This window comes from Chenopodium album, chromosome 14, assembly GCF_948465745.1.
Source record: "Chenopodium album chromosome 14, dcCheAlbu1.1, whole genome shotgun sequence".
In the NCBI taxonomy this organism is placed as follows: Eukaryota; Viridiplantae; Streptophyta; class Magnoliopsida; order Caryophyllales; family Amaranthaceae; genus Chenopodium; species Chenopodium album.
Window position 1 is genome coordinate 22,459,672 of NC_137847.1, and position 72,089 is coordinate 22,531,760.

The 72,089-nt window shown below is 35.5% G+C and overlaps 2 protein-coding genes across 3 annotated transcripts; one reads left to right on the plus strand and one right to left on the minus strand.

Moving 5' to 3' along the window:
• Positions 1–24,098: 24,098 nt before the first annotated feature.
• On the plus strand, positions 24,099–39,947 carry LOC145580152 (hydroxyproline O-galactosyltransferase GALT2-like). Of its 2 annotated transcripts, XM_081637538.1 has the most exons (8): positions 24,099–25,709; positions 33,241–33,473; positions 34,877–35,167; positions 37,125–37,253; positions 37,378–37,551; positions 39,148–39,255; positions 39,345–39,556; positions 39,650–39,947. In XM_081637538.1, the coding sequence occupies exons 1-7, from the start codon at positions 24,824–24,826 to the stop codon at positions 39,549–39,551; spliced, it is 2,028 nt and encodes a 675-aa protein (XP_081493664.1). In that variant the 5' UTR covers positions 24,099–24,823; the 3' UTR covers positions 39,552–39,556; positions 39,650–39,947. The 2 variants fall into 2 exon arrangements, with proteins under 2 accessions (XP_081493664.1, XP_081493663.1); XM_081637537.1 differs by having other exon boundaries at positions 39,345–39,947.
• Positions 39,948–56,237: 16,290 nt separating this feature from the next.
• LOC145579092 (uncharacterized) lies at positions 56,238–59,678 on the minus strand. Its single transcript, XM_081636368.1, has 6 exons — positions 59,503–59,678; positions 59,031–59,220; positions 57,890–58,537; positions 57,074–57,515; positions 56,828–56,909; positions 56,238–56,589 (listed from the first exon to the last, which is right to left on the minus strand). Exons 1-6 carry the CDS (start codon positions 59,530–59,532, stop codon positions 56,383–56,385), a joined length of 1,599 nt encoding a protein of 532 aa, XP_081492494.1. The 5' UTR covers positions 59,533–59,678; the 3' UTR covers positions 56,238–56,382.
• Between the last annotated feature and the right edge of the window lie 12,411 nt (positions 59,679–72,089).

Here is a 72,089-nt window from a genome sequence, read left to right on the forward strand (position 1 = left end):
AAGTTGTGTATGATTTGAGAAAAACATATTACATAAGGAATACATATACTTGCAGAATTATGTTTAAATAGAAATTTCATTTCTCTTATTTAATTATGGTTTTGGAAATTAAATAAAATGTCCAAAATAATCATGTATTGATGGGCTCATTAGGTTGATGACCTGGTGAATGAAACCCCACAGGTGAACAAAAATTCATATATTATTTAAATTCCTAGTTCGAAATCATTAAAGTGGACATAAATGATTTCATTAAATGGACTAGCATGTAAGATTGATTGGATGGCGCAATTTCATGGGCTATAGGGGCATAGGGATGCTCGGCCAATCACTTGGATATGCATGAATGATGCATGATTGAACTACTGACCTACTTTGAAGTTCAAGTATAGAGCTTCCGGATATATTAGTGGATTCGTTTGACATGAGTGGAACATTGATTCTATTCAATGATTGATTTAACTGTGTACATTCAAACGTCTGCCCGTAACTAGAGATTATAAATAATGTTTCCTGGTTACTTCAAAAGTTCATTGGCAGCCTTGTTGCTACAAAATTGGATCGAGTCTACATATTAAATTAGGAATTGTGTCATGGCCACTTGAAGAGGGAGAATTTAGAAAATACGTGGCCGCGTTCAAATGCATTACTCAGTAATCATTTGGTTTTGTAATTCGACCTCAGATTTGAAGAAACGATTTGTAGATTAATATGATCTCGACCTGGGATGCAATCATATTATCAAATCGACACACATTAACTTAAGGAATTTGAATATTGCATACTTGTCTCAGACAAGTGGGAGATTGAAGGATTTATGTCTTCGTCATGTGCAACTACTAGATATATAAATGGATCAAATTATGGAGATAATTAAGTTCGTACATTTGGGTCATCGTTATATCATAGCTAGAGGTACTAACGATATTTGGATTAGTAAAATAAACCAAATCCCAATTGGAAGAATCCTATAAGGTCACACCAAGGGCTTAGATCGAGAACGAGAGGACGAGGCCCATGATGGGCCTCATCCCCTAAGGTGGCCGGCCATATGGAGTATTATGGAGGGTTGTGGGCTTCGTGACCTAGTCTAAGGGCCTGTTCACATTTACTTAATTTCAGTTCAGTTCAGTTCAGTTCAGCTCCAATCAGTTCAGTTCAGTTCAGTTCAGTTCCAATCAGTTCAGTTCAGTTCAGCTCTTAATTTCCCTCTCACATAAAATATTCATTTCAGCTCAATTCAGTTTAGTTCAGTTCAGTTCCAATCAGTTCAGTTCAGTTCAGCTCCAATCAGTTCAGTTCAGTTCAGTTCAGCTCAATTCAGTAAATATGAACAGGCCCTAAATATAATGAGATTATATATAGACTAGGTGCCTAGGGTTTTTTTTAGTATAACAATTCAGTGATCAGAAAGATCAAACCCTAATTAGCAAACGCGAAACCAAACCCCTCTCATACTCTCTCTCTCACGACTCTCTCTCCTCCCCAGCGCTAGTGTGGTGGTTCGTGGTGGTCGGTTTTGTCCATTAAAGGTGGTGATCATAGTTTTCCTTCTTTAATCGACCAATCTAGTATTGGTGGACGGCTCGTTCGAATCCCGTGGACTAAGTAGAGGAGCAACTCTTGGGGCTCTATTCTCTCCCTAATTTGCCAATTGATTGGCTTCGTGGAATTCACGCTTCAAAGGTATGATTATGTTTCTTGTATGATATGCATGTGATCTTGGGATAGGTGGTTATGAATATGATTCATGTTTTTCCGCATATAGTACCTATAAACTCCTACAGTAGGAACATGCTAGGATTTGAATAATTAATTCCAAATAGCATCATGATAGGTTTTGATTGGAATTTGTTACTTGGTTGATGTTGGTAATTAAATTATGAAGCATGGATTATTTGTGATGGATTAGTGATTGAAAGTAATTATATTAGCATGTTGAGTATGAACCACACTTTTATTATTGGCATGATTGGAAGCATGTTTAATTAAACTAAATGTTTAATTTGGTTTGGAATATAAAAAGGGAATTTTATTATGGTTCATATAATTTTTATTGATGCTATGAGCATGAGGAAAGAGCTATTTAAGTGTCTTAGGACACGAGAATTAAATTACATTGTGGTGACTATGTGCACTTAAGGTGTTTCCAACACCGAGTTATAGGATTTGTGGCGCATTATGCGTTTAAGGTGTCTTTGACACCGAGGTAGATTAAAAAGGATTCAACATTAAAAGCTATGTGGTCATTAATTATTCAAGAATTAATTTGGTATGATTGATTGCTTGTATAATTATAATGTTTGGTTATTGATATGGTTTGTGAGTCATCACCAAGTAAAATAATATGTAAATAACATAAAGTGAGAGAGATATCGCACCAAAACTCTTGGAACATATATACCTTGAGTATGAACATAGGGGGGGAGTTATGCGACCTTAAATTTGACCATAACTTCTATTGGGAGTACAGGACGCTGTATATTCCTTTTTATTATGCGCATGAATTCCGCCACTTACGAGTGGTTTATTTTATACTGGCACGCTTAGCTCCCGTGTTAGTACCCCTTTATTGGGGAAGGTTAGGGGGAAACCCGTTTGATACTTAATCAAGCTAAATAAATAATTTAGTTATGTAGCGAATGTTCATGTTGTGTATTGTATGCTTGAAAACAGGTGCAAGGATTAAAGCATGATAGTGTGTTTCTTTATGCTTATGTACTTAGCTTTGCTGATTGTATGTTTGTTTGGCCTTGTCTTTACCTTGGCCCTACGACGACCCATTTGTAATAGAGAGTAGTGCGAACAAGTAGGAAGAAGCTTTTCAGGTGATGATGCATATTCATGATTGGCATGAGTATGCGATAAACCATATCATAATCTTATGGAAACTAAGCATGATACTTGTGAGACTAACGCAAAGGTTTTTAAGTATTCGTTTGGTTTTAATAAGGGCCTACAATGGTTCCAAGTTGTATGTAATACCCCGTATTTTTATACGTATTTTAATTTAAATAAGTATTTTGTAAAGTATTTAAATAATACGAAATGAATTATTTATGGTATTTTACTTATTTATTCAATAATTTTGGAAATACTTAATTTTATTATTTTAAATATAGTTTGGGGCATGTGATTTTATAAAATGAAATTTTTAAAGTCAAGTCAAATACAAGTTTGAATGGGAAAGGGATTATTAAGGGTAGGAAGGGAATTTAAGTTTAGGAGGGCTTCTAGAGAAAAGGGGTATAAATATTCAACATATAGGAAAATTAAACTTTGCCCAGAGTGGAGAATACTCAAATGTAATTTTTCTCTTTCTCCTTTTATTTTCTCTTTCCCTCTCTTATTTTCACCTTCCCTTTTATTTATTTATTTTGATTTAATTCACCACCACACACACCACTACCACCGCCGGTCACCACCACTGCCGGCTAGCGGCCACCACCACCGACACTCGCTGGTAGTAGCAGCCACCAGGCGGCGCGGCAGCAGCCAGCCGGTGGTTGTTTGCGCCGGTGGTGTTTTCCGAAAAAAAATTGTTCTTTTTGTTTTAATCCTAAACTAGCCTTTAATTAATTATTGTTTTTGGGATTTTGTGATGATTTTATGATGTTTGATTATAAGTATTATGCAAATAAATTTTCAGATTTGGTTTTGATTTAAAAAGCCCCAAATTTAAAACCTTAGGTTTCCAAATTAGTGTATGATGATGGAATTTGATTATGGGTGGTTTAAATCATTAAATTAGGTGTTTTAATAAAACATATTTACAGCAAGTTTTAATGATTTATTAAAGCTGGAAATTTTATTAGTAAGTCATAATTGAGTTTCTTGAAGGGATTTTTGATTACCTATTAATTGGGATTAAAGTAAGGAATTTTAAATTAATTTTCAGCTTGTTTTAAATAATTTATGAGTTATTTAAGGAGTGTATATATTGTTGGAAATTTGTGTGGAGTAGATTTTAATACTTTTAAAATTTTAGATTGTAGGAGATTTCCAAGTGAGTGATTTTGTATAGTCATGGCGATTTTAAGATCGTATTCAAGGTACGTTCGCGTACTTGGTAATTATTTGATGATGTAGGAACATGCTAGTCTTTGAATAATTAATTCCAAATAGTATCGTGATGGATTTTGATTGGAATTTGTTATTTGGTTGATGTTGGTGATTGAACGATGAAGCATGGATTATTTGTTATGGATTAGTGATTGAAAATAATTAATTTGGCATGTTATATATGAACCACACTTTTATTATTAGCATGATAGTGAGCATGTTTAATTAAACTAAATGTTTAATTTGGTTTGGAATTGAAAAGGAATTTTATTATGGTTCATATAATTTTTATTGATGCTATAAGCATGAGGAAATAGCTATTTAAGTGTCTATGTACACGAGGAATAAATTATATATTGGTGCCTTGTGCACTTAAGGTGTTTCTAACACCGAGGGATAGGAATTTTAGCGCATTATTTGTTTAAGGTGTCTTTGACACCGAAATAGATTAAAAAGGGTTCAACATTAAATATTATGTGGTCACTAATTATTCAAGAATTAAATTGGTATGTTGAATATTTTGGAATAATTTTAATGGTTGATTGTGTTATGGTTTGAGAGTTATCACCAGGTCTAATAATATGTAAACAACGTAAAGTGAAAGAAATTACACACCAAAACTCTTGGAACGTATATACCTTGAATATGAACATATGGGGGGAGTTATGGGGTTTTATATTTAACCATAACTTCTACTGGGAGTACAGGATGATGTATGTTCCTTTTTATTATTATGCACAGGAATTCCGCCACTCTCGAGTGTTTCTTTTATACTAGTACGGTTAGCTCCCGTGTTAGTACTATAGACACCCGAATGTGTCTCCTCAAAAACCAAACCTAGTGATGAGTACTTTTCACGTTTCTTGATTATCGAATAAGGTGAAAGTGTGAAAAGTCTTGTGATGCGGTTGTTTTAATAAAATACTTCTTGCTGTTTTCAAAAATCTTCTCTATTTATGAAAATAGCTAGTCCAATTTAGCTTGGTCCATGACGAGGGTCCAATAATAGTGTAGTTGGGTCGAGTTCGCAAAGAGTTTTCCAATGATATTATTATAAGCCCAATTCCGATGAATAATGAGGAAGTTATGGCCAAAATACTCAATTGGGTCTGAAATGGTTTTATGGCCCAATGATCTAGTGGAGGGCCCATTAATTATTATTCCTAAAATTATTAGGATTGATTCTAATTTTCTAGAGTAGTCTAGAAGGTTATTTTGAGTTCTAATAGAGTCAGGATTAAAAATTATCTTTTGAAAAATAATGAATTTGATTTGAATTAAAACAAGTGTTTTATTTTGATAAAATCTGATTTAAAATTGATAAACAAGGAGTTTAATTGCTTAATTATATTAAGAAGAGGATTGCGTACAAAAGCGTGTTTTATCTTTTAACTAGCGCCAAACGACAGAGTCTGTCGCCATGTGTGATGCTTGTCGTTTCGCGCTGGGCTCTGTCGCTGGCGACAAGGGTCATTTTTGTTCCGACTCAAATTCTGATTCTTTTCTATCGTTTCTAGGCTATTTTCTTTATAAATAGGGTCGTATTTCCCCGTTTTCATTCACGGAGAATCACTTAGAATCATTAAGATCATCAATCATCCTTAATTCTCTCAAGCAATAGCTTATTCTTCTCCCTCTTTCTAAACCTTCCCTTTTACAAAATTCCTCATTCACAAGTTCTAGACACACCTAGCCAAGTTCGAAGTTGCCTTCGCCCTAGACGTGAAAGGTTGATAATTTCTGAGGGTTTGGTCCTAAATCCTTATTTCAATTATTTAGTTTAATTGTTTGATTTAATATTTTCCTTGAAGTTACTAATGTGTGTATTGTTTTGATAGAAAGAGATACGAGGCATCGAAGTAAGTAATTTAATTGCTTTATTATTTTGATATAGAAAGGCGTGCTTATATTATTTTAATTCCTAGTATCATGTTAGGAGGTCTCTATCCCTTTCCAGTATCATGCTTAGGTTGCTTCCTATTTCTTCTATCATGTTAGTATCATGTTAGGGATAAAGCTTTGATCTTTATTGTTTAGCGACATGCTAGGATTTGTTATTAATCTTGTTAGTATCATGCCTAGGATCTTGCTAATATTATTATGCTTTATTGAGATTGAGATTATTTTGACGATGATTGTTGTTATTGTTACTTGATATACTGTTATTGCTTGATCACGCCCTCTCTTGCAGGTTTAAGGGAATTTGTACTTGTAATCACGCTTAATAAAATAAGTAATACTCTTGTTTAGGCTAATGTGATTATAATTCAAGTGATCTCCAATAATAGATTTGTTTGTGCATAAATATTCAACCAACATAGATTAAACAGGTTTAGGATTAATATATTGATTGTATGTTAATCAAAATGCGGACATAAATTGAGAAGAATAAAGTAGAGGCCTATTTAGGGCAGGTTCAATCTCTTTTAGGTTGGATTTGTACCTTCATCCGCGAATATCCAGTCATGGTTCCAGACCACTATGGAGTTAGCGATCTCATGGATCGTGAAGGGGTGTAACCTTCACCCTTTGAACGGTTTACAAGTTCCTAAAACTTGTTGGCAACTTTTTTACTCTAGCTTCCTTCCCTTTAGACGCCACAATGCTTAAGTGTATGATCACAGTTGAAAGAAATGGTGTCCTTCGAACAAGTGTATTATTCTGATAGAGGGTTCGGAATTATTAGAAAGCTAATTATTTAGTGAGGTCAAGTGATCGGAATGCCTGGGTGGAGGCCGCTTCCGATTAGTAATATTAATATATAATTAATATTACAGCTTAATCTTGACTGAACCCTTCGGGTCACACCCAAGCAACTAACGAACCGATGCGACGAATTAATTCGGAAGGAATTAATGAGTCGACCGAGTGATTAATATTTGGACGTCGGAAATTCGAGCTTGGAGCGTCGAAACCGAGTGTCGTAAGTCGAGTCGAAAATAATAAAAGACAAGACGAGAAAATTACTAATAAATCAACAAAATTACTAAAATACCCCTAGCATCGGAATGCCCGAGTGCTAGGGGCATGTGGCCTAGCAAGGTGGCTAGCAAGCGCACCAAGCCGAGCCTAGGCTAGCTGATGCGTGCTAGCGCACCTTGGCTAGCATGGCCAGCTCGCAGCCCGCACCTAGTGCGAGGCATTGCTAGCTACTAGCGAAGGCTGGCAGCCCGCACTTGGTGTGTGGTATGCCAGCAAGCCGAAGCTAGCAGCCTGCACCAAGTTCGAGGCTTGCTAGCAAGCTGCGGCTAGCAGCCCGCACCTAGTGCGTGGCGTGCTAGCATGTTGCAACTAGCAGCCCGCACCTAGTGTGTGGCGTGCTAGCATGCTGCAGCTAGCAGCCCGCACATGATGCGTGGCTTGCTAGCAGCAGCCTTCGGCCATAGCAGCCCGCACATATGGTGCGTGGCCTGCTGGGCCGTAGGAGTGGCAGTGGCTGGCAGCCCACCTTGGGTGCCTTGGTGCCCAAGTGTGGGGCTGCCACGTGGCGCGAACTAATTGGGTGTTTGGTGTTGTGCTGGCCGGCTATGGGAAAGGAGTGGGGAGCAAGTTTGGTCCCCCCTTCTCCAAATGGTCCTCACCTAACCTCTCTTGTGAGCATGTCTTGTTGATTTATTAGTAGCTTGATTATTAATTTTATTTTTGATTTAAAATAAAATGGAAAAATCAAATCTCCCACATTGATGGGTGAGCTTTTCTCACTCTTGCATTTCCCTATTAATAACCAAGTTGGGGTATTGGGAAAATTGCTTGAGTAAGTGTTGAAAAAGGCATCACCATTTGTGAAAACCTTTGAACACAATTAATTACTCGGGTTTTAAGGTCGGGCTTAGCTAACTCCTAAGCAATAGACCATTTTCGGTGCTCGGGTTGCGAGTGGACTTCGTTGGAGGTCCTCGTGTGAGCGGGGCTAAGAGCTTTCGAAGTAAGAGCTCAACTAAGTGAGTGAAACACGTGACAAAGGTATTAATCTCTTTCTTAATCTTGTCATTTAAATTAATTATGCCTTATGGTTATAATTATTGTGAGTATGATCTTGGCTCGGGTTTCCTTCCGCGGTGGGTCAAACTCACCGAAATCCAACAACGGTATCGGAGCCTTGCTCATTTTTTTTATAATCATATTTTTCAAGGTGTTTTTGTGGCTTATTTTTTTTGGTTTTAAGTTGCTAATTAGATTAGTAGCTCGATTTTATTATTTAAAGCCCGTATTATAGCTAATTTCAGCCTTGAACCCAGATTTTCGCCGAAAAATAGTGAATTTTGGGTGGAAAAGGCGTTTTGGAAATGGCTTTACCCTTTTAGGAGTGTGTTTTTAGCCAAAAAACGACCAGAAATGCCTTTTTCGAGGGATTTTTCATTTTGACGAAAAATTTTAAGTCTTTCTAACCTTGAATCTTTATGACATATTTATGGTGGTTATGTATTTGGTTCTTTCCTTTATTTATATGCAATTTAAAACCTCTTTAAGCATGGTTACTTGGTAGTAATTGGTGCTTAAAAGTTTGGTTTTATTTTTCACATAATTGCAAATTCATTGCATTAAGTGTGAAAATTTGTTCTTTGTTGCTTCCAAGTACTAAAGATTCAATCTTTAATTGTTTTAAGTGATTGAAACTTTGAGTTACTAAATTCCATGAATTTTTGGGTTGAACTTTTGATTTAATCATGTATTAAGTTGATTGGAATCATAAAGTTTGAGACTTGTGATAGAAATTTCATTTATCTTCATATTGGAAGATATAATTTTTCAAGGATTCACAAGTGTTAAAATTGGAATCTTTAAAGAACTTTGTGTTCTGATAAGGTCATAAAATTACATTATTTTATTTATTAGACTCTTGTTTTTATATTGACTTTTAATGATTTCAATGTTTATTAAGTAATTTTTCTTCCTGAGACACGAATTACTACTATTTGATTTACTTGTTTGTAGGAAGGAAGATTACGGTATCAAAATGCATTTTACCAAGCTCGGAAAAAGAAACAAAGCTTGCAAGTGAAGTCACATACTTTAAGCCCAATAGTCACATGGATCCTGAATATATCAACTTGACCCTCAACCAAAGCAAAAAGAACAAAACAAAAAGAAAAATAAAGGAGCAGCTACTCATTGTTCTTACGGGTAAAACACAAAGTTCTCCACCGACTTTTGCGGGTACCACACTGTCAAGCAAGAAATGATGAAGATGAAATCAGATAATTATTGGAGCGAGATACTCGGAGCTGCTGAGATGAATTGAAGGCTAGTTTCTTATCTTTCTGAGGGGAGTTTTTGGGAGTTATCAGATCCGTATTTTTGGGGGATTATTCTGGGCTAGGTTTCACCAATAAATGGAGGAATTTATCTGAAATTTTGGGGGGTATCTAGCAATGAACAAAGAGAAGTGATAGGAGAAGAAACAAACAGAGAACCCAAGCTGAGGGCAACGAACAGGAGGCAACTCAGTTCAGTTGATGTTGACTCTGCTTCTACTAGAAAATTTGGTATTGTAATTTTGATTTGGATTTTCTTGTTATTGAATTGTCAGTTTCTCGTTCACTTTTGGTTAGTTTGCTAGTTTAGATGATTTGCTTTGATAATTAAAGAGAAAAAGTTAGTGCTTTGAACTCCTTTTATTAATTCTTTGCTACGTTAGTTTAGTGGAACTTGGCTAATTAATTTAATTTATCTAGCTATAATATGTCAGTACTTCTTGCTTGGATCATTAGCTATAATATGAATTGTATAATTTCTACTTTTGTTATTCAATTTTCGTATCTTAGTATGTCAGGCTAGATTGAATAAGGGTAGGGAGATATATTATGCATTGGACTATTGTATTGTGTGAATGGGTTTGTTATAATTATTAGGTATTATGTTTATGTCTTGATGGGATTGATGATTTCGTTTGATTATTATGAACTAGTAGGATTACATTTTAGACCGGCTATCTTTAGTGTAATTTGCTAGTTTAATTGCTAGAGTATTAACTTAGCTTGTGATCCGTAATTGTTCTAGTTAATACCATTAGTAATGATTAGGTGTTTGATTGGTGACTAAAACTTGTCGTAATACCTAAGATTATCAACCCTTTGAGTTGCACAAGTTCGAGCTTGTGAGATTCGTGGCTTAAGTTAACTACTTCCTTGTTATTAATGCGGCTAATTAATCGAGTCTAGAGAGCTTGTTCTAGATTATTAGTTAGTTAGACAATATTCAGAGAGCTTGTTTGGTGTATTTGCTATTAAGGGAAGTTTCGAATGCTTGTTTGTGTTCATTGGTTAACATTAAGATATAAACGTAATTTGTATATTCGATGAGCAATAATTGATACTCCAATGTTATAATACATCTCCCGGTTCCCTATTTCATTATTTTTTATTTTATCGTATTTCAATTTTTATTAGTTTAATTCTCCGTACTTTATTTGTTATCTAGTTAGTAGCTTATTTCTTAGATCATATCATTATTTCTTCAAAACAGGGATTTCTTACTTACATGAGTAATAATTTGATAATCCAATTCTCTGTGGGATCGACCCTAGCTTACCCTACTACATTTTAGGAGGTTTTAGTTAGGTTATTTTTGGTAGACACGCGACAGTCGTACCATGTTCATATTTCCAACTCCCTTTTATTTTGTCAAAATCTCATGATTAATTTAAATTAATTAAATTAATAGTGAGTTATTGGCCTTAATTTTTATTGCACCAAGTTGAACCAATTTTATTAAAGAATTGGTTCTTAAAAATAATTTTGGTTATATGCACTTTAATGAATTTTAAATTAAAGTTAGACTTGTTTAATTTTTCATATTCGCTCATCAAGTTAGTTCTAAAATTAAGAATTAATTTCGTGTCACGCAAAAATCGGGTTGGAAACCCGAGGCTATGGCACACAAGCCGTGGCAAGTGCCTCACTTGGCTAGCCAGGCTGCATAGCAGCCCATATGTGGCTGCCAAGTGGACTAGCCGAAGCTTGGTGCGGCTGTGTTGCGTGGCTGTTGCTTGTGCCGGCACCATGGCAGCATGGTGCGGCAACAGTTAGGTGATGTGCGCGCGCACCATGCGCGCAGCCTTGTGGCTGGCCGTGGCTAGCATAGGCCAGTGCATGCTTGAGCTTGGTGTGTGCTTGTGTGGTGCTTGGTGCGGCTTGAGTGTGTGTGTGTGTGTGTGGGAGTGCTACGTGCTTGTGGCACGATGCGTACAGCAGCAAGCTTGCGTGGCCTTCGTGGCTTGTGTCACGAGCACGCTCTGTAGAAGAGTCGACACGTATGCGGTATTCTAGGCTATGGATGTGACGACCTAAATTAGGTATGTTAATTGGATTGATTAACGACCTAAATTACATAATCAATTAAACAACTTTGACTAGTTTTAATTAGGTATGTTAATTGGATTAACGACCTAAATTAATTACTAGTTTACGCGTTTTATGCATTGTTACTTGTTTTATCGTTGTAAAAAGCATGGGCCATTCACAAATAGTGAATGGATGAATGGAATGTATATTCTCTCACAGGTTTTATAAAATGGCAACTAGTGGGGCCCGATTAGGATAGAATATACGGACTGCGATCCGTGATGTATTTTTGTAAATCTAAATACGGTCTGCGAAACGTTGAGTATTTTTGTACCTTAATATTTAGATTGGTCCTAATCGTAGATATTAGTATTTTCATAATTATGGTCATGTCTTGAAGACGAAGGATCTCGAAAGACAAAGCCATGAAGTTGCAAAAGCCGTCCCTTAAAGACTTGAAGACTCAAGGGGTCATGCTAGTTGCCAAATCCATCTTTATTTATGTTTTCGATATATATTTATGAATATTTATATATGAATTATATGTTAGATGTATGTTTAGGATTTCGAATGTTGTGATGATTAATTAAGTTCACTTAAATCAACCAACATAGAAACCCTAGGTCCCTAAAATATTGAGTGAAATTGTCATTCCAAAACAACACTTATTGACCTATTGAGAGTAGTGATGGGCTACGCCAAAATGAGGCATCACTATTACTCCCTAGGGTACGTAAGGTATACCGGGTATGCAAGTTGGTTTGGTTATACTCAACGATATGAGTGATGGAGTCCTAACATGTCGTGGCAAAGTGGATAAGTTGTTGATAGAGCATTAGATGTGACGATTTATCCAACCAAGAGTGGCTTGGAGCCATTAGCAAAGTGTTGCTTACCTTAGGAGATTGAGTGTTAAGACAAGTCAAAGCATGCTTAACTACTCTTTGTTTCTTTGGATCTTAGAATTGACTTATTCTCACCAAAACGGGGACAATTTTAATGTGTGAATAAGACATTTAAATAAGTTTAATTAAAATGCATGATTTCAATCTTATTTAAGTATTATGAATGGTTTTTCATTTCAAATTCTTTCAATTGTACAACCATGTCTTCAAATAACTCAAACAACCAATTCTCGTTGCGCTCAATTCTCGACAAGGAGAAGTTGAGTGGGCCAAATTTTCTTGATTGGCAAAGGAACTTGCGTATAATTCTCATGCAAGAACAAAAGGAATATGTCCTTTATGAGGAAATGCCCGAGACTCCCAATGAGGAGGTGACTCAGGCTGCCCTAAACCGATGGCAAAGTGCCAATTGGGATGTCAAATGCATCATGTTGGCCACAATGTCTCCCGAGCTTTAAAAGACTTTCTTTGAAAAAGAGACATCTTTTGAGATCATTTCTGAGCTACAGAACATGTTCCAAGAGCAGGCCCGAACTGAAAGGTTTGAAACCCACAGGCAGATCCTTGAGAGCAACCTCAAGAAAAGACAGCCAATCAGCCCACATGTACTCAAAAAATGATAGGATTGTTTGAGAACATGGAAAGGCTTGATGTAGGGTATTCAACCGAGATGGCAATTGACATCATTCTCCACTCGCTACACAAAGGTTATGATCAGTTCAAGATGAAGTATAACATGTACAGCATGGAGAAAACCCTCACCAAGCTTCATGGTATATTGAAGCAAGCCGAGCAAACGCTCAAGGATGAGGGGAAGCATGACATGCTCATGATCAAAAGGGGCAAGCCATTCAAATTATCAAGCAAGAAGAAGACATGCTTTAAGGGGAAGGGTAAGAAGAAGACCTTTCTGCCTAAGTCTAAAGCTACCAAGGATAACAAGGAGAAGAAGGTAGCGACTTCTAAATCTGATTCCGGATGCTTCTATTGTAAGAAAAAGGGACATTGGAAGAGATATTGCCTCAAGTTCAAGGAATATAAGAAGAACGGAACCATTGCTTCTGGATCAGGTATATTTGTTATAGACTTAAATTTTACTAGCTCAACATCATGGGTATTAGATACTGGATGTGGCTCAAACCTTTGTTCCAATTCTCAGGGACTACGGAACATTAGGAAGCTAGCGAAGGGAGAGGTTGAACTCCGGGTCGGCAATGGAGCTAGAATTGCAGCCGTATCCGTAGGAACTCTCAGTTTGTCTTTGCCCTCTGGGCTTGTTTTGGAACTTGAAAACTGTTTTAGTGTTCCCAACATTACCAAAAACATTATTTCAATTTCGGTGTTGGACGCCAAGGGTTTTGAATTTCGAGTAAAGAACAATGAATGTTCATTTTATCTCGATAATGTTTTATATGGTATTGCACATTCTGAAAATGGTCTTTATGTGCTTTCTTTGGACAAACAAGTTTATAATGTGAATAATACCGCCAAAAGGGCTAAGACCATGGAGTCGAATTAAACGTACTTGTGGCACTGTCGTCTTGGCCACATTAACATCAAACGCATCAAGAAACTTCTACAAGACGGTGTGCTTGACTCTTTCGATTTAGAATCGTTTGAGAATTGCGAAGGATGTTTATTAGGCAAGATGATTAAGCAGCCATTCTCCAAGTTGGGAGAAAGGGTGGGAGACTTGTTGGGTCTAATACACACCAATGTTTGTGGACCAATGAGCTCCGCCACAACGAACGGACATCGATATTTTGTCACCTTCACAGATGACTATAGTAGATATGGCTATGTCTACCTTATGTCGCACAAATCTAAATCGTTTGAAAAGTTCAAAGAATTTCAGAGTGAAGTTGAAAATTAGCTTGACAAGAAAATTAAAGCCCTTCGATCGGATCGAGGTGATGAATACTTGAGCCAAGAATTCGATGATCATCTGAAAGAAAAGGGTATACTTTCAGAATTGACACCTCCAGGAACTCCACAATGACGGAGTATCCGAAAGGAGAAATCGAACCTTGTTAGACATGGTACGATCTACAATGGGTCTTAGTGATCTTCCTATCTCTTTCTAGGGACACGCACTTCTAACTGCGGCACTAACACTGAACCGTGCTCCATCAAAAGCTGTAGAAAAGACTCCATATGAGTTATGGATGAAGAAACCTCCTAGGTTGTCTTTTCTAAACATATGGGGATGCGAAGCATATATCAAGAAATTGATTTCTGACAAACTTCATCCCAAATCTGACAAGGTTTACTTTGTGGGCTACCCAAAAGAAACCAAAGGGTATTACTTCTACAACAAATCAGAGAACAAAGTTTTTGTTGCTCGCGATGGTCATCAAAACTGCCGAGAACAAAATAGAAACCAAAGCGATTACTGCATATTACAATTATGAAATATGGCAGATGGACGTCAAAACTGTCTTCCTCAATGGTATTCTGGAAGAAACTGTGTATATGACACAGCCTGAAGGTTTTGTCGACCAAAACAATGCTGGAAAGTTTATAAGCTTAGAAAGTCCATTTATGGGCTAAAGCAAGCTAGCAGGAGTTGGAATCTGCGATTCGATGAAGTCATTAGTAAGTTTGGTTTTATCAAGAATCCAGATGAATCTTGTGTTTACAAGAAGGTCAGTGGGAGTGACATCGCATTCCTAGTCTTATATGTCGATGACATATTGCTCATTGGGAACAGCATTCCGTTGTTAGAGTCTGTAAAGGCCTGGCTCGGAAAGTGTTTCTCAATGAAAGACTTGGGAGAGGCTCAGTACATACTAGGCATCAAGATCTATAGGGATAGATCGAAAAGGATGATTGGATTGAGCCAAAGTACTTATATTGATAAGGTACTGGCTCGATTCGGCATGGAGGAGGCCAAGAAAGGTCACCTACCCATGTCACATGGCATAATCCTAAGCAAGAAGCAGTGTCCACAGAAACCTGATGAGCGGGAAAGGATGAATCAGATTCCATATGCTTCGCTTATTGGATCGATCATGTATGCCATGACATGTACTAGGCCAGATGTATCGTATGCCTTGAGTGCTACGAGCTGTTACAAATCAGACCCAGGAGAGGCCCATTGGACTGCGGCCAAGAATATCCTAAAGTACCTGAAAAGGAACAAGGATAAATTTCTGGTGTATGGTGGTTCAGAGGAATTAGTTGTTAAAGCAGCTAAGGAGGCTATTTGGATTCGTAAGTTCGTTGGTGAAATTGATGTTGTACCCTCAATCAAGGGTCCAATAGCCCTTTATTATGACAACAATGGAGCTATTGCTCAGGCCAAAGAGCCAAGGGAACATCAGAAGGTCAAACATGTCAAGCGGCGGTTTCACATGATTCGAGAATGGAAATCAGAAGGTGAAATCAGAATTTCCAAAGTTGGAACGGATGATAATGTAGCCGATCCACTTACTAAACCTTTGCCTCAAGTGAAGCACAACAAGCACGTTGAGGCAATGGGAATCAGGCACGTTGGAGACTGGCTTTGATTTCCCTGTTTAGTGTTTTAGTTAATTTTTTTGAACATTTTAATGTAAGGCACTAAGAAAAACCATTCAAGTTTTGGAGTAATTTAAATTTCATGCAATATTTTATTACTCCATTTACTATTTAATTGTGGTTTAGGATTAAATAATAAGTCCATTCGACTCTGAGAATATTCAAAATAGGGTATCAAGACCAGTCTTGGTAAGGAAACGCCTATTAAGTGAACATTGAATATTATAATCGAGAATTATCCTTAATCAAGGTCATTTAAACAATGGACGGTTAATGACCACTTGAGATTAGTGTGTAGTTTGATTTATAGCACCGTTTCTTGTGCTACAAGGACATGATTGTCATAAATCATTTGCATAGGCATTGGTTTAGAACCATACTGGATTGACCTATGAGAATACTTTAAGAGATTAAAAATCGTCATAAGTATACTTCTCATTATGGCTATCAAAACCTATTTCCTCGACCATGAGTATTGTGAGTTCTCTTGTTTGAGTACTAGTCTGCTTTGATGTTGTCAAACATCTGCCGTAAAAGGGGATTATAACGGCAACACTCGGGCGGCTAGGTCCTCTCAGTAAGAGAAGCTACATTACAAGACTGAGAATTTCCCCCTACTAAAATAGGGAAGATGTCTTTTGTTGTTTACAAGGCCTCTCGAAGAGCGAGACTATAAAAATGCATGGCCATGCTCGGATGGATTTTAGAAATCATCTTTTTATTGACAGTCGGACTCGGGATCGAGAAACACTTCTGGACATAATAAGGATGACGAATAAATCTTACCTTATAGTTCATGAAGAGACATTGAGTGACATAAGAAAAAGGTTATACACTAAAAGCGCACTTGTCCGGAAGAACAAGTGGGAGATTGAAAGGAACGGTGTCCTTCGAACAAGTGTATTATTTTGATAGAGGGTTCGGAATTATTAGAAAGCTAATTATTCAGTGAGATCAAGTGATCGGAATGCCTGGGTGGAGGCCGCTTCCGATCAGTTTTATTAATATATAATTAATATTACAGCTTAATCTTGACTGAACCCTTCGGGTCACACCCAAACAACTAACGAACCGATGCGAGGAATTAATTCGGAAAGAATTAATGAGTCTACTGAGTAATTAATATTTAGAAATCGGAAATTCGAGCTTGGAGCGTCGAAACCGAGCGTTGTAAGTCGAGTCGAAAATAATAAAAGACGAGACAAGAAAATTACTAATAAATAAACAAAATTACTAAAATACCCCTAGCATCGGAATGCCCGAGTTCTAGGGGCATGTGGCCTAGCAAGGTGGCTAGCAAGCGCACCAAGTCGAGCCTAGGCTGGCTGATGCGTGCTAGCGCACCTTGGCTATCATGGCCAACTAGCAGCCCGCACCTAGTGCGAGGCATGCTAGCTGCTGGCAAAGGCTAGCACCCTGTACTTGGTGCGTGGCATGCCAGCAAGCCGAAGCTAGCAGCCCGCACCAAGTGCGAGGCTTGCTAGCAAGCTACGGCTAGCAGCCCGCACCTAGTGCGTGGCGTGCTAGCATGCTGCAGCTAGCAGCCCGCACATGATGCGTGGCTTGCTAGCAGCAGCCTTCGGCCATAGCAGCCCGCACATATGGTGCGTGGCCTGCTGGGCCGTAGGAGTGGCAGTGGCTGGCAGCCCACCTTGGGTGCCTTGGTGCCCAAGTGTGGGGCTGCCACGTGGCGCGAACTAATTGGGTGTTTGGTGTTGTGCTGGCCGGCTATGGGAAAGGAGTGGGGAGCAAGTTTGGTCCCCCCTTCTCCAAATGGTCCTCACCTAACCTCTCTTGTGAGCATGTCTTGTTGATTTATTAGTAGCTTGATTATTAATTTTATTTTTGATTTAAAATAAAATAGAAAAATCAAATCTCCCACATTGATGGGTGAGCTTTTCTCACTCTTGCATTTCCCTATAAATACCCAAGTTGGAGTATTGGGAAAATTGCTTGAGTAAGTGTTGAAAAAGGCATCACCATTTGTGAAAACCTTTGAACACAATTAATTACTCGGGTTTTAAGGTCGGGCTTAGCTAACTCCTAAGAAATAGATCATTTTCGATGCTCGGGTTGCGGGTGGATTTTGTTGGAGGTCCTCGTGTGAGCGGGGCTAAGAGCTTTCGAAGTAAGAGCTCAATTAAGTGAGCGAAGCACGTGACAAAGGTATTAATCTCTTTGTTAATCTTGTCATTTAAGTTAATTATGCCTTATGGTTATAATTATTGTGAGTATGATCTTGGCTCAGGTTTCCTTCCGCGGTGGGTCGGACTCACCGAAACCCAACAACAGTGGGGCTCAAGTGTGGGATACTTGAAATATTCCCTACAAGTACCCTTTTATTGGGGTAGGTTAGGGGGAAATCTCGTTCGATGCGTAATCATTGCTAAATGAATAAATTAGTTATTTATTTGAGGGTCATGTTTTATGTTGTATGCTTGTAAATAGGTGCAACAAGGTAATAAGTTGTGTGATGATAGGATGAAAGCATGTTAATGTGTTTCATTTACGCTTATGTACCTAGCATTGTTGATTGTGTGTTGTATGTTTTTTGGGCCTTGTCTTTACTTTGGCCCTACGATGACCCATTTCTAATGGAGAGTAGTGGGGACAAGTATAGAGGAGCTTTTCAGGTGACGAAGCATATTCATGATGGGCATGAGTGAAAAGTGAATCATGCTTAGTTTCCATAGGATTCCAATGTGATTTAATGCTTTGATTATTTTATATTATGCTTGTGAGACTAATGCAAAGGTTTTTAAGTCGTTTGATTTTTAATAAGGGCCTACAATGGTTCCAAGTTGTAGGTTGACTTTCTTTTACTTTGGTTTGACTTTATTTTCGTTTGGTTGACTTTAAGTTGAATTGTTTTGAATGTTTTTTAAGAGAGACTTCCGTTGTGTGTCTTTAATAGTTGGCTTAGTCGTTTTCACAATGACGGTAATGTCTTAGATTTTCCTATTTTGAGTTTTAAAAAGAGCAAAATAGGTATTTTAAAGGAAAGGAAATTCTAGGGTGTTACATTGTAGGTTGATTACGTTTGATTTTGGTTTGAATTTACTTTCATTTTGGTTGACTTTTAAGTTGACTTGTTTTGAATGGTTTTGAAAAGAGTCTTCCGCTGTGTGTCTTTGATATTTGCCTTAGTCGTTTTCACGGTGGCGGTAATGTTTTAGATTTTCCTGATTCGTATTTTAAAATGAGCAAAATAGGTATTTAAAGGAAAGGAATTTCTAGGGTGTTACATGTTCTCTTGAGCTACATTATTTTATTCTGTTGATGAGCCCTGCTGTGCTCAATATTAAATTATAATAAATAATTCATAATTAAAATTATTTTATACAAATAAAGATCTTGCTAGTGAATGTCCCTAAGGCGTTGGATAAGCATTTACAATATTACCTAGAGTAATTTGGGAAAGCATGACAAAATCACACGTCGATCGAGTAATTAATGTTAATTTTAATTTAATTTTTCTAATTTAAGCTAGCTTATCTAATGCCCCCGGGGCGTTCGTTAGCTTTTGCCTACAAATAATTAATAGTTAATAATTCATACTTATTATTTAGTAATAATTAATAATCAACAATCAATAATTAATAATTAACATTCAATCATAATATATAAATAGTGAATAGTTATCAGTTAATAATTAGTAATCAATTTTTTATAATTAATATTAAAAATTTCTAATTAGTAATTATTAATGGCATTTGAAATAAGGCGTCTCTAATTTCTTTCCCCGTCGGCTCTTTCTCAAGATTTGCCCTCATTTCATATGACACCAAATGCTCAATCCCCGCCACTGCCTCATCAAAGTTACCCGGGTTATCTGTAGCAAACAAACCACCAAAGTACTCAGATATGATCGCATCTAAGTCATTTTCCGAAGATTTCCATTCCCCCTGCTCGTTGTACAAACCAGCAATGAAGTTTTCGTCTCTTCGTTGACTTGCCTTATGGTGAAAGTATTTAGTGTTCTTATCATCATCCCTCAACTCACGCTTCCTTGCTCGGGTATATCAATATGACTTTTCTTGTTTTCGGAGCTCATCAATTTCGTTCTTAATGTCGTCATGGCATTGCTCCTAAAGATGACCATCCATCCTTCCCCCTTGCAAAGCCTGCGACCTCTGTTCACCATCTTTAATTTTCTTCTTAATGGTCCTAAATGTAGCAGCAGCCCAAGTAGACAACTTCCCCGCCACTCTAGCAATCTAACTGTGGATCTAATTCCCAGCCCGCCTTGCCATGCGCCAGACACCACCTTGTTGCAATCATCTTTTGAAAGTCAGCACCAGGAAGTGACATGTGTGATTTCAGACGTCTGTTCTAGTGAAATATATATTTGATTAATGGAAAGCGTATGCATCTTTTGTCATATATTCATCTATTCATTTCTTAAGAGATCTAACTTTTCTAAAACTACTTCTTCGAGAAATAACTTCTTTAATGTTTTGTTGTACATGTGTTACATTAGCGATATTATCATTTTGAAACCAATCACAATAGTTGAATCCCCTTAATACTCTAGAACAACATTAAATAGGGAATTTAACTTATTGATAAAAAATAATATTTACCTCAAAACGTTTTTTGGTGACCATATTGGAAGAACATTAAACTAAATTTAATCCATTTACCCTCACGTCTTTGGAAGTTATCCCATGGATCCTAAGTGTTTAAAACATAAATACCAACAAGTCAAATACCATATCTTGTTGCAGAGTATTAAAGGGTTTCACCTACTGTTACTGGTTTCAAAGGATTGATAACTAGAGCTGTGAATTCGGGTAAACGGGTCGGGTAAGAGTGGGTCGGTTCAACTTGGGTCGGGTCAATTCAGGGTAATGTCGTAACCTATGCTGGTCAGGTTCGGGTTTGGTCATGCTTGAGTCGGGTCACATCGGGTCATACATTTTATTGGGTTTGGGTCGGGTTTAGGTCGGGTTAATAATAGGTCGGGTTACATTTGGGTCGGGTGAACAATAGATCGGGTTTAATTCGGGTTAAAACGGGTTAGGGTAATTATCGGGTTTGAGTCGGGTTTGGTTCAAGTCAATAATTTGCGGGTTAGAATCAGGTCGGGTAATTATTGGGTTTGAGTCGGGTTCGGTTCAAGTCAATCATTTGCGGGTTATAATCAGTTCGGGTCATATTCAAGTCGGGTCATTCTCAGGTTCAAGTCGGGTTTGGTTCAAGTCAATAATTTGCTGATTAAAATCAAGTTGGGTCATTTTCAAGTCGGGTTATTCTCGGGTTCAAGTCGGGTTATGTTCAAGTCAATAATTTGCGGGTTACTATCACGTCGGGTCATATTCGGGTTCAACTAACTATAAATAGATAATTATCATTTTTATCAAACTAATTATCCTTTGACTACAATATATATGGCAACATACTAGGGATTTATAGTCTATAATTTAGGAAGATAATTATTTCCTTTAGTTTAACCATACAACAATTATATACTATATTAAACTCTTAAATTTGGGGATGATGCTCCTTTCTTTTGCTGGTCTGGACCGACTTGGTCTCCCTAGACAAAATGTTTTGATCAACAATAATAAGGTGGTCTAAATTGAATTTAAGGTGATTTGAAATCAGGTCAGGAACAATTTGGGTTGAATTTAGGTCGGGTCAAATAACAAGTCGTGTTGATTTTGAGTCGGGTTAGTAACAGATCGGGTTGAATTTTTGGGTCGGGTTAGTAATAGGTCGGGTCAATAACAAGTCGGGTTGAATTTGGGTTGGGTCAATAACAAGTCGGGTTAATTTCGGGTCAAGTTTGTAACAGGTCGGGTTAGGAAAGGGTCGGGTTGAACTCAGGTCGGGTTAGTAACAAGTCGGGTTAAATTTGGGTTTTGACGGGTTAAAACGGGTTTGGGTCAATTTCGGTTCAAGTCGGGTTCGGTTCAAGTCAATAATTTACGGGTTATATTCGGGTCGGGTCATCTCCAGGTCGGTTCATGTTCGGGTTCGGGTCTCACATACTCGGGTCAACTCGGGTCTAGGGTTGGTTCCAGGTCAGGTCAGGGGTTTGGGTCACCATTTTTTCGGGTTCGGATGAGTCGGTTAATAATCGGGTTCGGGTCGGTATTTCGGGTCGGGTCAGCTTTTGACAGCTCTATTCATAACCTCTCTAACGTAACACAACAAATCAGTAAATAAGTTGTCCTTAAAGAAGTTAAATAAGTTAGATTGCTAAAGAAACGAGTAGATAAACATATGACACAAGACGCAAATACTTTCCACCAATTGAAAGATAAAGTCACGGCTTGCTGCGATTGTAGAAATTGAAGGAAAGGTTACCACCATGTTCATACAATTGGAACAAACGATTGACATTCAATACATGCTAAGGAACTAAGCTATCGTTTAGCTACTAAGCCAATGAACTAAGAAAGCTAAGAAGACAACTTAAAGAATATGAAATGCTTTCTATTAATTGATTAGTTTATGTTTTAACCTTGAGCGTTCTCTCTTATTAATAGGCAATCTTGATGCAGTTTACTCCACTAACTTCAATATATAACCGCCACACGGTTATGACTCTTGGCGCCAAACCTCCTTTGAATTTCAAAGCATTCTTCTTGCCTCTTAACCGGTTTGATGATTTTACTTACTGGCTTTCTAGTTTGAGCCTTGTCCAAAAACCATAACTTTATCACTGTACTAAGTTTTAGCATTGTCTCAAAGTCCATTTTTCCTTAATCAACATACAAAAGTCAAGATTAGTAAAAAAATTTAATATTTTATGAAACAACAATAAAGATATAAATCAGATGGAGTTTGGCGTCAAGAGTACTAACCGATTAACAGTTATTATTGGAGATCATGGGGAAGACCGCAATGGTTGTTTGCCTATAAATAAAGAGACAATTTTAGATAGAAGACATCATCGAATCAAGTCATCAACCAACACAAAGCATTTTGTTTTGTTTTTTTAAGCTTTTTTTTTTACAGCTATCTTAGTTTTCCCTTAGCTTTAAAGACAAGTAACAGGATAGTTTACTTAGCATGTATTCAGATTTCAGATTGATCGTTTATTCCAATTGTATAAATATAGAGGTAATCTTTCCTTCACCTTAATTGTACAAATTGTAGTCCTAACTTTATCTTTTAATTAATGGAAATCGTATGTACTACTAATTGCTAATTGTTATCTGCAATTTTGGAATTGTTTATGTCTCACAAATAATACCGCAAAGTTGCAGATAACAATTAAAGGAGGTAGTATCTTTTATCATATGTTCATCTATTGATTTCTTTAGCGATCCAACTTTTCTAAAACTTTTTGAAGGATAACTTCTTTACTGTTTTTGTGTTACGTTAGTGAGGTTATCATTTTAAAACTAGACCCTTAATACTCTAGAATAAGATGGGATATTTGACTAGTTGGTAAAAAACAATATTTACCTCAACACTTGGATACACCCGTTTTGAAACCGACCCATTTCAACCAATTTAATCATCACCCGAACTGTTTATAACCTGAGCTGTTACGACCCGAACCAAATTAAAACTGTACAAAAGTCAAACAAAACCGAACCGACTAATCAATAATCAGAAATAAAATAACTCAACCCGCTAACTAAATGAACTCATTTCAACCCAGCCCATTTCAAATCGAAACCGATTCAACCCAAGTCGAACCATCGAATCGAATTGACAGGGCTATTCTTTTTTTTTTTTTTTTTTTTTAAAACAAAAATTTAATTTTTTATTTTACGATAAGAAGAAGGATCCTATCGGGCCGAAACCTTTCACATGTTCTATTTCTAGTAAGGGAAGAGTAAGGGAATCCCCACCCCAAATTATTTCTAGTGGGGTTTGATCCAACAAGCTTTTGGTTGTGAGGTGACAAACCTTACCATTAGATTAAGCTTTGCTTGGTGATTGACATGACTACTTATGATAGCCAATACTCCCTCTGTTTTTAAATACTTATTCCACATTCTATTTTCGGCCGTTTTTAATACTTGCTTCATTTCATTATTCGAAAATATTTTAATATTTAATTCATTTATCTCAACTAGTGGATCTAACATTAATTATATTTTGTTAATCTGATATTTTCTATCCTCCAATTCTCTCACCTAATTTTGCTTTTTACAATTTTTTATTGTTCACCAACCCCATTACATTCATATTTTATTACTTTTTTCCAATTTATCGAGCAAGTATTTAAAAACGAAGAGAGTATTATAGTAGAAACAGTGTTAGAAAATTGCCTTAATTTTAATTTTAAATAAATAAAAAATGAAAATATTTTGGGACCGTAATTGTAGGCCATCGTGAAGAAGCAACCTCAATTACACGACAGAAGGCGTTCGAAATTGCTGCTTGCTTTTCCAATTCTTCTCAGATTCATACTCTATTTTATTTCCATTTTCTACAGTGCCATTTATAGAATATTTCGCTAAACTCTCTCAAATTCATTTATTCACCATTTTTAGAGGGTTATTTTCTCACATTTTACTACTTCTGGTAACTTTTTTTTCCCAGATGACAGATTATCTAATCACTTTTGATTTAATGCATTTTTTGTTTGCAATTTAAGCATTGTAACCCCATCATTTTCACCTATATAAATGGTCTGCTCATTGGTTGATTTACACGGGTTTCTTTTGATAGCAACAAATTTTGATAGTTTTGGTTGATTTATTGTTGTTCACATGTCAATAATTCCTTATTTCACATTCTTGTAACTGGTGGGTTATGAATGGTATTGAAGATTTTGCGATCGTTTTGGATTTGAGCTTTTTTGCATGCCAGAATTACTGTGTTTTTTTTTTACTTAAATTGGGTAGATTTTGCTTCAATTAGAAATGGGTATGTTTGATTTTAAGCGTTAATGAACAGTTGCTGGTTGATTGTAATTCCTATTGAAGATTTTGTTACCATTTATGATCGTTTCGAGTTTTAAACTTGTGAGAATGCAAGAATTAGTTGGTTTTTTTGGTTAAATTGGGCAGTATGATGGGATGTTTGAAAATTAGGCTTAAATGAAGGATTGCTGTATTTTGCTAGTTTATTGTGTATGAAATAAAAATGAAGAGGCAAAAAGTGGACCTTTCGGGTCCTAAGAGATTTAGATTGTCATACTTTTTGTTGGTTTTAGCTATACTCTACTTGGGTTTTATTGCATTCAAGTTTCCTGAGCTTTTAGAGATTGCTTCTGGATTAAGTGGGGAAGATAGCTATAATAATGTTGGTAAAGTAGGTTTAGATGGTGAAGGTGTGAACAAGGGGTTGGTTATTTCGATTCAAAAAGATACATTTCATAGGAAATTGGAGGATAATCACAACCAAGATTTACAGTTGTCTGATGGGAAATTGTTGGAAAGTGGGTCGCAACCAATTAGACCTCTTAGACATCGATATGGCCGGATCACAAATGGTTCCTTGATGAGGATAAATAGGACCAGTGAGTTGTCTGAATTGGAGAAACTGGCAGATGAGGCTTGGACTTTGGGCTTAAAGGCATTGGAAGAATTGGAAAATTATGATATTGTGGACATAAGTGAGAATACTGCTCTTGAAGGGAAGCCAGAGTCCTGTCCTTCATGGATAGCTACAAGTGGGGAGGATTTGGTGACTCGAGACAATGTCACATTTCTTCCTTGTGGGCTTGCTGCAGGCTCTTCTATTACAGTAGTTGGCACACCACATTATGCTCATCGAGAGTTTGTACCTCAGCTTACAAAATTCAGGAATGGTAATCCCTTGGTCATGGTTTCACAGTTCAGTGTAGAATTGCAGGGGTTAAAATCGGTGGAAGGGGAGGCTCCACCAAAAATTTTGCATCTGAATCCTAGAGTGAGAGGGGATTGGAGTCGCCGAGCAGTCATTGAGCATAACACCTGCTACAGGATGCAATGGGGAAAATCTCACAGATGTGATGGTTCACCGTCAGCGAAGGATGAACATTTTCTCGGTAAGGCAGCTAAGGCTTTCTCTTAAAGTTCAGTTTCTTGTCTGTGTACAACCGTTTCCTTCATTTCACCATAAGGTGTTTAAAGATTAAACACAATAATTAAGGAGTTGTTAGTTAATACATTGGTGTTCAAAAATACTAGTATAACATTGGTACCATAAATGGACATGTAAATACTGTCACATATTCTGTGTATTTAAATATTAAAGTTAGCAAAGATAATAAGTAATGCTTAATGGAGGGATTATTTATCATACTATAGCTTGATACAACGTGTTAGCTCAAGAGGAAGGTACTCATTGTATATTTGTGTAAGGCCTAATGTTAAATTAGGTCTCCAATAATTCTCTGTATTTATCGTTCATAATATTCGGCAACATCACAAAATATATAGACAATAGGATATCAAACGCTAATAGTCCTAAATATCTTAACAAAATATATAACATAATATCTTTTTGTTTTATTATATCTCTTAATACTAGACTCTTAGTATTACAAAAATATCTCATGATAATATTCTCATAATATCATATCAACATATATACATACACATTCCTATCTCAATACCTATGTCTATCACTTTTCACCTTAATAAATTAAATTTTATGGAAAAATAGGTTCACTAAGTTGAGATAAGGACAACCAAGCTCATTTCACAACTTTCCTTAGAAAAAGCTCATTTCACAACCAAAAGTAGGTTTGTATAGTTAGTTATGATAAGAACTTCAAATTAGGGGGTTGATTAAAAGAAAGCCATAGCAGATAGCACTTAAAATTATATGCTGTTGTTTGACAATGAACCAGAATAAGTGGCCACTTTGTACATAATCCGTTCTTGTTTTATTTTAATACCTCTTCATTAGAATAATTGACTATGGTTTTTAGAACTAAATCACTAGCTAATTTATAGTAAATACTTCCTCTGTTTCTTTTTAATTGCAACACTATCCTATTTTGGAAATTGTTAATTATTTGCAACACTTCTATTTTTGACATTTATTTCTCTTTATCTCTCTCCTACCCACATGGGTCCCTCTTATTTTTCTCTCTATCTCTCTCCTCTTCAAAAATTGCTTAGGAGACCGTGAAAATAAAAGTGTTGCAACTATTAAGGCGGAGAAAGTATGTAATAATGGTGGCCGAGTAGGTTTTGATAGAATTATCAAGGTCATTAGTTGTCTCCCACGGACTGTGGGTTGATCTTCTTAGTGCTGGCCCAAGTAGGGATGTCATTGGTGTGCTTTGGGCTTATTAGATAATTGAGGATTTGGTTTATCTTGAATTTGGAGGCTGCAATTATTGGTATATAGATGAATTTCAAAGTTTGAGCTTATAAGTTATATACTTTTGTTTTTGTTATCTTTATTTAATATTGGGCAGTTTAAAAGTACTATAAGAAAGCATGCACATGGTTTAGCAAACTGAAAATTTTAATATTTACTAATTACAATTACAGACTATAAAAAGGAACCTAAAGTAGTAAGAGGACTGTCCTGCAGAATGCATTGCCAACTAAGTTCTATACTAACTATAACCTGGTTCAGAAAATCCTTCCCACCCCCTTCCTTACCTGCCTGCTTGATTGTTTATTTTGCTGAGTGATCATTGTGATGAATCGGGTACAGCAGCCTATGAAGGTGTATACAAGAAGGCACAAGCAACAACAAGTCAGGGGGCAAGATCAAGAGCAGCAACAAAGGCAACAAGGACCACCGCTAAATGATAAAACAAATTAATATTCCTCTAAAAGGTGGTAAGGATGACTGCAGTCACCTTGTCACAGAAAAGGACAAACGCCGCAATGATTAGGGCATTTTTGTAAGTAGTGAGGGTATAAAAGAAAAGGGAATGTAATAGTGATGTATGTTGATTTTGGTGATTAGTAGAGTGTAGCCTAGCAAAACAATAGAGTAGCCTCCAAGAGAGTATCTTGATTGATATTCCATTGTAGCCGCCAAGTTTCAATCTTTCAATTAAAGCCCTCAACTTTCCCCTATTTCCTATTTCCTATCTGTATTCTGCATTTTCTGTTTATTTTGAGCTTGAACAGTGAGTCTATTGCAAACTTGGTATCAGAGCAGTTCGACCTTAACCATGGTAAGCAATCTTTCAACTAGAGTGGATGCCGCAGAGGAAAGACTGGTGACAGTGGAGACGCAACTCGCAGCCATTGAAAGGAAATGCGATTTGCAGGAATCTCACCTTAAGAGTATTGCTGACAAGCTCGGGACCCAGGAAACCACTATAGAAAGAGCGGTGCAGGCGGTAGTGGCCGGTGTCCTGGAGGCCGAGCGAAAGCGATCGGAGAATGTCCTAGCCAGGACCACGGCGAGGTTGGAGGATAGAATCGATCGATTTCGAATCGACCATGAGAGGTTGGCTGCGATTGAGAAGGAGAACAATCTTAAGTTCCGCGAGGAGATGAAGAGAGCCGCCGCTGGTGGTCAAGGCAGTAGACCACCACTTATCAACCAACCCGTGGTGAACTTGGAAGCTGAAGGTAACCAGGGAGAAAATGAACCTCGCAACCCACTCAGGTGGGGGTGGAGGGGAGAAGGCCACTGAGAAGAAGACCCATTCGAGTTTCGGAACTGGCAACCTGGAGGCAATGGGCTCGGCGGTAATGGCAGCCACTGGAAGCATCAGAAGTTGGAGATGCCGGTCTTTGAAGGGACCGACCCGGATAACTAGATCCTCCGGGCCGAGATGAACAGTGGTTGACAGTGGAGCAAGAAGGGACGGTGGAGGAGTATCGTCGGAGGTACATCGAGCTGGCCGCCCCCTTAGAGGGAGTTCCCGAGACCCTCATGCTAGGGCAGTTCACCAATGGTCTCAACACGGAGATCAAGACAAAGTTAAGGATGTTGAATCCTTTTAACCTGGAAGCTGCTATGGAACTTGCAGGCCTAATAGAAGAGAAGAACAGGGTTTGTGCTGCCAAGAAGACTGGACCAGGGCTCCAACGAGCTAGGCCGGCCCAAACCATTTCTAGCAAACCCTACTTCAACAAAGCAAATGGGCCAAGTTTAGTCCAGACCTATGGGGTCCCAAGCCACAACAACCCAACTAAGTTATGGACTAAACCTGCTGAGTCTCAAGCCTCCGTTAATCCACCCTCTAGTTTCACGGGCTATACCCAAGGGCGGAGCTCTGGCTACACCCGACGCCTCACCGATGCGGAAATACAGGAGAGACGAGCAAAAAATTTGTGTTTTAGGTGTGATGAGAAGTGGGCGGTAGGCCACAAGTGTAAGTGGAAAGAGATGAGTGTGTTGCTAGTGGCAGGAGAGGAGGAGACGCCACTTGAGGAGGAGGAAGGAGACGGCGGCGAAGAGGTGGCTGAGGTGTCGCTATGCTCAGTAATAGGGATTTCGAACCCTAAGATGATGAAATTGAGAGGGGAATTAGCTGGAGGTACGGTGGTGGTGATGATTGACCCCGGCACCACCCACAATTTCCTTACAAAGAAGGTGGTGCGCGAGAGGGCCATTCCGGAGGGGCAAGGGGTTTGTAAAGAAGTGAGGTTAAAATTAAATGGTGGAGTCACCATTGTTGAAGAGTTTCTACCGCTCGAACTTGGAAATGTTGATGTGATTCTCGGGGTTCATCGGAGAAGCTAGGGGCAGTCACCACAAATTGGAAGTCCCACACTATGAAGTTTCGAATGGGAGGAATGCCTGTCACCCTTACCGGTGATCCGGCACTTGAAACCACGCAAGTAAGCTTGAAGGCAATGATTCGAAGCTTGTGCAAGGAGGGACAAGGAATTATGGTGGAAATGAGCAAGGTGGAGAAGACCGAGACAGAAACAGGGGAGTAGCAGCCACCTCCCAAATTCCTGGCTGACTTGTTGCGTGAGTTCCTGGAAGTTTTTAAGTTACCTTCCGGGCTGCCTCCTCAAAGAAACCATGAACACTCGATTGTTTTGAAGAATGGCAATGATCCGATCAGTGTACGGCCATATTGGTACCCACAAGTGCAAAAAGATGAAATCGAGAGATTAATACAAGAGATGTTGCAAGCCGGAATTATCCAACCATCAACTAGTCCTTTTTCAAGCCCAGTAATACTTGTAAAGAAGAAAGATGGTTCGTGGAGGTTTTGCGTCGATTATAGGGCCTTGAATAAGGAAACCGTGCCGGATGAGTTTCCAATTCCGGTCATAGATGAGTTACTCGATGAATTGCATGGAGCAAAATGGTTCACGAAATTGGATTTGAAATCCGGTTATCACCAAATAAGGGTTAAACCGGAAGATGTGCATAAGACGGCATTCCGCACGCACGAGGGACACTATGAGTTCCTTGTGATGCCCTTTGGGCTCACAAATGCCCCGGCCACATTCCAATCTCCTATGAATGAAGTATTCAAGCCGTACTTGAGGAAGTTTGTTTTGGTGTTTTTTGACGACATACTAGTGTATAGCAAGGAGGAGGGTGAACACAAGGAGCATGTTCGATTGGTATTGGAACAACTAACAAAGCATAAGTTGTATGCGAATTGGAAGAAATGTGAGTTTGGGAAAAGAGAGGCGGCATACTTGGGTCATGTGATTTCGGAAGAAGGGGTAGCCATGGATATGGACAAGGTGAAGGCTATCTTGGAGTGGGAGGAGCCCAAGAACTTGAGGGAATTACGTGGGTTCCTTGGGTTGACCGGATATTACCGGAAATTTGTGGCTAACTATGCACAAATCGTCGGATCTCTTACCTCACAACTAAAGAAGGATAGCTTTGGGTGGACAAATGAGGCGGCCGAAGCTTTTTCTGCCTTGAAGGCTGCCATGACATCAGCCCCGGTGTTCAGAATGCTGGATTTTCAGCTTGAGTTCATAGTAGAAATGGATGCCTCGGGATTTGGGCTTAGGGCGGTGTTGATGCAACAAGGGAGGCCCATAGCATTCTATAGCAAGCTATTAGGGGTGAGGAATCAAGCCAAGTCCATATAGAAGGAGTTGATGGCAGTGAGTTTGGCGGTGACTAAGTGGCGACATTACATTGCTCGGAAGGCACTTCATTGTTAGGACCGACCGACAAAGCTTACGGTTTCTAACCCAACAAAGAGAGATAGGGAGTGAATATCAACGGTGGATGCGAAGGTTAATGGGAATGGACTTTGAAATCCAATATAGACCCAGGCCGTCCAATCGAGTGGCTGATGCGCTCTCTCGAAAGGGGAGTGTGACAGCCCAATTTGGAGCCTTAATATCCACTTCTTTAGTGGACTGGGCTGAAATGGAGAAGGAGCTTGCTAGTGATCCGTGGTTGAGTGGTCTGAGAAGCAGGATGAGAGAAGAACCTGACAGTTGCTAGGGCTATCACTTAGAAGGTGATAGGGTGATGTACAAGGGCAGGGTAGTCCTCCCAAAAGGGTCGAAATTCATTCCTATTCTCCTACAAGAGTATCATGATACACCTACAGGGGGGCATGAAGGGGAAGTGAAGACCTACCTGAGGTTAGCAGGGGACTGGTTATGGTCAGGGATGAGAAAAAGGGTGGGAGAACATGTTCAACAATGTGCTATTTGCCAGCAAAGTAAGCCTTCACAACAAGCATCCGCGGGATTACTTCAGCCACTCCCAATTCCAGATGCCGTATGGGATGAAATTAGCATGGGTTTTATAGAAGGGCTGCCGCTCTCGAAAGGACTGAACTCAATTTTAGTAGTGGTGGACAGATTGTCGAAGTACAGTCACTTCTTGGGGTTGAGACACCCATTCAATGCTCTGAAAGTTGCAGATATATTTGTGCGAGAAGTGGTCAGACTCCATGGGTTTCCCTCATCAATTGTCTCTGACCGAGACAAGGTATTCATGAGTGTCTTTTGGAAAGAACTCTACCGTTTACAAGGTACCCACCTCAAGAGAAGCACCGCCTATCACCCTCAAACGGATGGCCAAATGGAAGTGGTTAACAAATGTTTGGAAACTTACCTCCGATGTTTTGTGGCTAGTCAACCAAAATCTTGGGCTCTATGGTTGCCATGGGCTGAATATTCTTACAATACGTCTTCCCACACCTCTACTAATATGACACCCTTCAAGGTGGTCTATGGTAGAGACCCCCCGAAACTTTGGAAGGTGAAACCAGGTTCAACTGGAGTGAAGAGTTTGGAGGAAGGGCTTCTTGAACGAGATCTGATTTTGGATGAACTGAAAATGAACCTCAATCGGGCTCAACAATTGATGAAGGCCAATGCTGATGGCCATAGGAGAGATGTGGAGTTCTCAGTGGGTGATTGGGTGTTCCTCAAGTTGCAGCCCTATCACCAACAGACCATTGCTAAAAGACCACATGAGAAGCTAGCTGCACGTTTCTGCGGACCCTTTGAGGTTTTGCAGAGGGTTGGCAAGGTGGCATACCGTTTGAAACTGCCAGAAGAGAGCAGGGTGCATCCTGTATTTCATGTGTCACAGCTGAAAAGAGCTGTTGGTAACATTCCTGTCAGCCCCACCCTTCCTACTCTGACTGCTGACTTGGAGTTAGTGGCTGAACCTGAAGCAGTCTTGGATGTGAGAGAGAGAACAGCAGGTGGCAAAACCATCACTGAAGTGCTGCTGAAATGGCAGAATTTGCCTGAATTTGAAGCCACTTGGGAGGACTTTGATACTATCAACCTCAGATTTCCATCCTTTCACCTTGAGGACAAGGTGAATGTTCCGGGGGGAGTAATGTGATGAATCGGGTACAGCAGCCTATGAAGGTGTATACAAGAAGGCACAAGAAACAACAAGTCAGGGGGCAAGATCAAGAGCAGCAACAAAGGCAACAAGGACCACAGCTAAATGACAAAACAAATTAATATTCCTCTAAAAGGTGGTAAGGATGACTGCAGTCACCTTGTCACAGAAAAGGACAAAGGCCGCAATGATTAGGGCATTTTTGTAAGAAGTAGTGAGGGTATAAAAGAAAAGGGAATGTAATAGTGATGTATGTTGATTTTGGTGATTAGTAGAGTGTAGCCTAGCAATAGAACAGTAGAGTAGCCTCCAAGAGAGTATCTTGATTGATATTCCATTGTAGCCGCCAAGTTTCAATCTTTCAATTAAAGCCCTCAACTTTCCCCTATTTCCTATCTGTATTCTGCATTTTCTGTTTATTTTGAGCTTGAACGGTAGTCTATTGCAATCATCCCCTCACCTTCCTCTGCCTCCTTCAAAGGATGATTGGTAAAAAATTAGTCCATTAGAGTCTTGTAGCAATCCATCATTAATGAAGCGGTTTCCACTCCTTTCTTTGCTCATTTGCCTTTCTTCCTCCCCTGAGTAGAGTGTCTTAACCAAACAGTCAATTCCATCAACAATTAACAGAATTTTTATGTAGTGTATCAATTGGCTGTCTTCCATTTCTTAGCATCGATCCTAAAAGTCAATCCCATTTTTTCATCAGCTGAATAATACTGAAGATATGATGTAGGTGTTGCAAGGTAAAGCAGATATGCAACAACCAATGACTTTGTGTCAGCTATCTTGCCTGCTCTAATGTTATGGGTTAGGAATTATTAAAGTTAAAATGTGCTTTTTCACAGTTGATGGACACAAGAGATGTGAAAAGTGGATGTCAAGTGATGTGGTTGATCCCAAGGAGTCCAAAACGACCTCATGGTTCAAGCGATTTATAGGTCGCAAGCATAAACCAGAATTACTTTGGCCATTTCCTTTTGCAGAGGGTAAAATGTTTATCCTCACTATCCGTGCTGGCATTGAAGGATATCATATCAATGTTGGGGGTCGACATGTTTCCTCATTTCCCTACCGAATGGTATGTCACTTGCAATTTTTATTTCATTAAAAATCTTGTTAGTTATATAATTTTGTCTTATGTGATTTCCTACTTTATGGTCAGCTAGCCTGTAAATAACTGTAAAAGTATCGCTTTAAATTTTGCTCAAGGCACAAGGTGTAATTTATAGAACCACTAAATGATCTTTGCTAGAATTAGTTTTATCATGTATAATCAATGGTGAGCCAGTACGTCCCATTTGCCAAGCCACGAGCCTTAATTATGATTTATGAAGTGATTGAAGTCATGTTTTTGTATGACCATATCAACTTAATTAAGTTGGTTCTGATTTGCGGGTAATTAAGGGTATTTGCCACAGATTTTTTTTTTTTTTTCTCCCAATATGCTCGTCTCCCTTTTCGTGCAAAGGATTCTACTCTCTTGTCTGCTAGTTCTGTCTTTCATTGTTCTTTACTTTCCTTTTTCATTCCATCTGGCTCATAAAATTGATTGCATATTCTAAGATATCCTGCTCTATCTTTGATAATCTTCATTATGTTATCTTTTAACTGTTTTCTCATATTCAAGTTTGTATTTCATATTCCCTCTGTCATGGCTTAATTGCACCCATTCCTTAGAGTCGTCCCAGATTGCTTGCAATACATCTACAAAGGGAAAGGACCCACTATTTACTTATTTCTCTTACTCACATTTGAATAACTTTACTTACTCCCTCCGTCCCTAAATTACATTCCAATTTCTAGCATTTATTCCTCACATAATAGAGAGAAGTAGGAATGTAATTTAGGGATGGAGGGAGTACTTCTTACTAAAAAAAATCAGAATAAAAAGATTCCAACTCACACCTCTTAAAAAACAAGGGCAGACTTCCCTCTTTAACTTTTTTTTTTTTAAAAAAAAAACTCCACTACAAAAGCATTTTGATTGTTCTTCATAATCTCATGCCTCGGTCAAACTAGTGCGACTAATTCAGGATGAAGAGAGTAATTATTTACTACTATTACTAAAGTTTTGGACATACTTCTCTGGTACTATCAAGATTCGTGTATTTTTGAACTAAAAAAAAAATTCAACTGTTGCTGTTTACTCTGAAATTTGCAGAAAATGTAATCTGTTCTTTGTGCCACTTGTTTTTCATCTTTGAAGTTCAATATAATTCCCACTGTGCATGTTAATACTTTTCAGCGAATATGAATGGTATCTGGCTATGAAGTTGGCTTGAGAAGTTGTGCATGTAAATTTAAGGGTTACTCTCGCTTATTACATTTTTTAAACGTTATATTCTGTTTGTTGCGCCCCAAGGTTATTCACTTTTCGTATCATGATAAACCATTTGCCGGCTTTGATTTTGATGTGTTTTGGTCTAATATTTATGGCACATCCATTAATGAGCATGAGTGCTGACTTTCATCGTTATTCAGGGATTCACTCTTGAAGATGCAACTGGTTTAGCAGTGCAAGGTGATGTGGATGTTCATTTCATTTATGTGACTTCACTACCTTCTACTCATCCCAGTTGCTCTCCGCAACAAGTATTGGAGATGTCAGCAAAATGGAAAGCTCCCCCTTTGCCCAAGAAACCTATTCGACTTTTCATTGGTGTACTTTCAGCTACCAATCATTTTGCAGAACGCATGGCAGTGAGAAAAACATGGATGCAATCTCCAGAGATCAAGTCTTCAAGTGTAGCTGTCCGTTTTTTTGTTGCATTGGTAACTATGCTTACCTGCAAGAATTCAGATTAAACTATGAAGAATGCTGTTCATTTTTCTTTCCTGCTGCTTATACTTCTCCTTTTCCAAGTATTGGCCGAACGTAAACTCTGCATCTTATTTCACACGCATGCCCTGCAAGTTAATGTTGTTGCATGAGAGTGTCATCATGCTAGTTCAGGTTGTGCTGAGTTACAACTTTTTGGCAATTTCATCTAGTTTGCTGTCACACTGAAATGAAAGAATGAGGATTACTAGTTGACCTGATTCTTGTATGAAATAGACAGTAGACTTGATCTTGAAACATAACATGGGTTATAAAAATTCTTTCAAATTTGCAATTAGGATTATAATATTTTATGAGTAAATATTGACACTGAAGTGCAACTTAAAAAGATAACCTAGTCCTTAATTAGATGATTGTAGCAAAATTTTATTTGGCTAAATTCTGATGGCTTATTCATCCTATATTGCATTGGGATCTCTGTCATCTACCTTCTAGATTATATTCTTACCCTGCCATTTGTATTAACAAGAAAGTCTGGCAATTGATGTCCAAGTTTTCCCTCTGTCCGATAAAGTATGTTAATTTGTTATAATATGTTATTGACTGTTAGCTATTCTTTCTAGAGATTATACCGCATTTATTGACTATGATCTTGCCTTCTGTTGAGTTCTTAATTAACTGAAAGTTTTGCTCCCGATATTTTAGCTCTCCTTTTGGTTCTGATTGGAGTAAAATGTCATTATCAGTTTATCACATCATGCAGATGTTTTTTTTTTTTTTTTTTTTTTTTTTTTTTTTTGCATGATGATGTTAATGCTAGAAATTTGTGACTGTTATTTTTGTAGTTGCACCAAATTCCACAAAATTATGGAGAACTGCCGTATATGCTCTTTGTGGATTAAAAGTCCTTTACCTTAGCCTTTTTTTTTTAGGTCTGGCCTTTGTAATCTCCTTCAGGATGAAAAGAAGGAAAATTCTACCAATTTATTATATTTCTCATTACAAGTTCTTTTCTTGTACTGACATTTCAAGTTGAATGCTGCCATCCTTACAAATTTCAATGTTGATAATCATAAGTTACCAGCGTTGCCAGAATTTTTATAATGTATTTGATTTCCCAAAAAAAAAAAAAAGAAAAAAAGATAGATAATACATTCCTGTTTCTTTCATCTCCTTTGTTTCCCTAAATTTTTTATGACGCTTGAGGGAGACTACATTTAGGTGTTGTTTGGTTACACTAATTTCCCATGGGCACACAAAATTCCTTGAAAATGCAAAAGTGGTTAGTTGTTTGGTTAACCAAAAAAGTGCAAAATGGAGGAAGTTAGAATTCCATGGGAATTTGAAGTTCCCACATAATGTAGGAATTGAATTACCTAGGTCCCCCTTGGTCATTCAAAATTTCCATGAATTGTGATTTCCCTAATATTTACCAAACAAGTTAGATTAATTTCCTAGGAATTGCATGAATGAAATAACTTCTCATGAATTGTAAATTACCATGGGAAGTTATTTTCCATTGCAACCAAACAAGGCCTTAATGTTAATGGGGCTTGAATTTCTCTGTTTTCCTTTTTTCCTGCTCATAGCTGAACTAGCAAATTTTTCTTGGTGAAATGCTAGTTACATTATATATTAGTGACTGATGTATCTTCTTTTTTCTTATTCAAAAGTGTTTGCACACAAGCGAATTCCTTGAGCTATAGATTTACTCAAGAAATTGTTGATGTCATTTGTCCCAGTTCAATGTTTCAAGTATTCTGCTTTGTCTTTTACCTTTTTTTTTAAAAACAAAATTATTTATTTTTTGAGGAATGCTTTCGTCTTTTACCCGATTTAGTGTAGTAACTATAATTTCAATGCTTTACTTTCAATTCATTGGGCGTCTTTATGGTTTTCCTGTTTATTTTCCTCTATATTACTTCGTTACCTATTATAATGTCTCTGCAGAGTCAACGAAAGGAGGTCAATGCAGTTTTGAAGAAAGAAGCTGCCTATTTTGGTGATATTGTGATTTTGCCTTTCCTTGATCGTTATGAACTTGTAGTTCTTAAAACAATTGCTATATGCGAGTATGGGGTGAGCTATCTTTCTTCTAGAGTTCATCATTGAGGGATTTTTTTTTAATCGTAATTGCTTGCAAACCCTCGAATGCTTTGTGCATTTTCCTCTGTCTCTTAAAGGCTAATTAATCATACTTCAGGTTCAAAATGTTACTGCTGCATACATAATGAAATGTGATGATGACACATTTGTGAGATTGGACGTTGTTCTGAAACAAATTGAGGCTATTGCTCCAGAGAAGTCTCTTTACATGGGGAATTTAAATCTCTTACACCGACCTCTTAGACGTGGAAAATGGGCAGTCTCTTTCAAGGTACAAATTCTTGATTACAGTAACTTTGATTCTTGCAGTATTAAATGACAAGATAGTAATTTTGCAGTACCTGTAATCTTTCTGTTGTGAGAAGTATGATGCAACTATTAGTGTAAAATATCAAATGCTATATAATTTGTATAAAAAAAATGAAGAGATGGAGGGAGAAATATTGGTCTTATGTGGAATTGGATCAGCCTCATCCATTTAAAATTGAATGCTATTGCAAAACTATGAAGTTCTATGTGCAATTTGCTCAGAATTTCTTCGTTTAGGTTTCAGATCATTCCCTAGAGTCGGCAAATCAAGATGATACACTGTCTCTTTATTGTTCCTCTTTTCTTATTGAAATCATCTATTAGTTTAACTTTTTATTTAATTTAGGCACTTTGATGTGGATCACTGGGTTTGTTTTCAATATTCTTGGGACTTTGGTAGGAACCTTCTTTATGAGGCACGGGTGTATTTAGGTTGTTGTATCTCAAGGCATTTACATTTGTTAAAGAAAGAAAATGGATCACTGATATTTTGGAGCAGGCAACAAGATATTGGATTTCAACTGAACTATTGGGCAATATATTATGCTTGAATTTATCACTCTTTGATGGATCAGTACCTTCTGATTAGCTTGCAGCATTTTGAATATGCATGGCTCGCTTAAGCATTTTGAATATGCACTAGCGCAACAGGAGATCCTAGACCTAGGTGAAAGCATAGGCTTGAAGGATGTGCCTCCTGAATTCTTCTGTCAGAACCAAAATATTAGGACTGAGGTGAAATTATTGCAGCCTGGCCTTAGTGCACCTCATTGAAAACACTTTCCCAGGGTCTTTCTCAGCGCTTGGATGGCAGGGGCTTGAGTTTAAGTTTTTAGAAGTTTTCTCACCTCATTGAAGTTCAAAAACTGAATCCAACTGCTTCACTGGATTCACAACATAAGTCTATGCCCCTCAGGCTGCGTGCAATTCAGACTTCCCCTCAGATACCCTGTAGTTGAATTTCAATGTGACTTGGAATTGTTGGAAAAGTAAAAGATCAAGTTATCATGCTTGTGCATGAGAGATGGTGTCATTAATGATTGATCCCACTTCTGCTTTGACAACAACTCTTAATGCAATCAAGTATAAAGTCCTGGAAACAATTCCATAAATGTACTCATCTTGAAGAATGAGGGCCCTGAAACCTCATGGAAGCCTAATATCTATTGTTTAATATTCAGCAGCAGTTGGGCACTCATTGACAACATAACATTGGTATTGACTTATTATACAAAGTATAAGTTTTTTTTTTCATTGTGGTTTTAAAATGCTAATTTTTTTTAACTAACCTTTTATTTGTATCATTATGTGTTTCAGCACCTTAAAAGTTTTCTATGCCTGATATGAGTGTACCGCCTATACAACAATAGAGAATCACAAATATGTAGATCAGTTGTATGTTTTTTTATTACTATCATGTGGAGTTTATATCACGTACATTTCATCCAACAATGATTGCTTCTCAATCTTCTACAGTGGTTGTAGTGGGCTGGCTGAGCGTTTGATAATAATATGTTTGCTATTTTCCATGCTTAAAGAGATCGTCCTTGTGTAACAGGAGTGGCCAGAAGAAATATATCCTCCTTATGCTAATGGCCCAGCTTATATAATCTCAAATGATATTGCTAGATTCGTTGGAGATCAGCATGCAAACCAAGGCTTAAGGGTCAGTGGCATCAATTGTTGTATTATTTTACTTCCCATATAGCAGTCTGCCAAATTAAGGCTAGCTAATTTCTCGAATGTTGCTTGCAGTTGTTCAAGATGGAAGATGTCAGCATGGGCATGTGGGTTCAGCAGTTCAACAGTTCTCAACAAGTCCAATATTCCCACAACTGGAAGTTTTGCCAGTATGGGTGCATGCAAGGCTATTATACTGCACATTACCAATCCCCAAGACAGATGCTTTGCTTGTGGGCTCATCTAGCCAAGGGCCGTCCTTTTTGCTGCAATTTCAGATGAAATTGGTAAGAACTTGATGCAACAACTTTGTGCAATTCCTATTCATCGTGTTACTAAAAATTTGCCAAATTTTGGTCTGTCGGTATCTGGATATGAAGACGACTGCTTGTTATGAGCACCTGATATTCTCATAAGAGCAGGAAAATTTTGATTGAAAATCAGTGATCACAACAACTTTGATTATGATACATCCTTCATGGTATCTTCTTTAATGACTTCGAGTTGTATCACATTATTGTACAAGCAGGGAAAATATATTAGAAATTGTTGATGGCCCCTGTCCATTATTTGTGTCCATGAGGCCTATTGTTTAAATACTCAAGACATGTATACATGCTATTGTATATGCTTCATAGCCATTAAGGTATATAATATTTTGGTCAATAGTTTTGTCAATGGCTTAGCCAAGGGCCCGTGGGTACCCCTAGGTACGAAAGGACTGGCATTAGAAAGATGATGTGCAGTTTTCAAAGGAGTTCATCATTCCAAATATAGCAAGGGTTCGGTGTCAGTAGAATCTAACAATAGAGGACTTGAGAAGAGGGTCTAGTGAATCTGATAATTTGCTTGTATATGCATTATTGGGTTGAACAATGGATTTCATTTGTTACAATCGGTTCTCAAATCTGTATGTACCTGTGCAGCTACTTGGCATGGAATAGGAAATGCAAAAATGACAAGTTACAAACATGCATTTTTAAATTAAATACAACTTATACAATATCTTGTTAATTTTACTAAAGTTGACGTAATATATTGTGAAAATATGTCATCTCCATTTTTTTTTTTTTTTTTTTTTTTTTAAATTTTCTTTTGGTGCAACTAATATGTCATCTCTACTTGATTGTCCCATTTACTATTTGTGGTTCACTAAACAAATTTGACCATTTGTAAATATTAGACCTGAATAGTTGATTTTATACCTTTGACAAAGTTGACTAAAGTAATGGATCATTTAAAAGAAGAGAAATTGTTCCGTGTATCTTGAGGTTTTAAAAAATGCATCGTGTATCTGTGAAAATTTTTAAATGCACCGTGTACTCTTGATGTCTGTAAAAAAATGTACCAAATACCCTAATTAACTAACAAATGCACATATCATTGACTTATCAAATTAAAATCATGATCACACACCGATTCCCTTATAGTACTTTACTAGGTTAGGTCCGTGCCACGCACGGTTAATTTAATTACTCCACGATTTCTGTAGGTAAATTAATTTATGAAATAAAAATTGCGTAGCATTCGCTGTTGGAAGCGTTCAATCAAAAGAGGCAAATAATGATCTTGTGCAATAAGAAAGATAAATTAGTATCCCTCTAAATCATGTTTTATGAAAAGGGGAAAAAAAAGTCATAATCTTAATTAATTTATACTCTCTATAAATAGTCCATATGAAATTAGTTGACGTAGACAGATTGATTCATTACATTATTATTCGGTTTATGAAAATAAAGAAAAAACCATACTATATACAAAAAAAAAAACAATTTGAACAATAATTGAGTAGTCCATTTATTCAACTATTATTAAAAATTAAAAATTTTGTACGCGCCCCACGCAAAAGAACAAAACCCCCAAACCAGCCCATAGTTTTTCCAAAACCAGCTTTCCCTCTAACGTCCTCCGATGGACCGCCGACGATTAGAGTAGTGTTTGATGCATCAATCGTCACCCTTGTCGCCTATTCTAAGGAGCGCGTTTCTTGGTACCGGCGGCGATTCGATAGACGGTTGTCCAACCGCTTTATCTCACTTACCGAGTTTGAGCCCTGCCGGATCTTAGTGTGGGTGCTCAAGGTGAGCTGTTGACCCTGGTCTGGCCCGTTACCATTGCCTTCTTCTGTCTTGGTGGTGGTGCCTCGACCTGGACTGGTCACTAGTGGGGGTGGCTATTACTGGTTTATAATTAGGCCTGGCCAATTGGCCATCGCCGTTGTCCCCCTTTGTGGGTTACTCTTGTTCTATTTTGTATGTTTTGTTTGTTTATTGTGAACCAGTTAATTTTTTTCTTTCTTTAGAAGTTGCTATGGATTGCCGAATTTTAATGAGTGCCCTTTCGTATACCCATTTGAACGATGATTATGACGAAAGCATTGTAAGCTTTGCCAAGAATAATTGCTCTCGGAACATCCTCAATCAAGCTAAGGTTTTGAAGGAGGAGGGCAATTCTCACTTCAAGAAAGGTGAAATCGTTCTTGCTGGGGCTAAGTATGATAGAGGACTTAAATTTTTGCGCTTTGTTCTGCCTCAAAACGAAGATGATTGTGTTTTTCTTTGGAACCTTGTCAAATCCCTTGAGTTAAACCTTGCAGCTTGTGCCTTAAAAGTCTGTGAAACTAAGGAGCTCTGCTCATTAGTCATTAAGCTTGATGGTAACAATCCTAGCTCTTTACAGAAGGGCTTTAGCTGAGATCAAGCTCTATTGATCTCAATCAACTTGAAGAAGCCCATGAAGACCTTACCAAAGCAGCTAAGGCTGAGCCTAACAACCCGGACATCCTTCGTGAGATGGAAAGGTGGAGGGGTTGAGAAGCAAAGCGAACAAGATCAAGGGCGAGGAGTACTACAGACACTGAATTGTCTGACACCATCTTACCCGCCATGGAAGTTGTTAGTTAGACGACAATATAGAGCCTTATCACTACATCGAATGATTTTATCCCTATAAAAAAAGGGGATGATGATGCTACTAGCCCTCTAAACAACAAGGATTCTAGACAAGCCAAGGAGAAGGGTCCGAGGAAATTTCATATATTCAGCAACGGTTTGAGAAGTAATGAGTCCCTTAGATTTTCGAGTTGTCTTACTCGGATCTCTGCTAAGGGAAAACCCTTAAGTTTCTGTAAACATTTTGCTACCTCATGGATGACTGTACTAGTGAAGGAAAAGACCACCTATGATGGGCGTCTTGATTCTCACAAGGTCAAGGACTACAAATTTCCTGAAACCTTGTTCACGCCTTCTAAGATGGGGGATCCAAAAAGAGGAATCGCGCCAGAAAGGACAAAAAGAAAAAGGCCAAGCGACTCCAAGATGCTGCCTTGGTCAGCCACGTTTTTGGTCTTTCCAAGCCCAACACTGCTACCGTTGAGAAGTTAGATGATCATTCATCCACAAGCCTAACTTCTAGCAGTATTGAGGTGATGAGTGTCATTTATGGGACTCATTTAACCTCTTTTAGGATGAATTTTCATTGTTTCTATGTCTCTTTTATCTCTTTTTCTTTAGTTTTATTTGATATTTCTCTATTTTGTATTTTCTTTAGTTGTTTTCCCATTTTCTTGCATTTCTTGGTTTATTTTGCTTTTTCTCTTTTATTTGTTTGCTTTTCTTTGATTTTAGGAGATTGGTGACATCTAAGGAACCAAATGACCTTCTCTCGAGATTTGCAAAGCTTAAGGTGCAAGCTGGTTCCTCCCCTTGAAGCTCAAAAGTGAAGGTATGCAAAAGTCAAGTTTTCAAGGCCGCGCTCTCATGCTGCATGGGCATCAAAATCAGTGTTGAATCCACCATAAAGACCTTTGGAGACTGCCACCCCCAACATGTAACAAGTGGAGCGCACGGAAGCATCAACGATCGCACGAGAAGGAGGTGCCCTGCTCCCAGGCGCGGGCGCGTAGATCTGTGGCGCGGGTGCACAACCTTCCTTCCGTACCCATTTCTTTGTGGCCGCGCACGTAGAGGAGAGGACGCGCCTATTTGGGTTCTTTTTGGACGTGTAACTAACTCCTTTTTTGTTAGTGTAGGGAATATTTCAAGCATCCCACACTTGAGCCCCACTGTGATCATACACTTAAGCATGATGGCGTCCAAAGGGAAGGAAGCTAGAGTAAAAGAGTCGCCAACAAGTTTTAGGAACTTGTAAACCGTTTACTGGGTGAAGATTACACCCCTTAACGATCCAGGAGATCGTCAACTCCAAAAGGTCTTGAACCAAATAGGGTTCCGGGATGAAGGTACAAATCCAACCTAAAAAATATTGAACATGCCCTAAAAAGGCATCTACTTCATTCTTCTCGTATTCATGTGTGCTTTCTGACTAACATGCAATCAACAGATTAACCCTAAACCTATTTATCTATGTTGGTTGAATTTAATGCACAAGCAAAACTATTATTGGCGATCACTTGAATTATAATCATATTAGCCCTAAACAAGATTATTAATTATCTTATTAAGCGTGATTACAAGTACAAATTCCCTTTAAACATGCATAAAAGGCGTGATCAAGCAATAACAATAAATAAGCATCAAGCAACATAATAACAAAAATAACAATCATCATAATAATAATCATTATAACAATCATCATAATTATCATAATCATGTTAAAGAATAATATTAATAGCAAGATCCTAGGCATGATACTAACAAGATTAATAACAAACCCTAGCATGTCGCTAAACAATAAAAATCAAAGCTTTAGCCCTAACATGATACTAACATGATATTGATATGATATTAGAAAGCAATAATAACATCCTAACATGACACTAGGAATTAAGTAAATTTAAACATGCTTTCTACAAGAATAGAGCAACAAGATTACATACTTTGATGCCTCGTATCTCTTTCTAATAACAAAAAACACGCGTTAGTAACTTCAAGGAAAATATAAAATCAAAGAATTAAATTAAATAATTGGAATAGAGATTTGGGACCAAACCCTCATAAATTATAACCTTTCACGTCTAGGGCGAAGGCAACTTCGAACTTGGCTAGGTGTGTCTAGTGCTAATGTATGAGGAATTTTGTAAGAGGGAAGGTTTAGAAAAAGAATAGAGAGATAGAAAGCTTCTAGCTTTAGAGAGAGAAAGATGATGATGATTGAGTATTGATGATTGTTGATGATTGTGAATTGTTTGATGAATAAAAACGGAGGTTCAGGACCCTATTTATAAGAAAAACAGTCCGAAAATAGGTAGAATTTGATAAGGAATAAAACTGCACGCTGTCGCTGCAAAACCGACCTTGTCGCCAGGCGACAGGGTCTGTCGCGTGGCGACAGCCTGGATTCCTACGCGCTTTCAAACACGGAGTCAACATATGAATCAAAATTGATTTGTAAAATCCGTATGAAAACTGAAATCGTATTTTTCATAAAATAATATTTTATTCCAAATAAAACTTTATCAAAATCTAATTATTAATTCTAATCTTATTAGGATTAAAGAGAACCTTCTAGAGAATTTTAGAAGACTATAATCAATTCTAATAACTTTAGGAATAATAATTAACATTGGGCCCTCCTCTAGATCATTGGGCCGCATGTAAAGATCAAACCGGGCCTAGTTTAGTATTTTGGCCATAACTTCCTCATTATTCATTGGAATTGGGCTTATAATATATCGTTGGAAAGCTCTTTGCAAGCCCCATCCAACTACACTATTATTGGACCCTTGTCGTGGACCAAACTAAACTGGATAGGCTGTTTTCATAAAATAAAGTTGTTTTTCGAAAATAAAAAGAAAGAATTTTTAATAAAAATTAACCGCAACACGTGACCTTTCACACTTTCACCTCGTTCGATAATCATTCGACATGAAAGATATTCATCACTGGGTTTGGTTTTGGGGAGACACATTTGGGTGTCTACAGAAGCCCCCACTTTGACTGAGTTTGGAGAAACGCAAGTTTCAAAAACGAAAGTCAAAGTAGCGATAGGGACGGAGAATGATTCAGAATGTTCTGCGATCCTAAATCATTCTTGTAACACCGATACCTGCAAACTAGCGTTAGTTAAACAGATAAAAGAGTTAAGAAACGCGTATCTTGCACCGTTGAGCACATGTCTCTAGAGTAACCGATTTTTGTTGCATTTGAAGAAGACCGCTCTGCTTGTAGCTGCCTCCTATTTCATCGAAAACGACTCTGCTTGTAGTCATTCTCCGCCGCTTGTGACCATCTTCCACATCCTAGGGAACACGATCGAAGATAACTCTGCTTGTAGCCATCTTCAGTTTTTTGTGACCATCTTCCACATCCTAGGGAACACGATCGAAGACAACTTTGCTTCTAGCCATCGTCAGTTTTTTTTTGTGATCATCTTCCACATCCTGGGAACACGATCGAAGACAACTCTTCTTGTAGCCATCTTTAGTTTTTTTGTGACCATCTTCCACAGCCTAGGGAACACGATCGAAGATAACTCTGTTTGTAACCATCTTCAATTTTTTTTTGTGACCATCTTCCACATCCTAGGGAACACGATCGAAACAACTCTACTTGTAGCCATTTTCAGTTTTTTTTTGTGACCATCTTCCATATCCTAGGGAACACGATCGAAGACAACTCTACTTGTAGCCATCTTCAGTTTTTTGTGACCATCTTCCACATCCTAGGGAACACGATCGAAGACAACTCTGCTTGTAGCCATCTTCAGTTTTTTTGTGACCATCTTCCACATCCTAGGGAACACGATCGAAGATAACACAAGGAGAAAAAGAATTGAGTCAAGAGAGATTTCGCCTACCAATATTACCTTGCAACTAGCTGATAGATTAATTAAGATTCCAAAAGGTAAGGTAGAAGATGTTCCTTTAAGGGTAGGAAAGTTTGTAATTTCGGTTGACTTTGTTGTTCTTGAAATGGATAGGGATTTAGAAACTGCCGACGTTCGTGTTTATCATCATCATAGCTTAAGGTGCAAGCCGATTCCTCCCCTTGAAGCTCAAAAGTGAAGGTATGCAAAAGCCAAGTCTTCAAGGTCGCGCTCTCATGTTGTGTGGGCGTCAAAATTGGTGTTGAACCCACCGTGAAGACTTTTGGAGACTGCCACCCCCAACATGTATCAAGTGGAGCGCACGGGAGCATCAACGATCGCACGAGAAAGAGGTGCCCTGCTCCCAGGCGAGGGCGCGTACGAGGGTGGTGCGGCCGCGCAAGAGAGTGGCGCGGCCGTGCAGCCTTCCTCCCTCTGTTCCATACCCATTTCTTTGCGACCGCGCATGTAGAGGAAAGGGCGCGCCTATTGGGGTTCTTTTTGGACGTTTAACTAACTCGTTCTTTGTTAGTTTTACCCATTTCTTCATTTTTAGAGAGAGAATTGAATTAGAATTTGTAATAGATTGGATTTTTAGAGAGAGAAGCTCAAATTAGGGAAACTTTTGTTCTTAGATTTTAGAGAGAGAAACTTGGTGATTTTGATGAATGCTACTTTCAATCTTCTTCCTCTTTGATTTTAATCAAAGATTTGTAAGAATTCTTTACTCTTTAATGCAATTTTAGCTTTTGATTTTTGAATTTGATTGAATTACTTGTTGTTTGTTTGATTTGATATTTGATAGCTTGAGTATATTTTGAATACAATGTTGATGATGAAATTTGTGATTAGTTTAGTTTTGCTATTCAAATTTGCAATGTGTAGTGAGTAGATTACTTGTTAGGGATAAGGTGAAGCATGTATAAGTGATAATTCATGGCTAATTGGGGGATTTTGATTGATCAACATTGTGATTAAATTGGTTGGTGAAATTTGTGCATGTTTTTGATATCTTGAGGAGTGATCAACCTTAACTATCGAGCTAGATTGCATATGTAACACCCCAATAATTCTCTCTTAAAACCTATAAATACCCTAAACAAAATCCAAGAAAATTACTGGCGTGCTATCGCCACGTGTTCAAACGTTAAGGCTTTATCATAAAATAGCAGCGGAAAAACTAACTCAGTTATAAATAAGTTTCAAAACCAATAACCAAAACTAAATTAAATCTTACAACTTGGAACCATTAAGGCCCTTATTCAAAACCCAATTTAGTTAAAATAGTATAAAATGAAATTGAGTTTAATGAATTCAAAAGTAAGTAGCAAAATAAATAGTGAAAAGTAACCAACACTCCACTCAAAATCCCACAACCTTGATGCAAATGCTGAATGTGTAAGAACATGTGGTTAATCTGCTCCCCAATATTACAAGTGTAAAATTTGGATCGTCACAGGGTCATTGAAAGGCGAAGGCCGTGACCAAAGAAAGACACACACAAAAGCACGCAATCAGCAAAGCTGAGTACATACAAGCTGCGAAATAAAATCAGAAATCCCTAACATGCTACTAATAATCAAACATCATGCATCATTAAATTATAGACTCAACACATGACTCATCTATCAATTTTATTAAGACTTCACTAGTTGGTAGTAGCTAACTCATTTATTTATTCATTAGATTAAGCAATAGACAAGGTTGTCCAACCCATGCTCCATTTGGAACATCAATAAAAGAAAAACCCCATGCCTCCTTTCGGAAATATCAATAAACATCCAACGACCACGGGCGCGACTCCGTGGCCGTAGTTAGTATGAGATCTCATCTAACTTCTAGTTTTGAAAAGTATTTGAAATAAGAGACTCGTAGATCAGACGGCCTCGAGAAAAGTGCACGGCTAATACCCCGTGTACCCCAACCCCTGATTGTCATTACTCCAGATGTGCACAAATCTAGAGTTTTATTGCTCATCCATCTTGCACTTTACGTGATTTACAAGTTTAGAATGGTGATGACTCATATGCAAAATAATATAATCAATCAAATATCACATCATTCCAAGCAATCCAAAGTTCCAATTCAATTCTTGATTTATTAGTGGCAAACAATATTTAGTATTGAATCCTTTAACTACCTCGGTGTATAAACACCTTAAGTGCATAGGGCACTTCAAATCCTGAACCTCATCTTAAAAGACTTTGATGAACTTCCTCTACTCAAATTATAATTAATTCATGAAAGAGTATTAAAAATTAACCTCATGGAACCATTATCAAAATTAATTCCACTTATAGACAACCAAGAATCCATAACCTTTAATTAATCATAACATATCCAATTGATAAGACAATCACTTATACATCACCCACAACCGTAGTCATATACTTATATCTCAAACATGCCTCATAAACAATATACGGAAATCACAATGTATAACCAAACAATTATTCCCAGTCTTCTCTATACATGATACTAAGTTCTTGATATATCCCTAAACATGCATCTAAAGGCAAGGTTTCATAACTCGTACGTACCTTGAATAAACGAATTGGTATGCCGCTTTACTATCTAGGAATCACCTTCAATAAACTCCTCTCCTAAACCAAACAATAACATCTCAATCAATACCCAATCAATCAAATTTACAGCAATACTAACTTACTTTAAAACCTTCAAAATCCAAATCAAACAACACTTTAAAACCTTCCCTTTAGTTAAAATTAAAGGCTTATATTTAGTTCTTTAAATTTTCTTCATAAAAACCTTAAAATACACTCTTATACATGAAATTACAGCAAGTTTAAAGTTTAATAAAAATCTGAAAATTATTTAAAAACCCCTAATAATCTCCTTTTTTAATGGGTGATTAAACCCTCTTTATAAAACATCAAACGTAGTACTTAGAAACTATTTCCAGCACTTTAGATTAAATAAAAAAACCCTTCAAAACTTTATCAACACATCACTTTAATACTCAATTAAAAGTCTCCTAGGAAATAATCACTTCCTAAAAAAACAACAATTAATATTACTAACCCAAGTAATTTCCAACAATATAATATGATGAAAAACCTCTTAAAACTTCAATAAAAACATATATTTATGCTTAATTAACTTTAAACATAATTAATTTTATTAATCAAACTCAAGGATAAAATTTTAAGCATAAAAAACTTCGTTAAAAATCAAAAACAGCCCGAAAATCATATTTAGAGGCTGAATTTGGCCACGAGAGGGTGGTGCTCACTACCAAAAGTAGTGAGTCTTTCTTAAAACGTTGTTTTCACATGAAAAACACTACTTTTTTTATCAAAATCAGATGAGTTCAGAACCTGATCGGGATTAAAACGGGATTAATATTAACGAACGGAAATCTAAAAATTAAAACACGAATTTACGTGTTCAAAATAATCTGGAATTAAGTTAAACTAATCATTAGTTATAATCACCAAAATTTCAAAACATCATTACTATAAAAGCCCTAAATCAATTGTTCGTAAAAACCCTGAATTCGTGATTTTCAATAATTAAAAACCCTAGGTTATAAAATTTACAAAATTTGAAAATTATGACATTTATAAAATCTAAAATTATAAATTTTAATCATCAGAATACAATTTGATACTAATTAAACTAATTTCAAACAATAAAATCAAAACCACAAATTAATAAAACAAAGGAGAAAGAAAATAAGACTAACCTTTTTGTGTGGGAAATTTTTGGGGATTCATGCTGTATTTATAGAGTAGGGAGTGTAGGATTAAATTTGGGCTTATAAAAATGTGGGCTTAAGTTATGGGTTTTGGAATGGGTTATTCCAATAAGAGTATGTAGGAATAATTTACATTGACCAATAATTAATAAACGTTTGGTCCAAAATATATTTTACTTTTATAAAACCTTATACTTAAAATACTTTAACCCTTTAAAATATTTAATTAAAATACTTGAGCCCTTAACAAAACATTTTATTAATACTTAAATACTTTATAAAAAATACATAAAAATACGGGGTATTACAGCATAATAGTTTTCATTGATAAGAAAAATTGATTTGGAAGCTATTATTATCGATTGATCTTGTTTTGCGATTTTCTTTTGAAGTCATTTGTAGAGACATCTAGCTTGACCTTAGGAAATAGCTCTTTAAGTGATTTTGATTGCATTTGTTGCTTTCCCTCTCATTATTCAATTGGTTGAATTCTTCCCCAATTAGTATGATTGTCATGAGTGGATGTCGATCCTAATTCCCTAGCATCTTTAACATCGTTCTTGTATTCATTTAATAGCGTTGTTTAGTTTGCTTAAACCAACCCTTACCTAGGGGATAGCTTAACTTGAGACTTTAGCTTGTACCTCATTCCCTTGGGTTCGACCCGGACTTATCCCTATACTTAGGGTTGGGTTTGGTTTTATAAATTTGGTTTTGATTGGGGATACTTAGAAATCAACGACCTAGGTTTCACCTGCGTCAAGAGGGGTCAAACATCGAGGAGGGGAGCGAGATACCTACGAGAGATTTAGTCACCACTAACATTGATGAATTGATGTGGAATCCGTAGGCTCTAATGTTTTTGCAGGATCAAGAAACGCAAGGAAACGAGTTTGGATCAACTTATGTCTAGCTCCAGCGATGGACTTTCTCCTCCCTCTTATTTGTATTATCCAGCAATTCATAGCGTCTGTATCCCCAATCCCCTTCCTGTTTAGTTCTTGTATCTATAGTACTATATAAAGAGAAAGGACTTCTTGGGTGATAAATTTGCTTTTTTCCAAAATGCCCTTTTCAATTTGCAAAATCATCTCTCTTATCTAAAATTAAAAATTAAGAATTATTTTTAAAAAAAAATACCGATCATAACTACCCTATAATAACTGCTCCACTCCCCATAAAAAAATAAAACTGCTCTTGATTTTTTTTTTGTTGGGAAAAAACTCCTCTTAAATTTGCTCATTTATGGTTTTTTTTTTCTTTTTTTTTTGTGTTTTTCTTTATTTCTCATGCTTTTAGTAAATATTTTATCAGTATTATTAGTTTCACAACTCCTAATACACATGGTTGATAGTGTGCACCTCTTAGCTTGTTAATTTAGTTAAGAGACTTAAGTTTTCTTGTTCTAGTCTCGAGTCAGTTGGGAGCTAGTCTTCTTTTGAACCGTTATAAAAAAAAAAATATTTAACGAAATTATATTTTTGATAAATTTCTCAATTTATATAGTATAGTGATTTCTAAAAAAAAAAATTGATTATTGATATTTAATCAAGATTATATTCATACAAATTATTGCACAAAAATTACATCTTCTTAAAACATATTACATTTATTTTCTTATTATTCTGTTGTTAATTGTGTATCAACATAGGAAATTAAAGGTAAATATTATTGATTATTTATATGGTTATTGATAAATAAAAACCTTATTAAAATAACTTTCTTAAATAAATTATTCTATTTTTTTTAAAAAAAAGATACTAAGGACACATCAGAAAATGACACGTGTCATTGCTGGTGTGTCTTTTAGTATATAACTAGATTAGGTCCCGCGCGCATGCACAGTAATTTTCACTATCTATTATTAGTTTAACACTATATTTTATTATAAAAATAATCTAATTTCATGCAAAATAAGATGAAAAATTCATAATTATAATAATAAAAATAAAATTATATCATACTCCAGAAAATTGTGGGAGTATTACATAATGCACGAGTAATATAAATAATTACATATTACGTCACAAAGCTATATGTAGGCAAATATTATTGCATTTTATTAAATAAAAGAATTATATTTTTGATGAATGTGTACAAATGGAATATAATTACCAAATAGTAAAAGAAATATAATTTCATAGTATTAAGAATCTTACTAACAAACGCCCCCGACATGTTAGATTAACATTTAAAATACTTCCTAAAGTGGTATTAATTTGGGAATGCATGCCAATATCACGCGTCAATCGATATAATTAACATTTATTTTAATTTAATAGTTCTACTTTTAGCTATCTTATCCAACGCCCCAGTTGCTTTCGTTACTTTTCGCCTAGTCTCTAAGAAGCTTGGGCAAAAAAAAAAAAAAAAAAAAAAAAAAAAAAAAAAAAAAAAACTTGGCGGGAAATTTTTTAAAAATAAAGGAGATGACAAATGTCATTCTTGGTTTCACTTTTAATGTTCGGAGAAATATATAGTTATAATTATAGATTTATTTTTTAAAGTCAATTTGATGCAATATAACGTAAAGATGTTTTTATTATTTCATATATACTATAAATTAAATCCATTTGAGTGTAATAAATCAGGAAAAAAATCATTTTAAGCAAATAATGTTAATATTAGTAATAAGAATCTTTAATTGCTATTATAATATTATTGTCTTAAATAATATTTATAATATTATTGTCTTAAATAATTTGTCAATTAAGAAGATATAAAAAGAAAAATAAAGTTAGAATAATAATTATTTTTGGAAATTGAAGAGGTTTTTGGAGGGAAACTAACGACACCAAAAAGTGACATGTGTCATTCCTGGTGTCTGTTTTAGTATTATGTTATTGATTAATGATATTTTTGCAGTAAAACAGCCTCAAAGCAAAAATTACATCCAAATTTGAACTCTATTGATCATTCTAAATCTTAAACGTTTGGGTGTTAGAATTTGATCTATTAACTAAGTTTTTTTTATAACTAGGTTAGGTCCCGTGTCATACACGGTAATTTTTCAATAACTATAAATAAAATTAACATTATATACTTTCGTATGTTACGTACATTCTTATCAATTGAATACTAAAAACAACAAAAATGGCAAGAAAAAATCACAGTAAGAATCATCAACATGTGTCATTTTTAGCAATTATTATTGAAGTTTCTATTGAGTGTTAATTGATTGAAATTCTAATCATAAATTATTCAAGGAAATAAAAAAAAATGTATCATTTGTTGATTTGATATTCGCATTTCATTGTTTAAGCTTGTACCTTCTATTACATAATAAAAAAAATTAAAAAAAATCAAGAAAAAAACTATATAATCTTGTTGTAATAAATGTATGTTGTACATAATTTATGTCTTTCTTTTTATAGTTGTCAATAAATATATTTTGGAAAGATACATCAAATCTTCAATTACACTTTGTATGTAATAATTACCTTATATATATATGTAAAAAGATTTATTTTTGAAATTGAATTTTTTTACAAAAAAAAAAATAAAAAAAAAAACTACTAAGGACACACCAGGATATGACACGTGTCATTGCTGGTGTGTCTTTTAGTATATAGTTATTGATGATTAAATGATTTAGCATTACACTGTAATAGTTTAATAGAATTTGATTGCTTAGGGGGTCTCATTCTTACAAAATTATCATTTGTTATGAGTCTAAGGGTATTTGGTGCATTATTTTACAAACCTCAAGAATACACGATGCATTTGATTAAGGGTACACGGTGCATTTTTAGAAACCTCAGGGGAGAGGGGTACTCAAAACAATTTCCGAAGAAAGAATTATTTTTTTTGAACCATTTCCCAAAAAAATAATTAGAAATAATATATACGGCAAATTTCAAGTACTGGTTTATTTATTTATTTATTTATTTTGTTTCTGAGGGATTCAAGTACTAACTTTTTTTTTTTTTTTTCTTTTACAACAGCAGAAACACAAACAGACATACAAAAAACTAGAACACAACAAAGGGAAGGGGAGTTTATCTATGGACCTTTTCTGGATAGTCAAGGAAATTCGGAAACTTTGTTCCTCTTTAGTTACGACATACTACCTCTGTTAATTTTTATTTGCAACTTTGGGGTATTATTTGTGAGATATAAAATATTCCAAAATTACACATAAAAATTAACGGAGGTAGTATTTACAATTAATTGATGAGAAAACTAGGTGGATGTAGTCACATTGATTAAAACACGTATTTTGTGTTATTATTTTACTTTTCTTTATTTTCTTTCTTGATATATAGAATTTTCAATAGTGATTGCTCAAGGGCTTGTTCTGATTTATTGAACTGAAGTGAAACGAACTGAACTGAATATTTTATGAGAAAAGGAAATTAAGAACTAAACTGAATTGAACTGAAATTAAGCCGAAGAGAACATACCCTTAATGATTTTTGACATGATACACATTTGGGCTATAAGCCTAATAACGATTTTATAGATTAATCTTCCCATAAAAAAGCATAAAGAGTGGTCCCTCACCCCCCCCCCCCCCAATTTTGACCTTGAAATTGGACCATTATGAACCAAAATAACCTCAAAATCTTAATCGAACAATTTTCTCAGCTTAAAAATAACAAAATCTTTTATTTTTTTCACACAAAACAAGATATTCCTGGCATTAATTTTGCCAAGTTTGACATTAAGTTGTACACTTAAAAGCTAAAATGACCATAAAATTTTATAAGAACATTTTTTCCGGCTCAAATTGAGATTATAGAAAGTGTTCTTTTTTTTAAACATCACATGCCTAACAAAGTAACAAGTGGTCAACACTATACTTCGGTGGTCAACTCCCGAAAAATGAAGGTCCCTTCTTACAACCTACGCATAAAAGCACTGGCGGATCTAGGGGGTACATAGAGTTACAGTTGTACCCCCATTCTGCCAAAAAAAAAAGTCTGGTAAGAAAAGAGACCGCATTTATCAAAGAGGTGGTCTCTTAGGTTCTGTAATGTAGCTAGTTATTCAGCCCGCCTTTTTGTGTAACATCAAAGAGATCGCCTACTTAAAAAACAGGTCTCTTAGCCTCTTTGGTGATAATTTTAAGTTTTGCAGCGGGAGATTAGTATTTCAATCAAAGAGAGCTGTTGTTCTAGATAACAGGTCCCTTAAATAATCTCTATTTTTTCTCTCCCAAACATATTTAGTTACTCAATAATAAGACTTATCGTCGGAGGATGGGATGTATTATACACGCCATTAGTAATACAAAGTAAAATGATTTATGACTTATTAATTCAAAATTTAGCTAGGAAAAAATTATTGCAATTTACATTATTTTGTAAATTTTTTTTTTGTCGAAATTCATTTCGTACCCCCATTTCACAAATCCTGGATCCGCCACTGCATAAAAGGTTCTTTTTACCACTTATAAAAAACCAAAGTAGTGTATTAAAAACTAATACCGTCATTTTTTAAGTTGACATGTTTTGACTTTAACACAATTCAAACCATTTCCTTTGATCGTGTATTGTGATTTATACCATATGACAAAAGGTAATTACAATATGTGAAATATTGTTATATTCATCACGATATATATTTTTATGTTTATTGGTAATTAAAGGTGTTAATGATTGAATTTGTACATTAGTAAATGTAACTAAATAAACGTGTCAAGTAAAATGAAGAAATACGAAAAAATAAAGAAAAATGTTATTCATAGCCCTAAAAATTATGTATAAAAAGTTAAAAGAGGAAAGTATTAACAAAATGTATTTATTAATTACACTTATTTACGCGTAATTTTGTCATGCATTCCTAAACTAACACGAGTACTATAAAAGAAAAGATATTTAATGCTTAGGGTTACATATAGCATTACCTAAAAATAAATGGTGCGATAATTAAGTCAGGTAGAAAAAATATTCAGGGAATGTTTAGTAAGTCCTAATTAAAACCACATTGATATCCGTTGACACCTACAACTCTTCAATACTGGCATCAGTCAAAGAGTAATAAACAACCTTTACTTGTAAAGACTAAAGAGGATGCAATCTGCCTATAGTCATTTCGGCCATGATGGTCCTGATTTTTTTTTGCCTTCCTGTATCAGACTAGCAACTTGAACTAAACAAAAATATTTTTTTTTTTTCTTTTTTTTTTTTTTTAAAAAAAAGAGTACTGTGACAGCATCGTGCTTCATCTGCTTATCAGTCAACCAGGCCTAATAAATCTCGAGATATTTGTTCCAAATTAGTACATCCGAAACTTATAGTCATGTTGATGGTTAACGATAGATTAGCCTGACAACTAATTCCGGACAAATGGTTGTTCTTTCTTTCTTGGAGAAATGAACCATCTAACATTGAGTCACTTCTTTCAACTTTTGTTTTTAGAAGTGTGTACGTAGACAGTCGTTTTGGCAGTACAAAATCTGATTCCCAGCACTAACATTATAGGTCGTGAGATACTCGATACTTATTTCTACTTTCTCATATTTGTTGTCTGATTCTTTAGTGTATAACTAAACAAACACCCATTTATAATTAGGGGGGGACAAAAAAAAAAAGATTGTAAAGATTCAAAGAGATTATCTACTTTAATGATCATGTCAGGGAGCAATTTTCTTCTCCCTAATATTTATACTAATCTAATTCCTATTTCTTATCTCAACAAACCACAACATATATATTCGGATGGTGGATTCCGACCTGTCTGCCTGATGTATTCTGCTTGTGCTGCAGTTCTTTCTGCATGACGCTTTTTTTGGGCTTCAGCTGCTAGTCGTTTTTCTTCTGATTTTTTCTTAGCCATGGCAACTTTTTTCATTATTTTCGCCTGAGAGTGCGTTCTCAGTCGCTCAACTTTTGCCTGATGATCATATTCATAGCAATACAACAGTAAGCACTAAAATGAAAATCAGTACAAATCAGAAGCACTACAAAAAAAAAAATTATTTGAAGTTTAGTTTAAACTGAAGATTCATGGCTTTTACAGTTCCACACAACAGTTGAAACTAATGGCAATCATTTTAATAAATCTAGATTAAATAAACGATTGTGCAGTTTACGATTTGATTCGAGCAAAAAGCTACGGTTGGCAGGTGTACCTCTATTCTTCTCAGCTCTTCCTCCAATTTCGCTTTTTGTTGACTCTCCCAAGCTTGGATTTGGATTTCCTCGCGCTTGTACCTAAATATTGCATCAGCAGTTACTGATTAGATAAGCTTGGATATCGATTTTTTTATTTTAGACAGGCAACATCAGGCTATGATCAATCCTAAGACCAAAAAAATTTTTAAGCATCAACCCCTTGAAAAAACAGTATCTAAGTCCAAGTGTGCAATATAAGAGACCTTGCAGCGTGCTTTGCTTTTTCAGCCTCTTCCCATGCGGCAGCACGTTTCTCGTTTTCAATATGTTCAAGTTCCTCAGGGTCATTGAAAGGCAAAGAGCTTTTGTCTTTCTCATCTTTACTTGCCCAAGCAGCTATATTCATCTTGCCAAGCTGAACACCAAGGGCTACAATCTCTCTCCTTGTCTTAAGCTTCAGCTCTTGTTCTGACAACTCTTTATCGGTTTTCTCAGTTTGATGTCGTGTTTTATTATCAGATGTACGTTCCACCGGAGTAGACACTGGTTCTCCTGTTCGAGGAGTTGATGGAATGGATGATGTGGGACTGCGAAGTGGGGTTAAAGACCCATTTGGGGTGGCTGTCCTTGAAGGCTCTTGACTCGTGACTGGCGTCATTTCTGTTCCCATGTCCCTCATTGAAATCTCTCTAATAGCAGGGCCACCTACATAGTATGACAGTCGACAGGATTATGTATATGGCTCGTTTCAATGTACCAAACAATCATTAAAAAGGCCAAGGTAAGAATAGTTTGAAAAGATATAAAAGCAGGATTTTTCAATTTTTCATCAAACTACACTGAAGACAGTAAAAGGCAAAATGAATATACAATATTATTCATTTATTCATGCTTCATTGTTCCAAACCACTAGGCACTAAACATCTAGAACAACCATTGCCAATTAATTTACTCAGGAAATTCATAACACAATCGATAATAAAGAATAATGCGGAGTAAAAATTCGCAGGGCACAATTCAAATGAATCAAAACTCATATACATATATAGTTATTGAAATATGTAAGACAAGATTGTTACCAGGAACCTCATGAGCTGAATTCACCACATTGTCAACTTCCCTCAGATCCTTGCTTCGAGGATACAAGTCTACAGGAACGTTTGTGCCATTTGATTGAACCGGAACAGATTGCAATCCAGGGTGAGCCGGATTGAGCTTATCCAAGCTCATCTGACTTGTAGGGTGGCAAAAATCAACGCGCTTCATTTCTGGCATTTTAGGATTTGGACGGTATTCATAGCTAGCAGCCTCTGGAACCACTCTAACCATATTCATTCCCGACACGCGGTGCCCTCCATTTTGCAAGCTAAGGCTCTTTGATTGACTACCCTGACCTGCTTGCTTGCTCATTATCCATTTTTCGGCATCATTCCACTTGTATGATGTAGGCCTAGAGAGTGACCGCGTTAAGGATCTATGTGCCATTCTTTCCCCTTTGTGGAACTCAAAGCTCGACGAACTAGCATTACTGTCATAATCAATATTCTCCTCATCATTACATTTTAAGGGGTGGACTGCACTCGAATTGATACTATCACTTCTTGCCAATTGCTGCACCTTAACGTGACTCGAATCCATGTTTTCTCTTGGTGAGCAATGATTCTGAATTTGTAACGAACTTGAAATCGTTTGGCCACTCAGTTTTCGTTGGGGGTCTTGGGTTACAACTGTTGTTTAAGCAAATCCGAAATCAGCAGCATATCAGTATACTGTAAAGATTTCATTTACGTGTACTACTCTACAAAAGGTGGCTAAGTTTGAATCATTCAATTCCAGAACAAAGTAGTTATTATTTATTAGGCTAATTTTAGCTCCAATACCAAAGATAGCAAACAATCCTACAATATTAATGCTTAACTAACTTTATTTCAACTCATTATGCCAGATTTTGATGGTCAAAGATAACTAAATCAACTTAATTTTTACACAATATTAATGTTGTAGCTAAATTAATTTTTCAAGCTACTTTTTAATGGAAAAAAAGCAGGAAATCACTATCATTCTAGCAATGACATAGTGATAAATCAAAAAAAAATTACCCAAATGGTACTCGTAATTTATAATATTCCTTCCGTCCAAAATTAGTCAATAATTATTCCGAATATCTCAAAATAGTACGACTAATTTATACGAAGTAATTAACAATAAACACATACACACCTGAATCATAAGAATCAGCATCATTATTGGAGGAAAGCAAGCTACTGTTAAACTCGGAATCTTCAAGTTTTGAAGGAGATGTTCTTGAGGAATTACAATTTGACCCATCTTTTTTCTTTTGAATAGATACTCCCATTAACTTTGCTCTCAATTTACTAGGAGATAATTTACTTGGAGATATAATACCTGTCTGCAACACCCAAAAAATCACACTTCATTATTAGTCAAAAAAAAAAAAAAAAAACACCCAGATTCCCAATAAATAAAATAGTCGTACTCGTATGAACACTTTCCCGATTAAATTGTCACCTTACTAATTCAAATTTTACAGCATCAACGCGACAACTAATTTTGAAAACCGATGACGTTCAAAAGGAAATTACACAATATCTGAGAATCTTGTAAGTCAAATTCAAATATTTTTCCCACCCAACCAAAGTAATACGGAGTAACAAAAAAATAAGGGGGATACCTGAGGTTTGTGAATACGTTCGTACTCCATTAGAGTGTATGAATGATAATAACGTGTTTGTTAGTGAGTTTAGAAGTACTGTTTGTTATTCCTGTAATAAGGAAAGAAGAGAGAGAAAGTAAGAGAGGAGAGAGAAAATGAGTATTGTTGGGGGGGAGGAGAGAGAGAATGTGAAGTGGATTAGATGACAAAAGAGAGAGGATAAATGGGGGTGTGTGTGTGTGTTTAATTAAGGGAAGCCGACACGAGGTGAGAGTGTGAGAGTGAGAGGGTACCAATAAGTGGGTCGCACTTCTTTTGACTGCCGAGTCATCCTTATGACTTCCATCCCATTTTATTATTTTTTTTTTTTTACTCCCTCCATTCTTATTTGATAGTTATTTTTGAGCAATTTTCACGAAAATTAATAAATATGAATAAAAAGTAGCAAAAGTACATTGAAAAGGTAAATTTATATTGGGTATGCAAAAAAGTAAAGAGATAAATTAATTAAAGTATATGGGAAAGTTAAATTTGCACAAATATTTTTGCAAATTGGAGAGAATTTTGGTAAAAAAATAAAATTAATGGTACTTGAAAAGCAAATGTAACTAACGAGAGAGAATATGAAATTAATATTGTTGGGTCTACTTGGTGAGAGTAATTAATTAAATATTGTAAAAGCTTTCTAAATAAGGAAATGAAACAAGTATTTAAAAATGAAGGGAGTACAAATTTTTATTTTTTCACCTATCCTAGTGCTTCCAAATTTTATTACTTTTTCCAATTTCTCCTAAAACTCTGCGCATGGAGAAATGGAGCAAGTATTTTAAAAAAGGAGGGAGTAATTGTGTTTATCTTCTTTTTGAAAAAATTTCATAACATTTTATTCCCTCAGTTTTTAAATACTTGCTTCATTTTTACTTTTTGCACTATTCATTTGTTCTAATATTGACTAAAGTTTGTGATTTATTGAGAAAAAATATAGTCTTGTGGGTACTTGTTGAATCGTCTCAATGAGTAGATTATTAATTCTATATAATTATAATTTATACTTATTGATAATTGAAGATATTATTAACGAAATATTAGCATCGACATACGTGCCCAAGAGAAATGGAGCAAGTATTTAAAAACGCACAAAAGACTAATTTCTTCTCTCCTAGTGAACCTTTCAATTATTATACTTTAGTACTCGTATTTCTAGATTCTCTCTCCTCCCAACTATCATACTTTATTCTTCTACCAACTTAACTTCGTTCATATTTTTACTTTTTACAATTTCTTCTAAACCCCGCTGATGAGTGTCATTTATGGCACTCATTTGATGAGTATTTAGGTCGTTTTTACCTTCTTTTCATAACTTTTTTTCTTAATAAATGCTTAGTTTTATGCATTTTCTCTTTATTTTACCTTTTCTCTCTTATTTTGTGTTTTTATGGTTTTTCTAGTGTTTTCTCCTTTATTTCCTCTCTTTTTGTGGTTGTAGGTATTGTACGAGGTTCGGGTCTTGATATTAGTGGTTTTCTAAGTTGGAAGATGCATTTGGAGCAAGCTTATAGCATTGGGAAAGCTCAAGAAGTAAGAAAGTGGATGCTCCAACTTCTAGCTCTTGCGCTCTCAAACCGCGCTCTCATGAAATCTCGGTGTTGAACCCACCGTCAAGTCTATTTGAATCTGCCATGTTTAGTGACTATCATGAAGACCTTATGAGCGCACACGAAGTCTAATTAGTGAGCGCACGAAGTTACGAAGCTACGAAGCGTCGAAGAAACCCGGAAGAGCGCGGGCGCACAACCCACGCGCGCAGGATCGCAAGGCCCTTGTGCGGGCGCACAGCACACACGCGTGGGCGCGCACCCTTGCCTTCGCGGGCGCTCCTCCCTGGGTTTTGGTTTCTCTCGTCTTCTAATTTCAGCAACCTATAAATACCTTTTGACAACCGATTTTTGTGGAAAGTTTTAGGCATAATTTTGATCATAATTTTAGCTTAGTTGAGAATTTCTTTAGTTTTAGGGTTAGTTTAGGAGTAGATTTAGAGAGGAAAAGTGAGAGATTTCAATGGTGATTTTAGAGGTTAAAGATCCAAGGTGACAATTGTATTGAAGATCTCCATAATCAATCAATGAGGATTTCTAACTCTATCTCATCTTATTGCTTTGTTTAATTTCATGTTTGTTTGATTTGATTTTGATGATTGATCTTGATTAGTAAAGTTGTTCTTTATATTTTGTTGATTCTTGATTTCTTTAGTTGCTTGTTGATTAGATGATGATTCTTGAGTAGTTGCTTTGCTAGGGATTGGATGAAACTTGTATGATTGATCTATTGTGATTAATTTGGGAATTATGTTGATTGATTGTTGAGATTAAAGTGATTAATGTAAGTTTGCATGTGTGTAATTTGATTAGGCCTTGAGAATTATGCTAGATTGCATTGTGATTTCTAATGATACGACCCATTGATTTAGGAATTGCAATCATCGATTGGTTTGGATTGTGATTCTCCTAGTTTGTTATTCGTAGAGACCACTAGCTTAACGATTAGGAGATAGCTCTTGATTCCAATTGATAGCTCTTATCATTAGTCTTCACAACCATTGATTGGCATGTTCTTCCCAAGTTGTTGCAATTGTCATGATTACTTGTTGATCCCCATTATGTAGTGTGTTTGTTTGCTTCTTTGTTTTAGTAGTTATTAGTGTTACCTTCTTCACCTTTGGTTTCGACCTAGCTTAGGCGCCCAATTGAAAGCACTTGAACATAACTGTTCCTAGTGGTTCAACCCTTGACTTACCTCTATACTTGTATTTAGGTTTGTTAAGTGATTATAAATTTTGTTTGGCTTAGGGAAGATTAGTCAACGACCTAGTTTTCCCCTGTCAACCTGCACATAGAGATATGGAGCAAATTATAAAATACAGAGATAGTAATGAAAAAAAAAAAAAAAAAAAACTTTGAGAGTATATACTACCTTCGTTCACATTATACTCCCTCCGTCCCAAATTACTCGCAACGTTTTAACTTTTTACACTATTCGCACATCTCACTTTGACCATCTTTCTAGCTGTTACTCTCTCCGTTTTTAAATACTTGCTCCACTTTTCATTTTCGGTCATTTTTAAATACTTGCTCCATTTCCTAATTTGGAAAACTTTTACAATATTTAATTTATTTCTCTCAACTAGTGGACCCAACATAATCATATTTTATTAATTTCATATTCTTTCTCTTTCAATTCTCTCCACTACTTTGCTTTTTACAATTTTTTATTTTTTTTACCTACCCCACTACCTCAATATTTTATTACTTTTCTCCAATTTCTCCTAAAACACTGCACATGGAGAAATGGAGTAAGTATTTAAAAACGGAATAAGTATATGAAAATCAATGTAACCATGTAAGATATTGTTGGGTCTATTTTAATGTATAGTTTATTAATATAAAATATTTATAGCTTTTATAAATATATATAAAAAGATATTGATGGTCAAATATATGCATCGACAAGCGTGTCCAATCAAAATGTTGCAATTAAACTGAGACAGAGGGAGTATAAACATTTACAAAAATGGATGTAACAAATAATATGCAACAAATGTTTTTTTTCCTTATTAAGTTGTTATTTCTCTCTATCTCTCTTCTCATCACATACATGTCGATCTTTCTCTACCCATTTAATACGCAGAAACAAATTCTACCTAATAGTTCGTGTCAAGATTTTTGTTGCACATAATATGAAACTGAGGTAGTATAAAATGAGCTTATTTGTTTTGAAATTACTATATGTAAACATTTTGGTAAATGTACTCCCTCGGTCCCTTTTTTTTGCCCCATTTGATTTTGCATGGTCTCCAAGACGTGTCTTAAAACGTCTATATCTTTATTTTCGTGCAAATAAAAATTATAAAAAAGTAATATCAATAAAATATACAATGAAACAAATCTAACAAGAACACTCATGACTATATTATCTTTTATGGATTAAAGGTAATTGATGGTCAAAGTTTTCAATGTTTGATTCAAGAAATGACAATGGAGCAAAAATAAAGGGACGGGGGAGTAAATATTTACTTTAGAAGTAAGTAAATATTTGGTAAATGAAAATATTACCGCTGTTTATGAGAATATGAAATGGAGGTAGTATTCCCTTCGTTTTTTTTATAATACATCACTTGGGATTGCATGGTGAAAGTAATTTAATATTGTGAGCGGATGAATAATTTAATACTTCCTCTGTATCTTAGTACTTGCTCAACTTTCCTTTTGAGGCTGCATCTTATTTGGTTTTAATAATCCTAACTTTGACTGATTTACATTAAATAATCCCAACTTTTGATTATTCTAGATTAATATCAACTTATATAGGTATCTTTTTATAATAATCCAAACTTTTATTTTTGTTATACATAATAGTCCCAAAAGGATTAACAAAAGCAACAAAAATAACACTTTGGATTATTTTAGGAAAATTCTTATATAAGTTGGGATTAATCCTGAATAACCAAAAGTTGGGTATTTAAAGTAAATCGGTGAAAGTTGGGATCATTAAAACCAAAATTACCTTACTCGTTTCATTTCCTTTTTTTGGAAAAATTTGACAAAATTTTACTATTTTCCTCCCCGCTAGTGATCTCCTCAAATCATATTTTAATATTTTTCATATTCTCCTTCCTTCATACTTACACACATTTTGGGCCTGTTCACATGAACTGAATTGAACTGATTGGAGCTGAACTGAACTAAACTGAACTGAATAGAGCTGAAATGAGTATTTTATGAGAGAAGGAAATTAGGAGCTGAAATGAACTGAACTGAACTGATTGGAGCTGAATTGAAATTAAGCTGAAATGAACAGACCCGATCTTAAGGGGATGGAGGAGGAAGATTTTTTGTCGATGACCACACAGATTAATCGCTTTTGGTTCATGTAGTTGACCCTACTTATGGGATTAAAGTTTTGATTGATTGATTCTCCATCCTCCATATTTATACTGATTTTTTCTTTTTTATATTGTTTTTATTCATCAATAAACCCACATTCATCATAAATAAAAATATTTCTACTATTCCTCCCAAGACTTTGTGTTCGAAGAATTGAAGCAGGTAATAAAATACGGATGGAGTATACTAAAAGTGAAATAGAGATCATAAATGAAAAGGCATGTGAGAGATAGAGTAGATTTTTTTTCAATATTTAAGTGAGGACTGTGAGAGAGATAAGTGATAAAATAACTTTAATGGGGTTTAAAGTAAGGTATAAAAATGATGAAATATGGTATAATTTTTCTAAATATAAAAATGATGCATCTCACAAGCAATGTCGACCATTAACTATAAAAATTTGTCCCCACTTCACATTTCTCCATTTTAACAAAGGGTTATTATCATATGGCATAATTTGGATAAGCTAAAACAATTCTATAAGAATCATTCATCAGGGAAAAAAAAAAAAGACAAGTGATGTATTTGAAAAAATAGAGGGAGTAGTTCTTTGGGATTATAGATATGTTTTTTAATAAATGGGAATAGTTGTATAGGAAATGACCTGGTTACAATAACATTATTGTGGACTAAAGATTTAGACGCGTGCAATATTGACCCTAATCTTAACATAGTGACTATATTGAAACTTGTATAACCTTTAATATTTTTGTGAACTAAAGTTTTTTTTGAAATAAAATTGTTCATAAATAAAAGTCAAACAACATCTACAAAGAGATTTAGATCTACCAAATACATAATAATTGAATCAAATAAAAACATTCCGGAAGCAAAGCTACGATCGTTGTTGCAAATCGTACATTCTTCCTACCCTCTTTCATATCGCTTTGATTTACAGGCTTCTCCGATGAGGGGGTCTATCGATCTGTTGTAACCGTGCAGAAAATTTTCGCTTGATTCGTAAGATTATTATCGAAATATTAACCTCTTTTTCGATCTCGCACAAAGTTTTACCCATGAAACAACTCTATAGCAATCCATGAAATAAAAAAGCAAATCCGCCCTCAAAAGAGAGAAGAAAAACCTGGTCTTTCAAAGGAGCCAAATCCTCCTAAAGAAAAAGAAAAACGCTGTCTTTCGACGGAGAAATATTCCTCCTAGAAGAGGAAGAATTATTATAAACCTAAAACAAGATTAAAAAAGAAAGAAACAAAAGCACACCATTGGGGCTTTTCACCGGTAAAAACCGATGAAATTCCCTCCAAAATTCAACAATGGAGGCTAGACTTTTAGAGAGAGGAGAGAGAGGCTAGGGTTTATATTTGTAAGGTTCATCTTCTTTTACGGCTAGTCTTTTTTGTGAACTAAAGTACACAAGTATCAGACGACGTTACATTGAACATAGTGACCCTAATTTTAACATAGTGGCCTTTATTTATTATTTATATTGACCTCTATATATACTACCTCCGGTTCTTATTAATTGCAGCAAAGAGTAGTTTTTGCGAACACCAAGAAAAAGATCTTAAGCATAATTAGTGAAAAATAAGGGCATATACTTAAGTATTAATCCAACCCTAAAAAAAGAAAAAAGAAATTCAACTAAATAACCTACCAACACTAGCACCACCCAACAACACTGAAAACCACCCACCACCACCACCACCACCACCCAGCACACCGAAACAACCCAGCACCACCACCTCGGCACACTTAAACAACTCGGCACCACCACCTAGTACATCGACCAACTATATATATATATATTAAAACTCAATTGGAAGACATGAGTCTGCCATGTGTCATCATTACTTCGCAAATGACGTGGCGCCATGTCATACGATTATAGGTATTCATTAGATAAAAAAAGATAAATTGTTAGTATGAAGGTTTGAACCCATGTCTGCATGTTCTTTATTATTTTACTTTAACCACTACTCCAATAGCACGTTTTATGTCTTTAAATGTTTTCTTAAAAACAGTTAATCATATTCATTATATACAACAAAAATCTATTATAACAAAATTCAATTTAATTTTTGCTCATACATAAAATAACACCTATAGCTATTATATATGACCCAAAAAATGTATTGAACTTTTTAAAGTAATTTTTTTTTTCTAACCCAAAAACACATCTTATATGTTCAACGTTTTGTTAGAAAGAGTTAATCATATATATATATATATATATATATATATATATATATATATATATATATATATATGTTCAACGTTTTGTTAGAAAGAATTAATCATATATATATATATATATATATATATATATATATATATATATATATATATATATATATATATATATATATATATATATATATATATATATATATATATATATATATATATATATATATGTATGTATATATATATACACTTGAAGATGTTTAATAACTTTATACATGTATATTTAACAACAATTAACAATAACAAAAAAAAAATCTCATTTCTTTTATTTGATCATACATAAAACCTTTAGATATTGCTATTTTATATATGTAACTAAAAATATGTATTGGACCTTTAAAGATAATTTTTTTTTTGTTCTATCACAATTGAAGATCGATCTAAACTAATATTTTTATAATTTTAGATATTGGATAATATATTTTGGCCTTCAATAATGATTGGAAAAATATATTATAAATAGTACGAGTACTAAAGTAAATATAACTAAATTAATCTATATTTATAATCGCATAATTTTTCTTATAAAAGCTCATTTTCAATATATATTTGTCAGAAAAAAAAAACATCCATATAATGATCCAAGGCATCGTCCGGGCCAAAAACTAGTTATTTTATCATTTCTCTCTCCTACTAATTCCACTTTCACATATATTTTATTATTTCTCTCTCCTACTAATTCCACTTTCACATATATTTTATTATTTCTCTTTCTTACCAACTCCACTTAGGCCATGTTCAATCACTTCACCTTACAAAAAATAATATTCAGTATTTTAGTTTAGTAAAAATAAGCTTAGTTTAGTAATAATAATTTCTATTCAGTAAAAATGAATTAAGTTTAGTAATAATAATTTCTATTCAGTAAAAATGAATTAAGTTTAGTAAAAATCAGTAACTTGAAAGAAGATATATATAATAGAGGATCAACAAAAATAATTTCATTTCAACAAAATTAATTTCAGTTTAGTAAAATTAATTTTAGTTCAGAAAAAATATTTAAATACAGCAAAAATAATTTTCAGTTCGGCAAAAATGAAGTGAAGTAAACAGGGCCTTCACATTACCTTTTTATTATTTCTCTTTCCTAGCATAGAGGGGTAGCGTCCATTGCTGTAGACTAATGTAGGTGTAGCTCGTAGTAGTCTATGCCGTTATATACTACGAAAACTTTGAGGCAGTATTCCATGGGAGTTATATAATTCTGAACTCCCTTTAATCAGGAATCCTTCATTCCTTTTTACATGTTGCAGATGGTACTTTTATCTATAACCCTTATTAAAATATGAGAACTTCTACTGTACTCTCTCTTCACTTTCATGTATCTTTCTTGCTTTGCATACGGTACTTTTAATTCATTCTATTTCCTCTCTGATGATGAATTACTAAGTTGCTTATGCTACAACTTATGCTGCTAAACTCAAGCGCTCCGGCAAGGTTTCCCTCTTTCTATCTTCCTCTTCTTTATTGTTGTTTTTCTAGAGTATAAAACATATTTCTGGGCCTCAACCATCAATTTAAGCTTTTAGTTGAGTTGGTCCTTTAACATGATATCAGAGCCAGCGTGACATAAAGGTCACGGGTTCGAATCTCATCCACCCCCCACTTTCAAGGGAATATTAAGCGATGGGTATGAGGAGGGCCCATGCTGCATCCACACTTCTAGCCTAAACGGGCTCTCGTGTGAGGGAGCGTGACAGAGTATAAAACATATTCATGTGCCTCAACCATCAATTTAAGATTTTGGTTGAGTTGGTCCTTTAACATTTTCCAACTTTATGGTTTTAATATCGTGATTTTTGCTTCAAGTTTTATTCTTTTTTTTTTAATTTTTTTTTATAAATTGATTTATGTTAATTTGATAGGTTAGCTGATTGAATTATGCTAATCAATATCAATATATATATTAAATCTCATGGCAAGACATGATGTTTTGCCATGTGTCAACAATTTTGCCATTTGGCATATGATGTGTCGTCGTCAACTCATACCATAGCATTAATTATTGAAAAACTCTATGCATTAACTTTCATGTATTAATATTAAATTTAATTGATAAACTCTTCATATGCATGGCATGACAATTTCCCTTGAATTGGACTATAACTCCTTAATAATTACATAATAATAAAGTTTGTAAGAAATTAAACATTACTCCATTTTTATTTTGTGCATTAACTCATAAAATTGTAATCATAGAGTAAAAGATTTTTTTGCATTATGGAGTCGTATATATTTTGACATCAAATTTATAAAGATTTGATTTATCATATTTTTATGATTATTTTAATGTAAAAAAATTATTCTTATAATCAAACCAACTCGTACAAGCAACAAACTACTTAAGCTATCATATTAAATAAAATAAAAAAAAAACCACCACTTAATCTCTCAATGACAAACAAGCCAAAATATATATAGATCGATTAAAGTAATAAATTTATAATGACCCGGGGCATCGCCCGGGCCAATAACTAGTTACGAATTCAAAACTTACTTTGCTTTAATTCAATTAGCTGATGTCAAAATCATCCACAAAATTTAACACCCACTATTTAAAAAAATTAAATTTGGGGTCTTCATTTTTGTCTTTATTAGTAGAACAACTTAACAAGGCGTAAACAAGAGTGAAACAACAGTTAAGCATGTTGAGGAGTTTAGCAATTGCAGGAATATCATTACTATCAATGCAAAATATTACAACTGAAGCCGAAGATTAAAAATTGAATATTTTTCGATTTTTATTGATTGCTTATTTAATTTTTTTTTTAAGTTTTTTGGGTTGACTTTCTTGGTTTTCCGATTTTTTTGGGTAGAATTTCCGAATATTTTTCTGAATATGGTTTGATTTAACTAAATTTTCAATTACTACTGTAAATTTTCAATTATGTGCAAGTATGTATGGGTTGAAAGGAGTGTTAGAGAACTTCCAGTATAGTGGTTTGTCAGTCTAAGCTTGATTGCCGATTTTTTTTTTTTTTTTTTTTCTAATACCTATAATGTAAGCCTAATTGATGATAGAAATCCTTTCCTTGAAGACATAAATTTTGCTTCTTTCACATAATTATGACTTTGTTATGTACTTTGGCTTAAATTATGAAGCTACATTTCATTGAAATCATACAGCAAGGAAAGAAAGAATGTAGCTTTTCTATCTTATAGTTTTATCTACTTATATTGGATCTGATGATGTTGAAGTAAGCCTCTTATATATTCATTTGTTCTTATTGTGTATTCATTTTTTCTAAATGGGTGTCACTCATGCCCTGGTAACCAGGGGTGCTGTTTTTATTGTATCACATGCAACTTTGACTCTTTTAAGATTTGTATCATGAGACAATTGTGGTATCCTTTCCCTTCAATCGTCCTCACTGTCCACTAACTTTCTCGTGGGAATCTAGCTGTTGCAACAAATTTTTCCTCAACCAGGAAAACTTCAGGTTGTATATGCTGATCTAGGTTGCTGTTACTCAAAAGTGTTTATTTGAAGTACAAATAAGATCATCAGTAAAAAAATTAAGGCATGAATTCAGTACCTTGTGACTGTGATCAGTACAAGAGTAGTTACAGGCTTTTGTAATACAATTGCTTTAGGTTTTAAGGTTTGGGTACTTTTTTTAGTGTAGTTTGATCTTCAGATTTGATGATTATGTCTTGTGCATTAATTTTAATTTTTTTGTTGATGTGTGTGATGTGTATTGAGACATTTTGAATAGCTCCTAACAAATGCATTCAGAGTAAAATTCTGTTGATTTTAAACCTAAATTCTGTTGATTTTAAATTAAAGTTGTATTCTTTTTCATTTCAGAGTGGCGAGTATATGATGTATCATTCTTCAAAGGAAAATATCTGTAATTTTAACAGGAAAACACTTTCAAAGGATAACTCTTCAGTTAATCCACTTTCAAAGAACAAGTAGCAAATATATATCTAATAAGCAAGTAGAGCATGAAGGTAATTTGAGATATTGTTTATGAATTACTGTTGTAGTAGAGTCATTTTTTCCAGTATCATTGCATCACTTATTCACTCCTTTAAAAAAATATTTGTATATTGTTGATAATGTGAAAGATAAATTGGCTTTCCTTTTTCTTGTTGATTGGTAAGTCTTGTCAGCTAAGTGTTTAGTTATTAGGTTTATGATGCTCTTTTTATGTTTTGGCCCTTGTTAGGTTTTTGTTAATTGAATTAGTTGTTGTTGGTAGGATTATCAAAATATTAATAAAAGATTATTGGAAGATCGATAAAAGATTATTAAGGTTTGATAGCTCTCCCAAATGGATGTAAGAAGTATCATAACTACCTTTTCAAATTATGACAGTTTCTATTTGATGCATGCTATGTTAGATTTCTATATTAGGAGAAACTCCGTATTTTTGAACTGAATACTCGACCTTTAAGTCTCTATAAAAAAAAATTTGTTATTTCTGAAAATGCCTAGATATTTCAGTTTTGATATTCTGAAAATGCCTAGATATTCAGTTTTGATATTCTGAAAATGCCTAGATATTTCAGTTTTGATATTGCAATAGATATTTCAAGATGGTCATGAAAAATAAAATGTTGGTGATAGGAACCTATTTTGAGGATACTTAAATATAAGTGAAGACCATCAAAGTTTGCTTTGTTAATATATTTTTGTAAGATTTAAGTTTTAACTTTAGATTTTGAGGATAGTTTAGATGCACTGACTCCTTGATAGAGTGCTTGGATAATAAAATGTTGGTGATAGTAACCTATTTGACATTAACATCTAAGTGTTTTATCTCCAGCATTAGCAACTGAGAATGGCCAAGAAAACCTGCAACTAGAGCCAATTGGTGAGTTTTAGAGACAAATATTTATTTATGTCATGCTACATTATAACATTATTTCTCTATTTTATAAGCTCCAAGTTGTGCCTCATGCCTGCTCAACCTCCCTTCCCCACCCCCCCCCCCCCCAAATGTGTACAATTATTATCTCTCCCGAGTGGTGGTGCATGAAGAGATTCCTCTACCTTTAGGAGAGTGGTTTTTACAAAGACTTTTATAAAGTATAGTATTGCGAGCAAGTAGAAAAAGATTTCTTAACCTTGTTATACATGGGAGAAAAGAGAAAGAGGGGGAGGCAGGGAGATAGGAACATCTACATATTCAAATCCTAAACTTGTAGCCATTGTCATAGTAATAATTTTCTCTTTATTATTTCTTTTAAAGGATCTTTATTTGAGATGTGTTTCTAAAACTGGTGGGATAGTTATTGTTACATAGTTAATTCTTGATCATGCTTAGTCACTCCGACTTTATTATCTTTGATGGAATTCTAAGTAAAAGCATTATGTGATGGACGTTTTTTGGCCCCTTTTGTTTCATGAAAATGGTTTACTAGGTGAGTACTTTGCATAAAGGTAGTTATGAAATTTCTATTGTTTCTTTTGTTGGGGTTGATGGTAAAAGGTATTATTACCAAACTGGAGTG

What these genes read in the sequence shown, in the direction of transcription:
- LOC145580152 (XM_081637537.1), top strand. Translation starts at nt 24,824, where the DNA reads ATGAAGAGGCAAAAAGTGGACCTTTCGGGTCCTAAGAGATTTAGATTG. An exon ending in GAAGGATGAACATTTTCTCG is followed by an intron (nt 25,710 to 33,240) that starts GTAAGGCAGCTA and finishes GCTTTTTCACAG; the next exon opens with TTGATGGACACAAGAGATGT. An exon ending in TCCGTTTTTTTGTTGCATTG is followed by an intron (nt 35,168 to 37,124) that starts GTAACTATGCTT and finishes ATGTCTCTGCAG; the next exon opens with AGTCAACGAAAGGAGGTCAA.
- LOC145579092 (XM_081636368.1), bottom strand. Translation starts at nt 59,532, where the DNA reads ATGGAGTACGAACGTATTCACAAACCTCAG. An exon ending in TGCTGATTCTTATGATTCAG is followed by an intron (nt 58,538 to 59,030) that starts GTGTGTATGTGT and finishes CTTAAACAACAG; the next exon opens with TTGTAACCCAAGACCCCCAA. An exon ending in TTCAGCTCATGAGGTTCCTG is followed by an intron (nt 57,516 to 57,889) that starts GTAACAATCTTG and finishes CATACTATGTAG; the next exon opens with GTGGCCCTGCTATTAGAGAG.